Genomic DNA, 72089 nt, shown 5'->3' with positions numbered 1-72089 from the left:
TTTCATATACAATCACTAGTTGGTTTTTGTATAAACTGATTTTGTTTTCTAGTGATTATTTTGCCCCGAAGCACCGCACAAATATTAATTACTTGTGCATGAATATATGTGTTATTTATTTTATGTTTAATTAGTCCGCTGCGTAGTGTGTCTTGAAGTATTTAAGAGACAACACTTATTCTGAAATTTATTTATGGTATTTCTGCAGTCCATACTGTCAAAACCCTTACAGTATTTTTCCAAAAATAGCTAAAATCCAATTATGAAGAATTCTGATTGTGTTGAGAATGTTTAAAGACTAAGACTGTCGTTATTTAGTATCCCTGAAATGTGTCAGTTGTCTTTACTTCAGTTGTGGTCAGATCAGTTGAGCAACCATGACTAGTTGAGAATAACTTCTAGTTAAGGTTCAATCATGGTGCTAATATTCAGTCGTAGACTTCAGTCATCAACTAATCAATTATATCTAGTTTAGTTTTCTCGAGAATTTTAGTTATCTAGTCCAATCGAGTAAAGTGCCAGTTTATTTTATGGACTAGTTCACTAAATTGGTTGACGTGTCCAGTTAAGTTATCAGTCTAGACATTGTATTTTATTTTTGCCTTAAACTATTTTGTATAACACCAAAACTTAATAATTGATTTTCCAACAAAAATTAAGGGATCTAACAAAAGGTCCGACCCGTCGGGTCGAACCCGTCCAACCTGATGGGTCGATGGGTTTGACACCCATAAACCATAACTGGACCACCAAATGGTCGGTAAGGTCATGATTTTGGGTCAAACCTGTTTACCACGGTCCGATTCTGGGTCGGGTCCAAGTTAGACCCTTTCCTTGGCCAGGTTTATTTGTTTGGAGCCAAATGTGAAGTCTTCACTGACCACCAGAGTCTTAGGTATGATGACCCGTACATCTCATATGCTTATTCTCATACAATTTAAGACCGAAAATTCAATTAATAAAAATTTTAAAAACATAAACATAGTTTAGTTCACGTATCTATGCCAAACGAAAATCTTTTTTACATACAGTGCACCTGCACTAGAAATCATATCGTACAATGCACGATCTTTAATTAGCCTCATCTCAGTTCCTCCATTCTTGTAACTAATGATCAGATGTTTTTCCAGCACGAATTCAATCGTGTAAGCTAGACTAAATTGTCAAGGCCAACAAGCTTGCTACACTATTCTTTGGTACCAGCTCTAAACTCATGCGCTGGAACTCTATAATCAATTTTCGTTGCACTTATAACTACAACATTAACGATGTAGACTTGCGACTCAAAGGATCTACCACAACATTTGCCTGACTCAGGTGGTAGCTAGGTAATGTCAAAAGCGTAATTTTTCACTAGCTCTAGCAATCGACGTCGCCTCATATTCAACTCTTTTATGTGAAAAAATATTTCAGACTCTTATGATATATTTCACAATGGTCTCTGTACAAGTAATGTATCACTGTATCTAAAGTTAGTGCGAACTCTATTGCTAATAACTGAATATCATGCATTATATAGTTTTTTCAAAAAGTGACCTTAAAAAGGATAATTGAAGGAAAGTGGGAGCCTTCTGAAATAAAAATGAAATTCGGTGCAAAATAAATTCAAAGCTAAAAAAAATAATGTAAGGAGTAGAAGAATGCCAGATGAAAATTTAATGGTGCATAATACATTTTTAATCATTGTACACCCTTGGTTGAAAATACCGTTCTTTTTCCTGTGCTTTAATATTTGGGGTGTGTCAAAAAATTAGCTAAGGCACGAATAAATTTATCCTCAATTATAACATAGCATATACTATTCTAAATCATTTCAACTATTGAGTTTTTGCTAGTAAGACTAGTAGACTACTATCCTAATTGTTACTCTCTCTGTCCTAATTATATTTTTCACGTTTCTTTTTTTGTTTGTCTCAAATATATAGTCATATACCATATTTAGTAGTATTTTTTTACACTTTTTTAATAATATATTTCTATTAACTATAACTTAAAAATTATGCAATCATTTTTAATACATTAAATAGGGATAAAATAGGAAGTTTATATAAAATTTGCTTTTCCAATAAATTTTTTTTAATCTGTGTAAAAACAAAATAGGACAATGTAATCGGGACGGAAGGAATAATATTTTTCCGTCCCTGTGTAAAAACTCTAGTAAATAATTGTAATAATAATCAGTAAATGGATGAAAAAACGAAGAAGAGAAAAAAAAATAAAACATACTAAAAATGAAAATTCATCGTTGATTACGCGTAGCTTATATGACATAAAGACTCCAAATATAAGATAAGATCTTGAGGCCAAGACTCAAGTTATGACAATCCCTCCCAAAAATTTAAGCTCCACTCACAATTTTGAACTTACGATCATGTTCATATTATTGACATATTGTCGATTACGTGTAATTCATCTAGTACCAAGATCTTAATATGGAATGATATCTCGAGTTCGAGATCCAATTATATCAATCCATTCTCTCAAACATTATTGACATATTAATGCTCTTATATAAATTATTGTACGTAGTATCATGTGTTTATGTATTGTGGTAAATAAGAGAGCAATCAAAATGAGTTGTCTCTTGCATAGACCGAATCCCACCAATCTAACAAATATAATTAAAAATTGATAGATGATATGTTTTGACAGCTCTAGCAAATAACACACATTCCAGGTTTCAAATATGAGACGAAATCTTGAGTTTTGATCATCCCAATCTCTTCCCCAACTAAAAAAAACATTGTTGACATATTATGTTCTTTTTTATATATATATATATATATATATATATATATATATATATATAAATTCTTGTCTATATCATGTGTTTATGTGTTGTGATAAATAAGAGAGTTGTCAAAGTTATAAGTTGTTCTCATTGGATCGATTGGATCTCACCAACCCAACAAATATAACTAAAAATTGATAGATGATCCATTTTGAAAGCTCTAGAAAATAACACGCATTTCAATTTTCAAGTATGAGACGAGGTATTGAGTTTGATACCCAATTATGACAATTCTCTCTCCCGATTTAAAAATAACATTATTGACATATTAATGCCCTTATATAAATTATTTTCTATATCATGTGTTTATGTATTGTGGTAAATAAGACCCGTGTCAAAATGAATTGTTCTTATTGGATTGACCGGATCCCACTAATCCAACAAATATAACTAAAAATTGATAGATGATTCGTTTTGACGGCTCTAGCAAATAATATGCATTCTTAAAATAAAATTATAAATGATTGCGTTTTAATTTGTATTTACGCAATCTGAGAGGTAACCATTTTAGAACTGATCAAAATGAAAAATAATATCGGAAATCACTTTCACGAATGTTTAATTTATTAACTACATTCCAATTTTAATTGTGTGGATATATCACAAAAACTCATGCGAGACGATCCTATAGATCAATTTTGTGAGAAATATATCCTATTTGGGTCACCCATAAAATAAAAAAAATTACTTTTTTATTACAAAGGTAAATATATTTTATTGTAAATGTGAGCAAAGTTGAATCATCTCACAGATAAAGAGTTGTAAGAGGTGCTCACTCTTTATAATTTTTAGCTGCAATTTTTTATGGATTATTTTTTAATCAAAAAACTAAGAGGTGCTCCCTCTTTATTATTATTATTATTATTATTATTATTATTATTATTATTAATGTGAGATTGATGAATGGATAAATTGGTGTTCAGTCCTTATACCCGAACTCAAATCCATTATCAGTCTCTGTCAGAAAAAATAGTTTTTTGCACTCTGTGTGGGCCCACATGATTTTTCTCGGATGAAAATCGATGCAAAACATTAAGAAATATGGTACAAATACATGATATATGAGTATAAAATGTTTCAAATCTAGTACTAATGTATGATTTTGAGTACTCAAACATGCAAATATTGATATAATTAATGACACATTTATATTTTTTGGATGGAAATCGGTACAAAACATTAGAAATACGGTACTGATATACGATATTTGAGTACCAAATATGTTAGATCTGATACAAATATATGATTTTTTGTACTCTTTATCTTCGTTGGATGAAAATCGGTATAAAACATTGGAAATATGATACTAATATATTATATTTGAGTACCAGATTATGATCTGATACAAATATATGATTTTTGAGTACTCAAACATATGTTGCAAGAGTTCATATTAATAAAGATGTGCAAATTTTATACTCAAAATCTTATTTTTTGTGCCAAATTTAAACCAATTAGTGCTCAAATATCATGTATTCGTACTATATTTTTAATTTTTTGTACCAAATTTTATCTGAAAAAATCATGTGGGCCAAAGAATACGAACAACTAATTTTTTTGACAAGAACTGATCATACATTTGAGTTTGGATATAAGGACTTGACACCAATTTACCGTTGATGAATCCATTAAAGTAACATCGTTGACTTATTTGTCCTTAATTTCCCCTTTTTCCCCGTTAAATCGCCTGAAACTCAGATGATATGAAAGTACATTCAATGATACATATATACTAATTTTCAAGAAGAAGATAAAACAAGACCTAGGGATATTTAAGGGAGGTGGAATCCAATTAAATAAATAAAACAATATATTGAGTCTTGACCTTGATTTAAATTTATCTTTTTCAGTTATTATTATAACATTATTGTTAAATGTTATGTATAGATCTAATCTATGTCGTGTAATTCGCTGTATTGATGTTGGATTTGTATATTTAAGCATATCCCTCAATTTAAAGAATTATTATTATTATTATTATTATTATGACACTTTAAAGTTATTTTTCTGAGAAAGAGAAAAGTAGCTGTGAGAACTCGCAGTCGTTATCTTTCAGTGCGTATTGGGTAAACCCCCGAACTAACGCAATAGCCTACAAACTACGCTAGTCAGATAAATCGAACTAGACAAGCCATGTGTGATAGGCTAGTCCAAGAAGATGTTATTTGAAAAAATCGAACTCTTGACATCCGACCAAGTGCTCTTCCTAATCCACCAAATAAGAAACCCCCTTGGGGCCGTAATAGTTTTTATGTTGGGATATTGCCGCATGTATAAGGGTTTTTCCCCCTAGTCAGATAAACCGCACTAAACAAACTTTGTATGACAGGCTAGTCCAAAAAGATGTTGGTAGAAAAAATCGAATTCCTGACATATGGCCAAATACTCACCTATTTTACCAACTAAAACACTCCCTTGGGACCGTAATAGTTTTATGTTGGGAGATTGACGCATGAAGGTTTTTTCCCCTTAATTTGAAAAGAGCAATGAAAGCCCTAAAATGTACTAGACAATATTTGCAAGAAGTTATTTTAATTTGTTCTATACCAGAACTCGAATATCTCCACAATGGTATGATATTGTACTGAACATTGGGATCGGAGTAAACCCTCGTGACTTTGTTTTTGGAATTAATCCAAAAGACCTCATACGAATGGATATATCATTATATATATTAATTCATGATCTTTATCTTGATCTTTCAATGTGGGAATACCAAACATAAGTGCTTCCCAACTATTTACATACAATATATATGCAAACATTTCATTTACTAGAAACTTAGAAGCATATAAAATAAAATGTTGCAAAAATACCCTAAAAATCGAAACGTGTTCACCTTTGATTTCTCTTAAAATGCATGTAAGTGTTTTTTACGTAACAAAGACTAGATACAAATAGATCGTCCTAATTGAAAATGGACATCGTTTTTAAGATATTATAAATTAAGATGACTTACTTGAAAGCTAGCATAAATGCACACGTATATATATCTCCAAAAATAAAAATGTGGTCGATTTTAAGAATAAATTGTCCAATTTGATGAAACATTCGAGCATGGAGAACACTCATCAAAAGCAAAAATAGCTAATATTATTGAGCGATATTTATGTAACAATCTGAAGTAATCCATGTATGTGTCGTTATCGAGCGTCAAGCAGTACTCATTTATTTCTATTTCATGTTGAACAATTAAATGAATCCTACATCTTGAATTAAGAAATATTATATATAATTAGTTAGTTTTAAAATTATAAATGAGCTAATTTTACAAATTTGATGCACGAATTTAGCCATCGGTGCAGCAAATTTTAAAAAATTCTTTCGCTCAATAGAAAATAAAAATTTCTGTGGCTAATACTGTAAAGTGCGTGTGTATAATTGTTATTATTATTCTAACATTGAAGCACATGGCGTTGGGTACGAGGCAGGTAGGCGTCATATGGACCTAAATTACCTTTCTACTTTTATGCAAAAATCTACTTTGAATTCAGCAACCAATTGCGAACCCATCGACGTAATAATACTAAAATCTATTTTTTTTAAAAAAAAAAAATTTAACATAATTAACAAAACAATATTTACATGAAATCTTAAGACCAAAAATATAAATTCATTGTTGACAAAATCAAACATAGAAAATATAAATTATATTATATAGGAACAAAAATGTAATTTTTTCCTAAACAAATTTATTAACTATATCCCTCTAGTTTTTTTTTCAATTTTCACATACATATATATACATGTATGTGAGTGTGCCTATATATAATAATAATAATAATAATAATAATAATAATAATAATAATAATAATAATAATAATAATAATAATAATAATAATAATAATATAAACAAAGTATTGACTTTGAGAAAATATAATATGTCATGTTTGTCTACATGCACCTCGTCAACTTTGATTATTTAATATTTATTAAAAAATTTATTTCAATCAATCATGAACCCTTGATAAGAAAGTGGGGCCACTACTTGCATACTTGCACACTTCACCTTCGATTTATATAAAATGTGATTATATACCAATTAAAAATGTAATAACTTAATTAATTTGCTCGCTTTACATTCATCATTTGCTTCCACCACAACCACCAATCACCATCATCATCAGAAGAATGGTCAAGTGATAATTTGGGTTTCGACTGGCAATTAAATTTTTAGTCTATTATATAATCAAGTAATTGTCTGAATCCCATATATATATATATATATATATATATATATATATATATAGCTAGATCTAGCTGATTAATCGTTCCTATGGGCCATGGGCCTACCTAGAATTGATAAAAGTGGGTCAAATTTTTATGTTACAAAATTCTTATAAGACGATTTAATAGGTTAATTTTATGATAAAAATTGCTTATTTATTTTGACTCACGCATGAAAAAATATTATTTTTCATGAGATATATAGTGAAAATAATTTGAAATAATGGTTATTAATCGATAGAGAAAATTATATTTTTGATCATATAATATATGTATTTATCTATTTGTAATTTTAATTATTTATTATGTTGTCGAATTTTAATATTAATATTATATTTTTTCAATTTTTTGTGATTTTATTCCATTTGATCAAAAGTGTTGATCAAGTGAAACAGCACATATTAGCGCAATTTTGGGTCATGTTCGAAATATGAATAAAATTGCAAAAAAATAGGGGGGAAGCAGAGATAAAATATGAAAATTGCAATTTTACAACATATAGAATTAAAATCACAAAAAAATAATATACATGTCAAAATATAATTTTCACCTAATCAATGTTATGATTTTAGAAGCAATTGCTTAACCATCACTAAAAAAAATTCAGCTATTTCCAAAGCTCGGAAAATTTTTGACGGTTGTTTACAAACCGTCGGAAAATGTCGACGGTTTAACTAAGACCGAAAATATTCCGATGGTTTTTTTTAAAAGGTAGAAATATTTCCGACGGTTTTATAAACCGTTGAAATGTTTTGCGATGGTTATATTATACCGTTGAAATTATTTTTGACAGTATATATTAAAATCGTCGAAAATTTCCGACGGTTAAAATTTAAAACCGTCGAAAATATTTCGACGTTTTAATAAAAACTGTCGGAATAAAGAATCAATTTTTTAAAAAGCGTGTTTTATTATATATATTTTAATAAACGATTTAATTTTAATATTATTAGTAATATTAAAACATAATTGATGACGTACAAAAAATAGATTAATAAGAGATTAATATTATTTACATTTTTTCGGTTTAATACAACAATGCTACGTGTTGGGGATTGATAGTGTGTGTAGAGGGGGGTGAATACACACTCTAAAAATTTTATGCTGTAACGTGATGAGGTTAAGCAAATGTTAGTTTACTTAGACGATTTTTCTCAACTTCCTAGATGAATAAGAGTTACTAAAATAGAGCGGAAACAACTCTCACTAAACTAGGTGATAATGGTGAAAATATGATGTGATGTAGTAATGTATGTGCACAGAATTTGTTTATGAATGTTCGGATATCAATCCATTACGTCACCCCATCCTCCTCACGGGAAGGATACACTAGAAGACTTTGATTATTACAACGTCTTGTAATACACCCGATCCAAGTTAGGACTTATCACTGCCTAAAATGAAACTCTTAGATTCAAACTGATAAGATTCCTAAGTTCTTATCAAAATTCTTAAGTATATGATGATGAATGACTAAGCTTCTGAAATCTTAAAGTCCCAAATCCTTGGATTGTAGCAAGTGCTCTTCAAACAACGGTTTGCTTGGAAGATCAGATGTACTTCTGTTTGAGCGAATGGTTGATTGAGCAGTAACTTGTTAGAACAATATGAGTGCTCGTCTGTTTTGTTTTGATATATCGATGGCGTCTCTACCTTTGCTTCATATGACTCAGGTATTTATAACCTGATTTATAAATTTTCTTTTTCTCGGTGTCAACGGTAAGGGACGTCTTTTCGGACAAACATTCAGCAGACAATATTTCTCTTTTAGTGGAGTGAAGTCTGTTCGTCTTCAAAATATTTGTACTTGAGGTTTATTTAATGTCCATTCAATATATATTCATAATAAATGCTATTAATGGATTTTCGGGCTTTGTCAGACAACTCCTTAAATACTTTGTCCTTTCGCATTTAAGTTGTCTTGTCAAAAATCCGTTATCAGTCATTTGAACCTTTATGAGATCGATCGGTAGATATCCTTGAGACTTATATTCCGGTTGATATTCATTCTAAGATCAGCTGAAGTATGACGACCAGCTGATATCTGAATTGATTGACAGTCGGCTGATGTTTGAGAAACATTTGGTAACCAAAGGTTCAGCTGATGTCGTCAGATCGGTTGATATCTTCAAGTCGGTTGATATGCCTATATCAGTTGATATCTTTCGGTAGACGTTTTTCTTGTTTTACAAACTGAAATCTCGTGGAGTCTCTGTCTCGTCATTGCCCGTCTCGTCGTCATCCTTGTCGTCCTGATAAGGGCCTGGCTGATGGGTGGGATCTTGGATACGCAACGTCATGCTCCTCGTCTTCCCTTCACTTTGTGGAGCATGGTTGTTGCTGAAGATCTTCATCTTCTTATCCCTCTAAATGGCAGTCACCAACGAAGTCACCATTCGCCGCATTTCATCAAGGTTAGTCTGACATGACGGTTTTCTTCTGCTTACCCCTCTGAATGACTATTTTCTTTTGGTTACCTCTCTAATTAAGGGGACATATCTCAGTCATTAATTGACACATGTCATTGTAATTTTTTTCAAACATGTTGTGTTCATGTTTCATCTTCAAAAACTTTGCTAGAACAGACAAGGTATGTCCGTGTGGATTCTCTTCCCGAACCTCATTCTCCATCGATTTGATCATGTCATACAAATCCATGATGTTGACGTTAGGATCCTCGGCTACATCGATGCTGGGATCCTGGACGACGTGGGCACCAGCATCCTCGGCTACGTCGATGCTGGGTCCCTGGACGACGTGGGCATAAGCATCATCGTTCACCTCCTCCTCCTCAAAAACATTTTGGAAATCATGATGAGGTTTTGACTGTCGGTATATGTGTTTGGATCCATGGCCAACGAAAAGTTTGGTATTTCAATGTCTGCGGCCATACGCCGTCATCTACTTCGAGAAGAACATGGTGCCTCCATATTCAGTCCTGGAAACGACGGACTGATGTACTCCTCCCCATGAAAGAATCAATTGTACTTATTTCGAACGAACTCATATTTGCACAAGTGTAACTTCACCATGTAGTGGCCCATATCCAGAATTAACGATAATGAGTAATTATCGTGTGATCATGTTAGATTTAGTAAAAACGTGATTAAAGAGACTTCTAAATGGATTAACGGAGCCCAGAAATAGACCCAAAATGATCAGAAATGGTCCGGAGGGTCAGACAGATCGAAAGCTCCAAAGTTAGGATCGGATGCTCCGAAGGTGATCGGAAGCTCCGATGAACGATCGGAAGCTCCGATCGAATTACGTCATCCATGACGTGTGGTTGATCGGAAGCTCCGAACAAGATCGGAAGCTCCGATCACCCCTATCCGAAGTCAACCAGTGAGATTTTGACACGTGGCAGATGAGGATGTTCGTAAGCTCCGATGGCAGGATCGGACGTTTCGATCGAGGATCGGAAGTTCCGATCGAGGATCGGAGGTTTCGATCGATGCCTATAAATATAAGGTCCGAGGCATTCATTTCTTGCCAATTCCGAATTCTCTCCTTCGCCCTCGTGGTTCTATTTTAGGGCTTTGGGTACTCTTATTTTAGAGTTGGAGTAGGGTATTTGTTTTAGTATAGTCAGACAGTGTCTGACATAGTAGCGGAGCAGTGCTCGTGTTGTAGAGCCGTGTTCGAGGCTGTGGATTCGCAGCAGGGGAGTGCCCTAGTTGCAGGATAGTCGTCATCAGTGGGATGACGACGGACGCAGGTATAGCTATGGTCTCCTTAAATTATTTAGGAGTATGCAATAGCTTAGTTAAGGCTTTTAGAGCTTATTGAATGATGCATGGGTATTTGCATTGTAGACTTGATGATAGGCTTGGAACCTAGAGTGGGACTACTAGGACTGCCTTAAAAAGGTACGTAAGTACTGACTGAGATTGCCAGCGGATATGCATGCTTATATTTTGCATTTATGTGTTTGCATGTTATTATTGTTATGCGGCATGTGCATATCATCTTGTGCCCGTACGTCTGTATATCTTTCGAGATGAGCCAGTTAGGGTTGCTCAGCCCTGTTAGGACGTTTGATATCGAGTAACCTTAGGTACTGATACTTGAAGGACTCCGTGGTCCGCATCCGTGATTCGGGAATGAGTGGTCGCACACAGTGGTTAGCTACCCCGATGTGACGAGCTTATATTCCAGGCGCCAGTCTGAGCAGTTGTATACAGTTATCCCAGATATGGATACCCTGTCATTTGCATGCATCATATTTGTATGTTTATCCGTGCTTTCGTATTGAGCTTAGAGCTCACGTCCAGTATTTTCTGTGTATCTGGATACCCTATTCGACGGGGCAGGTGTAGGTGCAGGATTGAGCACCAGGAGCCTGGAGTAGCCAGTGACCTTGAAGACAGCAGGATTAGCTGTAGGTTTTATTTAAATTCGATTCGATTGGGTTGTATAAATTGAGTTTGTTAGCCGATTTTATTCTGCCGGTCTGCTTGTATTTAGTCTTCCGCAACGATATTATTTTAATGCATGCTTAATTATGCTCTTAACTCTGATTAAGTAGTGGATCCGGGATGGGTCGCTACATTTATGGTATCAGAGCTACATGCAAGGGACTTAGGAAATTGATAATAAAACTTCTTGATTATCCTTGTAGGATTTATTGAGGCCTAGCGAAAGAAGATTTGGTTCTTCATTGCCAAGGTTTGCGGCAGAAGTTTTTTACTATAAGGAATGCAACAGTGATGAGAACACCAGTAGTAGTATATCGATAGATAGATTGACTGTTGTGGACGGTTCATCATTCGATGCATTGGGATGTTGATCGAAGAACATATGAATTCCAGCCAGGGAAGACTGGAAGAAAAGATCGGGTATCGCGTCAGATATCTCTGAGGGCTTTTTGGAACGAATGGTGTATAATAATACATGTGGTTCCAGTCCTTGAAGATTCTCCACTCGTAGTTGGAGAGATTGTCAGATAAACCTTTACCAGGGAATATCTTGAGTGCCTAAGGCATGACAGGTTTCGAGCGTAAGGTCTGTAAACTCGTGCAGAACATGGTTTTGCCGGTATGCTTGTATCGATGCTTTTGGTAAGCATACGGGAACTCTACATGGTTTTGGCATGAAGTTGGCATATAGTGTTGGGCACCATAAAAGAACTCTACATATAATATATCAAATGTTCGTATCAAACATATAAAGTCCGAAATAACAAAATGTTCTTGACCAAAATTTAAGCATAAAAAATAAAATATAAAATAATGCATAATACGATATGTATGCCACACATTTTCGTATGAAAGTTACGTACTTGATCTTCGTTTACTATTTGGAGTATGTGGTTGAGAATAATGATTAAGAAGAGCTTTGAGTCTTTGACGCTGTAATAAATAATAAACGTAACAAAGAAAAAACATATGCAAGGTAATTTGAAATAAGTAGAAAGAAACTTATGATTTTAATTATAGTTATATGTTATGTGAATGAGCCAGGGTGTTTATTTATAGGCAATTTTTTGCGACGATTTTAATAACTTTTAGGTGTGTCGGTTCACCATGTTCACCTGTTTAAATGAGGTGGTTGACCAATATCATTGACTACAATTTGCGACGGTTTTTTATGATCCGTGACAATTGCGATGGTTTTACCTAAACCGTAGCAAATTTTTTGCTACGGTTTTTTAAAACCGTCGAAAATGAGACGGTTTTAAATAAACCATAGCAAAGAATTTGTTACGGTTTTTTTATGAACCGTCTCAATAAAACATCGTAATTGTGATGGTTTTTAAAAAACCGTCGCATATTTTTGCAACGCTTTTTAAAAACCGTCGCAAGTGCCATGTTTTTTTTTTGTAGTGCATCTCCACAAAAGATGTGCATATACAAATTAGGAAGTATGTTTAAAATCGATGTTAAAATGCGAAAATTATTTATACAAGTGTTAAAAATCAGTAAATCACCTTTATATTTGGAGAACATGCGCGATACGTACTCAGAGTCATTTTGGTGATATGGATATATCCGATTCCGATTTCACTCGATTCATCTCACAAATATATGTATATGAGATCGTCTTATTTAGGAGATCTATTGTAACACCCCCCGTTTAAATAGTAGACTTATACACTCTATTCTTGAATTGAATCTTTATCTAGTTATTATCAATTCACTCTATTTTTTTCAAGAATATTGTTCAAAGATATATAGTAGAATGAATCAATCAATAATATATCAATAATATATTAAAAACTATATTGATTTGATTTGCCCACAAACGGAAGTATCAATCAATTTTACATTAGATTTATTGTCTCACAAGCCGAAATGATCATTATCCGCACAACAACAGTAGAAGCGAATCTAGCTGAATTATACGAAAAATTGAAACCTTAGCATATGTTCAACGTTTTCAATTATATGACTTCATTAACGTTCCATGAATGATTTTTATATATTAATTTTGTTTATGAATTTTTTTTTAAAATGGGAGCAAACTTGGATGGGCTTGTGGATCGATTGCATGTGATAGGTTTAAAAAGCTTTACATGCATAGGTATCGACAATTAGGACGTTGAGTCGGGAGATGTTTTAGTGTTGCCTTGCATTTTGTACTTGGAATTAGTTGGAACATAACACCGTTAATTGATGTGAAAGATGATACAGTAAAAGTTTATTTTGATGATAAGTTACATGAAATTCGTGATTTTAAATGCATTTTTATTGTTTAAAATTTAAATAGTTTAAACAAAGGAAATTCAATTACATTTTCAGTTATACAGTTACACTATTATTGTACTAATCACAATGGATTTCAACTCCATATAACATTAGATATATTGAAAATACATCGTGATTGGTATAATTACAATGATAAATAAGTAAGAAAATAATTTGAATTTCCTTTGTTTAAGTTACGTACCTAAACAGTGAAAATGCATTCAAAATCATGAATTTCAAATTGCTCAATTCAAAGACACCAAGAATAATTACACGTCCTTGTTTTCAATGTTTTACTCAGGTTCCAAAAAAGTACTAGTACTTAAAACTCGTACATCATTATATTATTCAGAAGTATTCATGAATTGTCATTTTTTAAACACGTAATTTATCATCTCGTCTCTGTTAGATATCAAATATAATGTGAATATGTGATAAAAACAAATGAGATTAATTAAACGTTCGATTAGGTGGGATTTGAGCGAGCTAGTTATATGATCGAGAGATTAATAACGAGTTAATTTTAAATGTATAAATTATTTAAAATGTATATTACATTCTTAACTTTATAGTACTAGGTCCGATATGTAGCTTGTAACAACAATGTCATGCCATATAATCGCGCCGATATATAACTGTTTAATTGGCCCACATCAATGCTCCATCCAGCCTCTGATTAAAACAAATAACCACTTTATAGCTAAGTGGGGGGCCTGGGGGCTATAGGCTAAGTTATTATATATATATATATATATATATATATATATATATATATATATATATATATATATATATGATGTGGTACTTTGTACATCCAAAGAATGATTGTCACGTTAACTGTTGCTTACGTAGTTGCCCATGGTGTTATTGGTGGTTGCTCATGTGATCAAAACTATATATATATATATCACGTTAAATATTGCTTACGTAGTTGTTCATGGTGTTATTGGTGGTTGCTCATGTGATCAAAACTCTATATATATATATATAGACCTAATTTAACCACAAGAGACCTAATTCACATCATACAAATATATATATATATATATATATATATATATATATTTGTATGATGTGAATTAGGTCTCTTGTGGTTAAATTAAGATGCTGAAGCAAGTAGCATAGTTTGATGTGATATTACATAGACACGGTATATATATTACAAACTCCAGCAAATTGATGTAGCGAAGAAGAAGTATTTAAAATGCGTTATTCTCAGGAAATATATTTTTTCTGTTTTTTTTTTCCAGCCTTCTCATAATCGGCATGTCAAATAGATTCACGGCTGCTGAAATTTTTTCAAGTGTCTTCCACGGATTTAATAGATAATTCAAATACACTCAATTACGTTTAGTATTATCAAAATGGGTTGAGATTCTCATATCATTCCGTTTCACCCCGGACTTACTCATTTCTGCCTGTTTAATATAACTAAAAAATGGCTACGTCTCATGCCCTGACAAATAGTTGAATTGGGTTGGAAAATTCTCAATCCACACAAATTACAAGTCGTCGACCCATTCCGCGAATTGATTTTAACAGTTTTATCTGTATTGTATGTATGGATCAAGTCAAATAATCTCATAAATATAGGCCATCTTTGCAGAAGAGACATGTGTTCCGTTTGAACATATACTTATAAAATAATTTTATAAAAGTGTTTTTTAAATTTTTTTATAAAATATTTTAAAAGTTGTTTTGAGAATAAATATGTGTTTGGACAACTATTCTATAAAAATATTTTAACATTTTAAAATTAATGTTGTTCATATTTACCTTCTACAGTTCCATTATAAAAATATCTAAAAATACCTCTCAAGTGTTCTTTGAAAACTATATTTGGAGAATACTTTATAAAAAAATTCAAAAATATTTTACAAAAATTTTATCCAAACACATATACTCCTTCCGTCCAGATTATATAGTCCTATTTTTTTCACACGGATTAAGAAAAATAATTGGAAAAACAAATTTTATACAAACGTCCTATTTTATTCCTATCTAATATATTAAAAAATGATTGCACAATTTTCAAAGTGTAGTTAATAGGGGTATATTAGTAAATGAGTGTAAAAAATATTACTAAATATGATATATGACTATATATTTGGGACAAAAAAAACGTGTACTATATAATTAGGACAGAGGGAATATATACTTTAAATTTTTTCACTTATAAAACACTAAAAATATTTCAAAAATACATATTCGAAGAGATTTACAAAACAATGCTACAAGTGCCCCATGGGAGGTAGGTAATTTTCCAAACCCCAAGTCCTAAATTAGAGGCACCGGAAATGAGATTTTTCATGACATTGTAAATACATTATTTTACCTCGAAAAGATTTTGACAAATTTTGGTCAACGAAATACAATACTAATAACCCATTTTACTTTAATGCAAAATCCAATTACATTGCGTACCGTAAAATCTAAGGCAAAGTTAGTAACAAAATATAAGTGAAAATCAGGAACACAAGAACCGTCCTGAGATCCGTCCTACGATGTGTATTGGTTCTAGACTTTTAATGGTTTTTATGGAGTTTAAAAGTCTAGAGATATGCAATTTAAACTTTTATGTATTCCATAAAAGTTTAGTGATATTCAAGATGAACATTTATAGAGTTTTAAAAGTCTTGTGGTATCAAATTTGAATTTTAAAAACTCTACAAAAGGCTATAGATATTCAAAATATCAATAGAATTTTAAAGACTCCATGAAATTCTATTAAGTATAAGAATTAAAACATAAGATACAACAATAAAATGTCAATAATTGTCTTTGACTCAACCTAAAGATTTGGGTGAACATTTATTTTTTTAAAAATGTCTCAAACTCATACACACTTTCGTTTCTATTAAAAATAATCTCTATACAAACACTAATATCATGCACACTATTTATATTAAAAATAATCTATATACAAACATTTTTTTTTCTATTTCAAATTTACAATAGAAGTTATTGACACCCAACTATTAATTCAAAGAAATAATAAATTTTAAAAATCACAATCATAAATTACAAAAGTCATAGGCTTCTAGAAAAAAAAGTTTACAAATGTATGTAAATTAAAAGTCATGACAAACAAATCCGTAAGATTCTTTGAAAGTCTTTAGAAGTTTGTGAGATTCTACAAAAATCAGTAGAAATCTATCATCTCCACAAAAGTCTGTAATTTTAAAAAAGTCAGTAAAAATATGTAAAAGAATACACCCTCTAACATTATGTGACACATCTTCTATTCGTCTCAATTCATGAAAAAAAAAATTATTTTTATGTAAAATATATTACTTTTCAACTCTATATATACATTATAGGAAATATTTCATTCTACTATATGGACACTATCTCTATGATAGATCTAAAAGTGATCATTCGTTAATATGCATGAGGTCCACCAAAAAATAATAATCTCACGTGTCAATCGTCAAGGCAATACCCTTGCAGGTAACATCTAACTAGGTGTCGACTATGTGAGAGTGGACCGGCCCGAAAACAAATCTTGAACGAGGAAGAATACTAAAGGGTCGTATCGTACCAAAGAAAGGAAACATTTAAGGCATAACGCTGTTAATCCGGCATTCCTCCATATTCTTACCTTGTACATCCCATAAATTCTAGGAGCCTCTTCTTTCACGAGGCGCGTGAATTCCCACCCCAAATCTTCCCCTTATTATCTTACATATTATACATATACACATACACACTCCCCAGTAAGTCATATATATAAATATAAATTTGACTTGAGTTTATTCTGTAAAACCCTTTGTGCTACATCTTCTCCGCGAAATTCAACCGGGGTCGGAACGTTTGGTGAGAAAAAAAAAATGGCGATTTGTGGGAACCTAACACACTACCTTTCTACCAAAACCAAGAAAACAAATCTCTATTACATGGCTTTGATCGTCGTTCTTTGCTCCGTCTCCTACCTCTTCGGAATCTGGAAAAACAGCCGCGGCGGCGACATCACCTCCGCCACCCTCCTCCCATCCCTTCCATGCACGGACAAGAGCCCGATCGACACCAACATAATCACCCTCGACTTCACCGCCTACCACACGGCGGAGAAACTCGTGCCACTCTCACCGGAGGCGCGTGCCACACACATCCCTCCATGCAAAGGTGAATTGTCCGAGTACACGCCGTGCCAGGATGCCGAGAGATCGCTCAAGTTCGAGAGGTCGATGCTTGCTTACAGAGAAAGGCATTGCCCCGAGAAGGAGGAGCTGCTCAGGTGTAGAATCCCGGCGCCGCACGGGTACAAGACGCCGTTGCGGTGGCCGGAGAGCCGGGACACGGTGTGGTACGCCAACGTTCCGCACAAGCATCTTACGGTGGAGAAAGCGGGGCAGAATTGGGTCCGATTCGAGGGGGATCGGTTCAGATTCCCCGGCGGCGGGACTATGTTTCCGCGTGGCGCCGATGCTTACATAGATGACATCGGCAAGTTGATTAATCTCAAGGATGGCTCCATCAGAACGGCCATTGACACTGGCTGTGGGGTACGTTACATTTTTATATTATATTATATTATATTATATTCCTCCAATTTTTATTTATTTTTTCAATATTTCTTCGAACCATTTATTGATAAGATCAAATTGTTTCGAATATTAGGAATAGACGTGACTGCAGAAATTTCTGATTCAAGTTTTTATCTTTTGATTGAGTTTCTTGAAAACTTTAAACGAACCACAAGTTTTTATTGATTTGGGTGATTAAGAACGTTTGATGTATAAGAAAATAAAAAAAATGTATAAGAAAATAAAAAAAACAAGGGAGAAATGGACTTGCATTTTGAATAGGTAGTCACGACGGAGACGTGTAGGTTTGCTAGTGAATTAATTATATTTGTATGGATGCTGACCATTGACATTTTGCTTATTCTGTCATTGTATATACAAGTCTGTGTCATCCATCGATTCATAATTGATGTTAATATATTACATCTTGTCATTTGGCTTCAATGATTGGGTCGAACGACTCATTGTTTGGCAATCACAAATTCATCGACTACTATATATGTTAAAAGATTTGAGTATGAAGACGTTTTGTAGTTCACATGGTACGAAAAGGAGATTTTGTTTTTCGATTATATATCATTGAATCTGTTGTGGTGGAGTCAATTTTTGAGTTATGACATTTTCTGTACTGTATGAATGGATTTCAATTCCAATCAGGTTAAATATTGTTGTGTCACTCAAAATTAGCTCATGAAATTAGGTACGCTCTTGTTAGAAAATGGGTATTGGTGTGTGGAGGATGGAGAGAGCAAGTGGATTCATTTATCTTATTTTATTTATCCTTAATTTTAATTTTTATATATACATATGTTATATATATATATAAGTGATTTTTGCTCTATACTTTAAATGGTTGATTAATTAAAAGTCTTGCAACACCCCAGTTGGTTCAGTTTGGTGGAATTACCCACCTGACACTCTAATTTTGCACCCACAGAGTGTTACTAAAAGCAAGTAAATAGTAGATGAGAAGCTAAATCAGTTAAAGGTATACATTTTCTTGATTTATACTCCAAGAATACCAATTTTATTGGGAAAAAATTGAGAGTGCAAACGAATAAAGCCGCATGTGAGCGTCTCAATCAAATTAGTGTTCTCTCTTCTCTTTATCATCATTCAGTTATTTTCTTCTATCTTCATGTTTATTTGTAATGCTGTGAAATTTTCCGGTTGAAGCCATTTGAATGGCAATTGGGATGACGAAATCTTGAATTTCGGTTGTCTGGAATTTTTTTTTTGTTATGTGCCAAATTCAGGTGGAGTTTATTGAGTGATTGCACTTGTCATAGTCCAATTTTATATTTTCCTCTGCTTAGGTCTGTGGAGGCAAATATATGTTTTACCTAATTAATTATAATCTACTTGTATGGTCACAAACATCAACGTAATTTTTGTAATTAATAAGCTACCGACTCTAATCTAAAACCTTGATGTTATCGACAAAATCTGGTGTTAGATGATTATTAACGTTTTTTTTAAATATATTTTGGGGAGGAGATTACAACTTGTGATCTCCTTATCCCTTTATTGGAACGTTGGCCTGTGGCTGATCATATATATATTAATGTTTTGAAACCATATGATTAGTCCTTTAAACCATCTTTATCGTACAATTCTCTGTCCTAAACTACTCAGATGGACTGTTTTGTTGTGGATGGACGCATACATATCACAAATTTGGATGCATTTAGTTAAGATTATTGAGGCCATGTATCATAATTTTACCTACAAATATTTTTATTTTTTTTTGTAAATTTTGCCTTTACAATTTTCTAGGTTGCTAGTTGGGGTGCTTATTTGCTCTCGAGAAACATTCTACCCATATCTTTTGCGCCAAAAGATACGCATGAAGCACAGGTCCAATTCGCCCTGGAACGCGGAGTTCCAGCTCAAATTGGAATTTTGGCCACGGAGAGGCTTCCCTATCCTTCTCGAGCTTTTGACATCGCACATTGCTCCCGATGCCTAATCCCGTGGGGCCAATACGGTATATAACATTTTCTTGACTAAGAAAAACTATCAACATTCATCATGTTATGAAAAAAAAATTGTTGATTCTTAACATTAACCAACTATTGCACTAGATGGACTATACTTGATTGAAGTGGACCGGATTTTACGTCCCGGTGGGTATTGGATCCTCTCCGGCCCGCCTGTTAATTGGGAGAATCACTGGAAGGGGTGGAATAGAACTAGAGAGAGCCTGAATGAAGAGCAAAATGGGATTGAGAATGTGGCAAGAAGCCTCTGTTGGAAGAAATTGGTGCAGAAAAATGATCTTGCTATTTGGCAGAAGGCCACTAATCATATGCATTGTAAATTGAATAGGAAAATCTTTAGAAAGCCTCCCTTTTGCCAGGATCAAGATCCAGATAAAGCTTGGTAAGTACAATAAAACTTACTATCTATTTATCTTATACAGGTTCAGCTCTTGAAATTGTTAAAATGCTGGTGAACCCAAAAGCTCGAGCTATTGGAAAATGGGTCGATAACTTCTCGGTCACTAGTTTCATGTTTAGGCTTACTTTCCCTCCCATCGTTAGTGCATTTTCTGGATTTGGATTTGTACTAGTGCAGGTACACTAAGATGGAATCCTGTTTGACTCCCTTGGCCGACGTATCCGACATCGCAGAAACATCCGGTGGACAACTAGCTAATTGGCCGGAAAGATTAACCGCTGTCCCACCAAGAATCCTAAGCGGGAGCGTAAAGGGGGTCACGGGAGAAATTTTTAGCAAAGACACTGAACTTTGGAAGAAGAGAGTGTCTCATTACAAGGCCTTAGACCATCAGTTGGCAGAGCCAGGAAGGTACAGAAACTTGCTTGATATGAATGCATATTTAGGAGGCTTTGCAGCAGCGTTGATCGATGATCCCGCATGGGTCATGAATGTTGTCCCAGTCGAGGCTGATGTGAATACCCTCGGAGTTATCTACGAACGTGGATTGATCGGAACTTATCAGAACTGGTGCGCCTTCTCTCCCTATTGTAGCACTATACACGAACATTTTGTAAGGCACAAAGAGCTAAAAAGTAGGAAAACAAATCATATCCCTGATAACTCCTAAATGCACGTTAGTCACCTTCAAATAATCATAAAAAACTCCCATGCAACGATCTTAGGGCACCGAAGAACGGGAGAGAAGGGAGGATATACATCAAAGCCGAAATGATTTTCATATCATGGGCTAATCTCCTCTCCTTGCTTCTCCACTCATCAACCAATGGTTGTCGGATTATAGCCAACAGTGAAATTTTAAACATGCCACCCACCCTTCAACAACAGAGTTTATAGTTATCATCAGTTGACTCTTTTTTCAGGCTCGAATACTCCATCGTGCCTCTAACAGAACGAATTCATCGTTTTTGCAGGTGTGAAGCTATGTCAACTTATCCAAGAACATATGACTTCATACATGCCGATTCAATATTCACGCTATACAAGGATAGGTAAAATATAACTCCGCGTACATAAAATGCTGCACGTTACGAATAAGCGTACACAAAGTAACTGAGCATCGACCATTTTGTTTTTCAGATGTGAAATCGAAGATATCCTGTTAGAAATGGATAGGGTGTTACGGCCACAGGGTAGCGTGATCATACGGGACGATGTCGATGTTCTGGTGAACGTTAAGAGTGTAGTAGATGGACTTCAATGGGACAGCAGAATGACTGATCATGAAGGAGGTCCTCATGTTAGGGAGAAGCTTTTGATTGCTACTAAACTATACTGGACAGCTCCTGCATTAACTGATAAAGAAGCAAAACAAACAGTTTCATAGTGTAAATTAGTTTATTGTTTTTCCTGTAAACACCTTTTTTTTTCTTTTTTTTTTTTCTATATATATATATATATATATTAAAAAAATTAATTTTCTTTTTGACAATAATACATTTTCTGTGCTGAGAATGAGAGGTTTTTTTATTTAAATTTTGTTTACCTTGGTTATCAGCTTGTTTTAATTAACCGGAAAAATGAAATAAAACAAAGAACTTGGAAGTTAACCACTTAATGCGCTCAATACAATTTAATGGCCTCTGTAAATTTAATAATAATTAAGAGAAGTTCCAGTTATCATCCTGTAATAATTTTCACTCAATTTGAGCCAGTTTTATGGGGGAAAATAAACATAAAATAAAATCTCTTATTACAGTATTTTCTGTTATAAAATTCTTGTAATTGCTAGAAAATAAAATCATCTCCACTATATTTATTTAAAAAAAAAAAAAAAACCATCTCCACAATACAATTCATTGGTAAATTAAACTAGATTTCGAAACTTTGGGCTGTTAGTAGCTTAGCCCATTTATTAAACTAGATTTCGAAACTTTGGGCTATTAGCAGCTTAGCCCATTTATTAAAAACAAAAACATGAGAATGGTCCTCCGGATAACATTTATCCTTGTGGATCCTTAAATCGATTCACTTATGTCAGGGAATTATGGTATGATTAAAGGGTTAATGAGATCCTACACTAAGAGTTATATTTGAATCATTATTTAATAGTTTATATCTTTACACATTCGAGTAATTAATGATATATTATTGATGTGACAAATCATGTGCATTATAATATTGTCCCACATCGGTAGGATACAATTTCTGGGAACCCTTAATATAGACAAGGACAATCCTCACCTTTTGAGCTAGCTTTTGAGGTGAGTTAGGTCCAAGTTTCATTTCTAACATGGTATCGGAAGGATAAAATTCCTGGGAGCCCTTAATATAGACAAGGGCAACCCTCACCTCTTGAGCTAGCTTTTGAGGTGACTTAGATCCAAGTCTCATTTCTAACATTAGATCTATGGTTAGAATAATATTTTAAGTAGGCTGAACGCTACCGATATAAGAGTTTGATTGACCCCATTTTCATGCGGGCCTCACATGTAAGCATTTGCCGCCCACATGTAATGTATGTGACATTTGCTGGTCACACAACTACGATGAGGGCAATATCGCACTGTAATGTCGACTTTCCCTTTTCTATTGTATTTACTCCACGGGTTAAAAGGTTATTAACCTTTCAATATCATGATGACGAGGTGGAAGAAAGTACGTAGAAGAAGTTAGGTAGGGGAAGTCGGGGCTAGGAGATTGTTTATTCAATACTACGTTTGTTTTAATTACATAGATAACTTTTTCTTTTCTCTTTCTTTTTTTTTTTCCCTATTCATCTTAGATATATAGACTTATATAATATATAAAAATATATATGTTTTTAATCTTTTACCAATATATTCTTATTATCTCATTTTTAAAAATCATGTAATCATTTTTTAAACAAATTAAATATAAATAAAATAAAAGTTTATACATATTTTTTTTTCTAACAATTATCTATGTGTTACAAAAAAAAAAACTTATATAACAAAGACGAAAAGTGAGTAATTTTTCACTGAAATAAAGGAAAGAAATTTAATTTTATCCAATATGCAAATAACTATTCGAGCAAAATTTATCGACCGAAAAAAACTAATCAAACAGGATCAAAAGTAAATATAGATCATTGGTAAGATATGTCATACGAAATCAAAATGTCGGTTAATGAGATCCTATACTATGAATATTATCCAAATTATGTATTCGGTGATCAATATTTTTAGAGATGAATATAATTAATAGTATATTATTGATGTGACAAATCATGATATACTAATTTATGTTAAGATAATACCAGATTGAATTTTGGGACTTGATTTTTCCGCCAACAATTTTTGCATCGAGTGTATCAGGTATAACTTATCCAGTGTGATTGTCGCTAGGGGTGTTCATCGGTCGGTTCGGTTCGATTTTCGGTTTTTTATTTCGGTTTTTCCGGTTTTCGATTTTAGAAATATATAATCCGATATCCGAACCGTTTTACTTCGGTTCGGTTCGGTTCGATTTTTTACTAAATCGGTTCGGTTATTTCGGTCGGTTATTTCGGTTTTGATATAATTATTTTAATTAATATTATAAATATATTTTAAAATATAATATGTTATCTTTTAAATGATTTTTTTGTAAAATATTTAAATTCAAAGTCTAAATGACTTAAATAAAAAACAATCAACTAAAAATTATTTAAAATGATTCTTTATTCATTAGGTATCATCTCATAAAATATATAATATAAACAATTATATAAATAAAATTATTAATTTAATAAAATTTTGGTTTTTTCGGTCGATTCGGTTTTGAGATATATAATCCGAAATCGAACCAAATAAATTTCGATTTTAACATTTATATTCGAATTTCAAATTTCGATTTTCGGTTCGGTTCGATGTTTGGTTTTTACTGTTTGGATTTATGATTTTTTTGATTTTATCCGAAGTTTGAACACGCCTAATTGTCGCTATTAACTTGATTTACAAGATATTACCTTAAGCTTAGACAGTAATTTTAGTTATTATATTATGAAAATAGATATGAATAATTAGATAGGAACATGAATCCTGGCCTCCAACGGGGAAAGAGAATCGATTATCTTTGCCTTCAAATTTCCCGATCGAACTTGTAAACCTAATTAATGCAATATATTTTATTGGACCCAAAGCGCTCCAGTTTCATCTTGACTCCCTCTTTTATCTCCGTCGATGAGCTTGTAATTCTGAATTGATGCCCACGAGTTATCTATGAGAAGGTGTTTTTCCCCTTATCTTTTATTCATTTTTCGGGGTTTATCTGGGTGTCGACCGGCGTTGTGAGTATTGGAAATTTTGGGTAACTGTATCGGGGTTTCTGTATGTGTAAGAATCTTTTAATTCGTGATTGGCTTCATATGATACGGTGGGTCTTCGTTCTTGTTGGGCGATTCGACGAATTCGCTCGAATTTTTTTATTTTTTTGTCTAAATTGTATTCCCCTGACTCTGGATCAGTTCATCATTGGATTTTGGCTTCTTGTTATGCGATCTTGATTTCTTTGGAATTTTTGTTCGATCATTGAAGCCCTGGTGTGATGACGCTGGCTTGCTTGGTTTTTTTTCACTGAAACCTGAGTAACCTTATAAACTTGGGGGCTCTTTTTTCTTAGGTGGCGGGGAAAATTAGTCGACTTTTTTTAATGTTTTGCTGATTATTCACGTATGGTTTACATTTAAAGAACAATTGGAATTAAACAGATTTATGCCGGATAGTCCGTTTTCACACTCTCTGTTACTCCGGTTTTTTTTTTTTTTCTAACATATAAAAATGTTCTGCCAAGTTAATGATTCAACTTTTCAAAATTTCAGTAAATTGATGGATCACAAAAAAGTGGAGATTACAACCGATTTCTTGCAATGCCTTGAGACCGACATGTCCGTGCATGTCATGAGCTTCTTGGATGATCCTGCGGATGTGGTTCGTGCAAGTGCTATCTCGCACTTTTGGCGTCATTTCGGTGAGCACTGAGCAGTGCAAGTTAATGATACGAACTTCTGTTTTAATGGTTGACTTTGTATGTGTATTTCTTTTCTTGTGGTTACAATCCTTGCTTGTAATATGAGTATGATGCATGATTTTTTTGGATTTATTTTTATTATCGTATGTAACGACACCATCTTGATGAGCTCATGATGTCTCACTGACTTTTTTTTTGTTGTCGTTACCGAATGCACTCATACGGTTACAAAACACACATGCATGTTTACGAATGGGGTTATGTCTTTTAGTCTTTAAATGAGATATATTTTCTGTCACATTTTCGCAGCTGATGTTAATGTCTCCGTTATTGCAAATGTTAAATGCTGGATTGTATAAAGAGGGAAAAGAGAGAAGTGACCATTGCACATGATTCACATGGTTCAATCACCGATTCTTACTTCCATATACGATAATCAAATATCTAAGAGCCAAATCATTGTCTCTTTTGTATAAAACCACCACCTACCTCTCTAGGTGGTACTTCTGATTATAAACACCATTTTTCAGCTGTAGTGGCAATGGGTCCAAGGTACCGTTAATGGTTTAAAGTTTCCAAGTAATAAAATCAATTGAGTGAAAATGAAAGCATGAAGCCATATTGTTTTACGAGAAGTCAACACAAAAATTTGGACTCTGCAGCCTACGATTCATTTTGTGAAAATACAAATAAAAGAATCACTAAATTATAATGAGGTATTATACAAAAATCTTTTAGTAATGCTAGTTAATTTTTTCCTTTTGAGTTATTACCATTTCAATCAATAACATGTTAAGCATGTGACATTTCCATTTTTCACGACGACTCTTTGTTTTTCCAGTGATTACAAATGGACTTGCGAAAAAATTATGCTTGAAATGTTTCCCACAACTCTCCAATATTGTTGGTGTCATTGATGCGGGTGAAGAATCAATAGATTCGGTTGAGGCAGAGATGAGTGATGCCATGAAATGGAAGATTCTTGAACGGGATCACCATGCTTACGCTTCTCTACACCAGGCTCTCACAAAGTCAAATGTTTCTTCCAAAGATTGCATATCAAATGCTATCAGCGCATCCAGCACTGATAATTATCCTGATGAAAGTGTCGTTAATACTTTGAATCCGAGGGATAGATTTATCCGTAGAGCGTCGTACTGGTCAAGTAAAGGGCAAAGTGATCCAGCTGCTTCTGAGACATTAATATATAAACTGCGGGATGGTATTTGGGTTATTACCGAAATTGATATCCAACCTTTTGAAGGTAATTAAGTTTAATTTTCTCATAATTGTTTCTTCTTTTGATGTTCACTTGTTTGACATCTCTAATTCAACTGCGTGTACAATATTATGTCGAATCTTCAGCTTTTTTCCAGGCTGGAAAACCTATATACTCAGCGAAATTTGTTAGATTTCGTGTCGGTTATCCTAAAAACCCAAATGAGATTGAGAAGGATGCCTCCCAAACATCTGCTGACGACAAGTTTATATGGAGTTACACTTCTCGACGGTTTCCAATGACGCAGGTAAAGAATTTCACATATTCGATTTTTCAAGTCGTCAGTTGCATCTTTAATGTCCTTTATGGGTAAAATCATGATTTTCATGGCTGATCCAAAGACCAGCCTCCAAATTGTTTGTCTTCTCTATGACTTGTTCCTTCCACTTCAGTAAAAAGTGGCTCTATCAAGATCCATGACCTGTTGCACGTCTACCTGAACAGGAAAATCGCTTGCAACCATTTAAGCTAGAAGAGCCTGTTCTTTGTATTGGTGGATATTTACAGATTGAGCTATTGGGTAGGGTTCAAACACAAGAATTGGATGGATTATTTTATATATGGTGAGTTTATTAGTATATTTTGAATTTGTTTAGATCGAGTAGTTGTTTAAAATAATATGTATTTAGAAAGTTATTTTAAAGAAAAAGTGAAGTTTGGTCGCGTTAAAATTGAAATCGAGAATTTGGAAATTGCCGCTTCAAGGCCTTGTATTTCAACTTCATGTTTCGTTTTAAAATATGAACACTTTATTGTCACTATCATATCCAAAAATGAGTTTGTTTTTGTTTTGTAAAAAACCACAATCATTATAGCGCTTGATGCCTTTCCTAAGTTAATACTTCTATATCCAGCCTTCACCTTATTTATGCAGCTCACTCTCAAATCTCAAATCATTTACATGTTTGCAGCATATGTTATGTAAGAGTGCTGGGTCGCCCCCTTTTTCCTGCATTCGACGTGGAGCCGGTTGAACCATACAGGAAGTTCTTATTGAAGCATTATCCCAAAAATCTTATCTTTGCTCTGCAATCCTCGCCAAGTAATGAAATCCCTACTATGCGACGATATGAAGAAGAGATGCTGTGGGAGCGAATAGGTCTACTGGAGAATTTACTACGTGGTATTCAACAAGGCCCGAACAATCCCTTCATTTGGGATGAAGATGATGATGATATAAACGAGGGTCTTATTTTGTAATTCAGTTCATGGGTATTGTCCTGTTTTACGTCCCTTGAATCAAGAATCGATCAAACTTTGGCAAGCTCCACCCTAAGTTTTATGGTTTACATTTCTTGTGATGCTAATTTTCTTGTGAATTAGAGCCTGTATATGGCGTTTAAGCGCGATTTCACGAGGTTGTATTATGGCTGTCTTGAAAATAGTTGATTAGATATGAATTATGATATCATATCAATATATGCTTCAAAGTTAATTAGGCAATTTGCTTAATTCCACTGTGAGCAGTGAAAATACTTTGGAAATTTTGTTTTAGCGAGGATTTGATTTATCAAAGCAACGGGTTCTACTATAAAAAAAAGTTTGTTTGAATAAAGCATGAACTGAATACAAATCGAATGTATGTTATTGCAAGTACCAATACATACTGCGACACACGAATATAGATGGCTGGTCTGGCTCAAAAAAAAAAAATATAGATGGCTGGTAATTTAATATATTAACATGGCTAATCCCAGATCAACACAAATGACACGAGATTGTTGTATGAATCAATTCTGTGAGATTAGGTCTCATAACTTAATTCATGTAAAAATATTACTGTTTAAGTTAAACGTATTATTCTCATTGTTCGTCTCATGAATATAATTGACTCTGACCTACTCATTGTGGATTATGCTCCTTACTAATCCTTCTCCTTTAATTAAATTAAAAGCATCAAGACTTTCAAAGATAAAATAATCTATTATCAATTTCTTCTGATAATAATAACTTCCTAAGTGCAACTCTAATGCAATTTTCGAGTGTAAGGGCCTTTCTTATTCACTCTTTTTCATGGTTTATTTATATTTATATTGTTACACCGATAAATATGTATTTATTGTTTTTCTGATTAGTTAGACCACAAATGAATATGATTGTTCATACTCTTACTAGAATGACCAATTTTTATGATAGTATCCTTGTTTTTTTATAATGCTCTTTCATTTATTTCTAACTTTCTGGATATTGATTGTAATTCCCCTATTTTAGTCTAGTGAAGTTTTGATTTGGATTTTGGCCCTAAAAAAAACCCAAAAAAAATATGGAGGAAAAAAGGAAGAAAAAGAATTGAACATAATCAAATGCCCAAAGACCAAACTCACCCACCACTTCGTATAGTTCATACCGTTTTCTCACATTCACACTCATTTCTACTGCAGGACCCTTCTAATCCGAGACGACGTAAGTTCTCTTTTTCATTTTTTTCCCCGATGTTTTCCCCGTTTTAGAGCTCGCTTCGTACATACGTATGTAAGCTGGAGTTGTAAAATTGTTGTATAATTCAAGAAGAAAAGCATTCAAAAGAATGGTTCTAGTTTTCCCTCCTGTTTAATTCAGTAAATTCTGCGAGTTTTCACTTTTCGAATGCTAAAGTTTTGTCCAGAAGGTCGAAGCTTGTCGAAAGGAAATGTTATGTTTAATTGATGCATTGAAATTCTTGATCTTTATTTACCGAATGCTGACTGGATTAATTGTTATTGATTCTTGATATGGGCATGAGAATAAATAATTTTAATATAAGACTAAAGATTTGAAAGTTTCCAAGTTTTTTCTGGGGATGATTGAGAATTCTTATTTTCTTTCACGCTTTCAGAATTTTTAGCAGAAGTTCTTGCTAATGCATTGTGTAAGTTATAAGATCGGAGCCCATTTCATGTCATTCCTCCTACTTTTGCATCAGCCATCTTTGAATAGCATCTGATCTTGTTTGATTGCTATATTGGCATTGTAATGAAAATTTATATTTTTAGAGTAGAATGATGATTCTGAACTTTATTAACCTGGCAGATATCTATTGTATAACACTAAATGGAGAGCCGGATAAATTTTGTGGAGTGCTTGGAGACTGACGCGGTTTCGAGTATCCTGAACTTCTTGGATGATCCATCTGACATCATTCGTGCTTCTTCAGTCTCGCGCTCTTGGCAGCATTTTGGTTAGCTACATTAATTGTACTAAAATGATTCATTCCTTTCCAGGAATGTGATCATTTATCGTGTCTCATGATGCTCGTTTTCACTAGATTTGGTTTTATTTCTCGTTTTCACTAGATTTGGTTTTATTTTATCTCGTCGAATCTTCTCATTTTATCGACGTTCTTGTGGGCCATCAAAATTTGAAGTTTCTATTATTTTGTTTTTTTGCCTTTGTACATATAATTTTTTTCATCAAGGCTTTAATTAGTTACTTTGTATACAACGGATTTAAAGTACGTGTAGACGTTCTTGTGGGCCATCAAAATTTGAAGTTTCTATTATTTTGTTTTTTTGCCTTTGTACATACTACGTTTGTATTATTTTTTTCATGAATGCTTTAATTAGTTACTTTGTATACAATGGATTTAAAGTACGTGTAGACCATTTCCTGGTTAGAACATGCCTAATTTTGAATTTCAGATCTTTTTTTTTTTTTTTTCCTTTTTCCATATGTTGTTGTCTGTCAAGGCCAAAAATTTAAGAATTTTTTTCATCTCTTTTGCTGCACTTAATCGATTTATGTGGTTCTTGAGTTTTAAGATTTTTCAACTCAGAGATGTTAACCAGTTTCTTGAGGGCAGTGCTCTTAAATACTCCTATATATTTACGTCACGTAAGTTTTCTCCTGCTCAATAGTCAGTCCAGAACATTGACCGTTCCGTCTCTCTATCGTGGGTAAATATAAATCGTAAAATGTCCTTGCCTTTGGGTTGAATACTGCTTAAATTACTCATACAATTGCTCCATTCAAGTTGACATTGATACACATCAATCAAAACCGTACAACGAGCGTCCTGTTTGAATTTATCATGCATGTGATATCCAACATCAGATGTTATTTATATTAATCTGAAGTAGTGTGACACACGTTTATCCTATTGTTGGTAACATCTAAATTAATGTGAGATGCATTTCGTTATTGTAATATGATTCATGATAGCGTTTACTCAAGCAAACCATTTCATCAGTGAGTTCTATTTCAGTATAGTGATCTTTGGTAGGCTCATCCTAGTTGATTTTATGTCATTGAATTTTTTATTTGTACTTTTACTTATTCTACGTAAGATTCGGTCTTTTCCTTTTTTTACTCTAAACAATATAATTGAAACAGTACAAAATGGGATACTAATGTAATTATTGTTATCTATGGCAGTGATTGCAAATAGCATTTGCAAAAATCTATGGCTCAAAAAGGTTCCTTCATTTTACTGTGTTGACCATGTGGTTGAAGAAAAGAGGGGACACAATATATGCATGTATGTTAAACCGATGAATCTCATCAACTGGGAGATTCTCAAGATGGAGCACAATATATATTCTTCTCTCCTTCAGGCTCTGGAAAAACCTTTGATTGCTCGAAAGGGATGTGTATCATATGTAGTTGGTGCTTCTAGCACAGATACAACAGTGGCGCAAAATATTGTCAATGTTCTGTCACCCACTGACAGATATGATTGGGGTCATTCCTACTGGTCAAGTAAAGGACAGAGTGATCCTAACATGCCAGAGTCTATTTTATTAAAGTTAAATGCCGATATTTGTGTTGTTCGTGAGATTGGGATACGACCATTTGAAGGTAAGTCTGTGAGGGTGCTAATTTTTTTCCCATCATTTCCTATTAGTGATGCAGTCATTTCATGTGGATTGAATGAAACTCAAACTAAAACTTTAGGGGGTTATATCAAATTTTTGTATATTTATAATACAGAAAATACATTAGCATATTGAAATTAAGGAATGGGGCGGTGTTGAGTGGCGCAATGCCTCTGCCAGCGCTGTTGACTCCACCACTGTTTCCTGTATTGATTGAGCTGGAATGAAACAAACATGTTTTCACAGATGAAACATAGATGATGCTAATCATTCCTTTCTTGTGTGCTGTCATTTAGTGTCTTGGGAACCTGGAAGTCCGGTATATTCAGCCAAGTCTGTGCGATTTCACATGGGCCATCCTAGGTCCATAACACAATTGGGATTTGGCAATTGGCTACAGCCATTTCAGTTTAATGCAGACGATTATATATGGACATATACTTCACCCGAGTTTACTATGACACAGGTATTGTATGGTGTATGCTACTTTCCTTTTGTTTTCCTCTTCAACCATCCTGTTCTTATGATTTTCATCCGTGAGAAGGAATCTTGCATTCAAGTGTTTGAGTTCCCAAAACCTGCTGTATGCATGGGTGGTTATCTGCTGATCGAGCTAGTTGGTCGGGCTAACAGGCAAGAAACTGATGGGTTATTCTATATACGGTGAGTCATGTTGACTTGTCTTTTTCTTCCTCCTCTAAATATACGTTATTTCTTCGCCATTTTGGTATGTCATAGAGATGGCATATTAGTAACAAGAAATCTTATTTGTTGGTGGTAATAAAACATTAACTGCTAAAATATAAATATAAAATTTGAATTAAAAGCTTTTTAACAAATTGGCTTGAATGGTTGATTAGTGTCCTTTGTTACCTATAATCTACTGACTATTAACATCCAACGCGCAAATGATATGTACTTAAAGTATAAGCTTATTGTTGAGACTTGAGACACTTCCCACGAATCCTGGTTTTTGAGAAAGACCGATACATTCTAAAAGTTGAGTGCAAATAGGCTCAAGGGATCTTACTAATTATCATTTTAGGTCCTTTCTTTTACTGGAAATATTAATCTGCCTTTTAGCAAATCATGTCATTGAGTCATTCTACTCTAGTTTTTCATTAATGTTTGCCATGGTTGCAGTTTGGGTTACATTAGAGTTCTCGGGGAGCCAATGCCGCCTGTGTTTTTGCTCAAGATGGACACATCTGGAAATCTCGTGCTTAAGCACAGTCCTAACACCCTTGAATCATTTCTGCGAAACCCTTTTGTCGATAAAGTGCAAACTGTACATCAACCAGAGGATGACACAATGAACTCACCTCGGCTGCAGTCATTTTTGCCCAGATTTCTTGATAATTTTGATGAAGATGAAAACGAATAGGAATCAAGTAAAGTACGTAGTTGAACTTGGATAGTTTTGTGTTAATATCTAGTTATGGAAACTCCAAAAAAGCTATTGTATGTAATAGGTCTGCATGCTTTATGGTCATGAATAATCCTCCGAACCGACATTGCCAGCTTCCCTTGAACGCGCATAAACCAACAGTTTTTGTCGATAGAGTTCATATCAAGAATCGATTTTTCTGTTTATTTTGTTTAGTCAAGAACTGTGTCATGTTTGCTCAATCTACAGTTCAAAGTAGTGATCAGTGATCCCAAATGAAAATTACCTAATAATCTAATTGAATAATCGTTTATAAATCTTTTCAATCTATATGTGATGTTATGACTAGTTTTCATATCCTTTTCCGATCAATGACAGTGAAACAAAGTGTAGACTGCATTCTCCTCTAGAGTCGAGTTGGTGGAGTAGGTGGCCTATTGTATATGTTTTGCTTGGTGTGTTTTGCCTAGCTAGCATGGTTCGTAGGATACTGTGTTAATCCGAATTTTTACTTAGTCACAACTAAAGAAAGCGGCCGCGAGTTCCATCATCATTTAAAAAAAAAAAAAAAGCATACTTGCACAACGTATTCTTTTAACAAGAGAATTACACTTGACTCTTGTTAAAGTCGTTATAGAACATGGATTAAGCCGGGGAAATTTGGGTGAAGCCTTATGGCAATGATGCTCGATAAGTATGCCATTTATTGGGGTAAAACAGAAGACTAACAAAATTAATGCTAGCAACTATTGAGTTGAAATCCATATATCCCTCAATTTTGGTCATATGTGCTTGTTTTCTTCGTTATTTTTTTTTCTGTGTTTCGTTAACTTTTAGTTTTAATTATGTATCTTTTTATTTTTTAATTAAAATGCTAAAGTACAGTCCACACATCAACGTCGTATCGACACTACGTCAATATTTTACAGCGTCATATATATTAACACCACACTTGACAATGTACCAAAATTGTACTAGAAAAACAAAGAGATAACAGATCTACTAAGAATCTAAGACTATAATTTGGTAACATAAATGATCAAATCGACGCTACTTCTATTCCAACAAAACGGATATAAACCTAAATGAACGATAGTAAAGAGAAGTTGTAATATTGCTTAACTTGAAAGGATATTATATTAATATATACAATTACAGGTACGTATTTTTCATTTGTGTGAGACAAGTACTTGTGATTTATTATAATATTTACATCGTATTAAAAAGAGTAAGTACGTACGAAGTGTGTCCTTTTAACCCTCGTTTTCGTATGTGATTGCTTAAATGTTTTTAGTGATTGATTCAGAGAATTCGTTTGATCCGCCAAATGTTGGAGGGACAACAACAGATGAAGAAACTTTGAACCTTTTACTCCTCGAAAACTCGTCCGGCCCGATCACCTGATCCGGGCTGCTATTAATACTGCACCCGGACATCATCTGATCCCCCCAGAAACTCACTTCATTCATGCCATACAATATCTCTCGGACATCCGAATGATCCGAACCGAGGTGTCTGAAACTGCCCCATTCGTTGCTGCTGTAATCAGACATGCTCGAGCTCTCCCAAGAGGATTGCTCATTACAAACAGGTGGCACGATGACACTTGGTTGCACCACTTTTTGATCCATTTTCATCATATGTACTTGTTCATGATCAGGATAAGTACTAGTGTTTTGGTGGTATTGATTGTTGTACCCCTTGAAGTGAAATATATTTGCGAAAGCGAAGTGATCGCTTACCCGGCTCTTATTCGGCTTGTTCTCCGATTTCCTAGCCATGATACACTGCAGATTCTTGCTCAGCTTGGCTTTTAAAGATGAGAAACTAAGCCCATGTTTGGTATCTGCATGACCAGTACTGCTGCTGCTGCTTGAGCCTGTGTTGGTGTCGTTGGATTCAGGTTGTTGGTGTGTCTTGAAGTTCGTACGCGCGTTTTCTCCGCGGAGGGCGCGAGCCGCCTCGTCATAGGCACGAGCAGCCTCTTCAGGGGTGTCGTAGGTCCCGAGCCATAAGCGTACTCGTTGAGACGAGTCTTTGATCTCGGCTACCCATCTGCCGGATGGCCTTTGCCTTACGCCCACGAATCGACGTTGATGTGCCGTCGATTTTGCTCGTTGCGGCTTGTTCGTGTGGCTCGTGGCTATGATGGATTTTGTAGTGTCACAAGAATCGGCCATGAGTCACACAAAGTTTGTTATATTATATAATGTTGTAAGGGCTTTGTGTGTGAAGTTTTAATCACTTGCATGAAAGAGATATTGTGCCAATCTGTGTTTCTATTTATATGAAACCATTTCAAGAATGTTGCGTAAATTGCATTTTGATCCAAGTAAAGCAAATTTTTTTAGACTAAAATAAAGAACATATGAAAAAGGGCTAAATTATTGTAATCAGTTCTCCAGTACTATTTATTTTTTGTTCGTATCCCCATGATTTACCCTTTTCCTTGTGATTAATTTAATCCCTTATTCTTATCACTTTGGCTTGACTTGCTAATGCGTGGCAAACGAAAACTCCCAATAAAAAACTTTATTGGTACCAACGGACACGAATAAACTATTAACAATTTATTCATTTCACCAAATAGGCATATTATTTATATTCATATATATAAGCATATTACTAATGATTGCCGTATGGAAACAAAAATGAACTTAATTTGGCCTCAAAGACAATCCATTGTATGTAAACATTGTAATTAATTAGTTCATAAGATATGAGCAAATATTTATCAGTAGATTAATTTTTAGTTAAAGGTACAAATTTGAACTCATTTCACACACAAAAACTCCAATAAAATGGTTTGACAAATGAGTTTGTAACACGAATCTACTATTTAACACTATTCATAAAAAAATATTATTTTTTATGTTTAAAAACCGTATAACATTATATTAGGGAACATTTGAAATGGACACCATTGATTTGGCCCGATATTAGAGCTAAATTCAATTTTTTTTAAAAAAAAAAAAGATTAATATAATGATTGTGGGTTAAATCAAAATGGTTTTTTGCTAATGGAGATGGAATGATGTGTGGGGCTCCAAACCAGCGTAACGTGTCCTTTATGGTGTTTGTTTCTTAATTACTTATTAACTAATCGTACATTTAGTTATTTAATGTTTAAAAAGGGGATTGCTTAAAAATTTATTTAGCAATTGAAAAAAGAATTTGTCATGTTTCTCCAACTAAATTAAATAGCATTTGATCATGACTGCTCATTCAAACGCAGCTTTGGATTCCTTTAACAATTGAACAGGCAGATTCGTTAGCTTGGCATTTGATATATTTTTATTACAAGCTTGTGAAAAGATTGTTAGTGAAAATAAACAATTAAATAAGGAAAATATACAATCAGTTAAATTAGCAGATAATTATATTGTTGAGTCGTAATAATCAGTTAATTAGCTATACATTTTTTATGATTAAATATGAGTTTTATCTATAAATTATTACATAAAAATCATATTTTGTCGAAAAGATGATCAATAATTAGAATCGCGTTTTAAAGAGTAGGGTTGTCCATATTATGGCGATTAATCCACCTTACATGAGGTTATTTTTAAAAAAATAATGGTTGACCGAGATTAATAACAAAATACCCTAGTATTTTTGTATCTAACCTTGGTTAAATTTTTTTTTTTTTTTTGAAAAAAAAAAAGACCATTGTATTTTTCCCAAAGGGAAATCTATAAAATAGAACTGGTCAACATTTTTTTTAAGAAAATGATCTCTTCGAGTATATTTAAAATACACTAGAGGAGGTCACTTTTTTTAAAAAAATAATGTTGAGTGGGTTAAAAAAAATAGCCCTCCAAATGTATTTGGAGATCATTTCTTTTAAAAAAATATTTAACCGAGTTTATTTTCTCAATTTTCTCCGGAAAATAATTTTGTCTGTAACTAATGTTAGGTTGCATGCAATATCTTCTGCACTTCGATAATTTCATAGTTAAAAGAAATTGACCGTCATATATCGGGCCGAACGGGGAATCAATTTAACTCCCATAAGACAATATTATTAAATTCAATGTATAGTTTTTTAAAAAACCGCATAAAAATTTCCGATCCCTAAAGATATGGTAACAATTTTGATGTAATTTGATATTCGATCCCTAAAGATATGGTAACAATTTTGATGTAATTTGATATTCGATGTACTTGTACTAAAAAAAAAAAAGAAATGAAACTTGAGTGACCTATATGTATTCTGTATTAGAGTAGCTAGTTTGACGATCGTATGCAGCTATTCAATTCTACTTTGTCAATGGTATGTTAATTTGAACTAGAAAGTTAATTTGACGGTGACTTTAATTTAAAATTACGAAATGCACTGTTAAAAAGGCTTGATTTCAAAATTTTAGTTCATTTTGATATTGCATATATGTATTAAATTGCACTCATACATTAATTCTTTTAATGAACTGTTTAAAAATTAATGTATTGTAAATAATGGTTATAGCCCAAATTAATTGTTCAAGTCAGCCTAAGAAATTGTATTGGGTTTGAATTCAAATATGTGTTTGAATCCTCCACTGCAGCCAACAAGTTTAAATGATGCTCATATAGAGCTCAAACCCTTCAAAAACACGGATTTATCGATGCTACCCCAATATTGAGTATTCAACTATCCAGATTTGATGTGAACACGTCGTTTGCATCAACAGATGAGCCGTTGGATCTGGCACTGCTCATATGCCAGCATCGACCAAACCCAAAAAATACTATAAATTAGGTTACTCCATCTCATTTGGAATGTAATTAGCTCCGTTTCTCATTCAATAACTATCATTGTTTGAAAATCTTGTTCGAGTATTGTTGAATCGATTGTCAACGTTCATAACATTTGTTCACAATATAGGTAATGATCCATTAAATAGCACTTTGAATTCACGGAGTGACAGCTAAACACTTGGATTCAGTTGATCGACGATCCATGTAACTTTATGCTTGAGATATTTTGGCTAAGTCGTAATAAATTATTCAAAAAAAATGTATATACATGTGTGATATTTCCTTCGCTTATCGCGATTTGGAACTCGTGATTAGGCTGGGTGAGTGGTTGGCTTATTGAGGGGAACATATGTAAGAATAACAAGGCCTGTATTCAGAACTGGGCCATATTTGAGCCCAAATGAGCTTTAAAGGCCTTTAAGTTGTATTTAGAATTGGGCCATATGTTTTTTTTAAAAGAGAATTGGGCCATTTTTGAACCCAGATAATCTATAAAGGCCTTGAAACTTAAAATTCAAGTAAGAATGATGCTATACCAAAACCTCTTCTAATGGATATACAAAATAAAATCATAATAACGAATAAGCTGTTTGGGAGAGTTTTTAGTAAGTATTTTTTATTTTCTTAACAATTTATAAAAAGACGAGAAATGTTTTTTAGAAGTTCTCTCAAACACTACTAGAGTATTAGAATGAGCTAACACTGAATCTCTGAATAAAAAAAATCAAAAATTATGTTAAAATATTCGTGAAAGTATTTATCCACAACATCTTCGAACAGGTCCTGGATACACTTTCTTCTTGGGATACTTACAAAATATTATAGCGATAAATCAGTCAATTATATATTTTGAAAAATATTTAGTGATGATAATAGTGAACAAATAAATAGTGTGAATAAAATCTTATACTATATAGTTAAATCCTTTAATGCCTAGTGGTATGGTGTTGAAGTTAGGGGTGTAGTCAGTAAATTCAATTAATGAGAACAAAAATGATTTTTTATCGGACGAAGAAAACGGTGTAGGTAAATTATTAAGAAGAAATTTTATTGCAAATTTAAAGAATGGCGTATTAGAGATAAGACAAAGTCGAAAGAGGACGGGTGTAACCACCGGATCCTCTTGACTCCATCCCTAGGTGAAGAATATCGTTTTAATTTTCCTAATATTTTCTCTCATATACCTCTTCATCTCTCCAATTTTTCAATCCGTCAATAAAATAATACAAATCATTTAATGTTTAAAATAATTATAAATATTTATAACTTAAATTTTTATTTCATCGAAATTAACTTAACCATATATGCTTAAAATTATAGTAAAAGTATATATAAATATATTTTCATGCAATGCGTTTGCGTTGAAGATTAATATAAAAATTTTACTTAAATAATATCTTTACATGACCATCTTCTACGTGACAATACTACTTTTAACTCACTAAATAAAATAATTTTCAAATGACAATACTACTCTCACCACCACAAACAAATTATATCATCATTTAAAAAAAAAAACACACATTATCCACATAATAATTTTATAAGTTATAAGTTATAACAAAATAGTTACAAATATTTTGAAAACAAACTGTGCCTAATCCAAATATTAATTTAACTCCAAATTTTTTTTTCATAAAAACCAATTGTGCAGGCACGTAAACACGTGAATACAGTTGTCAGTTAATTATTAAACTTTAACCTTTTGACACATGATATTTTGTGTGAAAATACATACTAACAAAGTTACTTCTTCAGAGTTCCGTCCCTAATATAAATGTCACATTTTCCTTTTCATCCTCCCAAATATATAATATAGTTTTTTTATTTAATATTAATTTTCTATTATATTAATGTTACTAGCTAATTAACCTTTATCATTAAATATATTAATTACTTTCAATAATTTTTTATCCTATTAAAACATTCGTAAAATGAATTTTTTTTGTAAAATTTAATTTTTCAATAATTTTTTTAATATGTATGAAAACACATAAACGTCTAAATATATGAAACGTAGAGTGGTTAAACTACATTCAAATATCTAATTTTAACTTGGTTACACGAATTCGTATTTTTTTTAAGACCTCACATTTCATATCGGTTTTTGACCATTTGATTTAATATTAATATTTCACTATGTGCTGGCGTAGACTCGATCTATTTATTTATTTTTTTTAAAAATGTTGACTTCGAAGGGAACCCCATTCCACATGAGTCAGAGGTCCATTAGCTTATGCGGAGGGTAAATCGAGGGATGTGCATGAGCGGCAGAGACCTGAAGGAGGGAGCACATGGCCCAATCCCCAGAGCATACCCCACAATATTTCAGTAAGGAATATGCTTCACACGAGGATCGAACCCGCAACGCTGGGAAATTTCTTCTCACGTCACCTCAGGCCTAGACTCGATCTATTTATACCAACCAAAAGAGAAGTCACTTAACGATGTATTTCACTATTTTTTGTCCAAATAAGGAAAAAAACCAAATATTCCCTATGGGGAAACAAAACCAACCCAAAATTAAGGCTTTGTCTAAAAAGTACAAGAATGTCTGTACGGAATCCAACTCACTTCCTTTTTTCCCAGTTGGGCCATTTTCTTACCTTTCCTCCTAATTACTAATTAGCCAGCAAATCCCCAAGTACCCTCCGCCGTCGGAAACCTCAAAAGTTACGGCGGATCCAAGGGCACCCCAAAAGTATAATCATTAAATTTTTAATTAGACTCGATTTTGACAAATACTCTTATACAATATCTTTATAAAGTAAAATATTTTAAAAATAAATATGTATTTGGACTATCATTCTTTATAGAGTTGATGAAATGTCTGGTTATTATAAAAACATAAGAAAATAAACTTCTCTCGACGGTCCTTTAAAAACTAAATTTTTAAAAAAAATTTATAAATATATTTCTAAAAACGTTTTATCTTATACGAACACAATGCTTTAAATTTTTTTATTTATAACAATAAAAAATTTAATTTACTTGTCGAAATGGAACTAATTTAAAATATTAAATCGTAGGTCTACTGTTTTTTTCTCTACGTCATAACTGTACATAATATTTTCTTGTTATATATGTTGTTGACTTTCAACTCATTTGGCATCAAAATATCAAATTAGGTGAATTGACGTGTTCAGTGCCTAAATCAAAAGTTAATTTATTAATCAGTCCCTGTCAGAAAAAAAAGTTGTTTGCACTCTATGGTCCCACATTATTTTTCTCGGATAAAATTCGGTACAAAACATTGAAAATATGATACATGCACATGATATTTGAGCACTAATTGTTCAAGATCGAGTACAAAAAATAAGATTTTGAGTATAAAATCTAAACATCTTTATTTATGTGAACTTGCAACATATGTTTGAGCACTCAAAAATCATATATTTGTACCAAATCTAACACATTGGGTACTCAAATATCATATATGAGTACCATATTTTCAATATTTTGTACTGATTTCCATCCAAATAAGATAAATATTTTTTTAATATCAATATTTTCTTAGTACTCGAAAATCATATATTTGTATCCGATCTAACATATTTGATACTCAAATATCATATATTAGTACCGTATTTATAATATTTTGTACTGATTGTCATCTAAAGAAGACAAGTGTGTCATTATATCAATATTTGTTTACATATTTGAGTGCTCAAAAATCATACATTAGTACCAGATTTGAAACAGTTGATACTCAAATATCATGTATTTGTACCATATTTTTCATGTTTTGTACCGAATTTCATCCGAAACAAAACATGTGGGCCCAGGAATTTTAAACAAAGTTTTTTTTTCTGACAGTGACTGATCATCGATTTATGTTTGAGTTTAGGGACTGAATTATAAATTACCGTATCAAATTTCAGATGATACACTATACTCTAAGGCATAGTTTGGTACATAGGATAGGATAAATATAGGATATATAATATAAGGATAAACTAAGGATAAGTAAAATGATAGGATATTATAGTGAATATTTGGTATAATTTTAATAAGAGTGATTAAATTTATACATTCGATTTTAATGACAAAATTAACACTACCGTAATGTGGAGGAGAATGAGGCGTGTTTAGAGTTTAAATGTTTTTATATGTGGAGGGTAATCATGTCTTTTTGTAGTATTTTTTAGGTGTATTAAATTTATCACACCAAATCAAAGGGATACATAGTCCCCTTGTCAAAGCATTTATCAAGGACCCCTGAGATGAAGGATGATAAATTATTAATCACTCTTTTATTATGTGTACCAAGCTATGCCTAAACCTAATTATAACAATCTTCTTCCCCAATCAAAGAAATCCCTTGTTTTGATTTAGAAAATATGACATGCAGCTCATCTCATCACGTCAAAATATTAAATTTGAGATGAGAATAAATATATATTTTTTTTAAAAAACATTACCATATTTTGTGATGAATGAGCCAACTTTGAAGCTAAAGTGGACCCGGGTGAAAATGCAGAAGACCTCATTTTCCTATAAAACTGTTATCTTTCTTAAATTTTTTTTTATATAAATGATGTTTCTTGACTTTGAGTTCACATAAACTGATTATGCATTATTATCGGAGACATTAATTTTATATTAGTTTGATGTTCGCCATTTTCGGTTCTTGGTTTTTAAATCCCAAAACTCCTCCATTCTTTGTGAATCTCCATCTGTGTCCTCATTTGAGACATATTCCTTCCCTCCTTTTTATTTTTTGTATTTTCTTAGTTGTATATTAATTATTATTACCGTAATTATTAGTGTCGTTGGTCCTTTTACTTATCTGGCTTCTTTCTTTTTGTTTGTTTCTAGAGATTCGTATTGTCCCATCATTGGTTCCTCAAAATTTACACGATTTATCCCATTTTCCCCTCTCTTGGAAATTCTTGATTTTTTTTTTCCCTTTTGATTTTGATTTCTGGGGATGAATATTGTGGTTGTTTGATGTTTTCTTGAACTGGGATTTGATGATCCCTTGCATAATGGTTGACTTTCACTCGACCAGCTGAGGGTTGTCAGTTTTCTCATGAATCTGGATCTGGGAGTTTAGTCGATCTTTTTGCTTATTTTTCATTTTGCTTGGTTCCTTAATTTACGCTTTGATTTCATTTTCTTTATCCCTTTGGGGATTGGAGTTGAAGCAGTAGGAGGTTTGTGGTGACATGTTGGGTTCAGGGATGAATTTAATCACAACAATTATTGGTTTTGGCATGAGTGCCACTTTCATTGTGTTTGTTTGCACTCGACTGATTTGTGGGCGGCTCCGTCGTATGGAGGAACGGCAAATGCTCGAGATTGACTCGAGGATCGATCTTGAGCTGGTATGATTCATTTTATGTATTTTATGCCTCTGCATTCTTGGATTTTGTTCAATGACAGAGGCCATTGAATGTGTTTTTAGAGCTTAATGGCCCGGATAAAGTTCTTGGAAGTTAAATGAATGAGTATTTGATCACTCGAATTGATATTATTTGAGTTATCAAATGATGCTTAGTTTTCCATTTTTAGCATATAGAGCTTCATTATTGTGTTTGTGTTCTTTAAATGATGCTTTGTCTTATGTGGGATTTTGTATGCGGGGCGAAAACTTAGACATGATTTGAACTCGGTTGTTTCGATGAACGGTTAATTCAGAATATATGCATCCCTTTTGATTCCGTGTTGGCCTGTTTTGACTTTATCCTCTGAACATTTGTTCTGGTTATGGACTATAGAGTCATTGCTAAAAGATAACAATGCGGATGGATGGCTTTGATTTATTTAATTTTTGGCAAGCTATTGACTTGGTCGATTCAGACATCATCTGTTTTTTGTGAAAAAACATGAGCAGAAATATGATAGATGTAAGAATGCATGTACTACTACGACTAGTTTTTCATATTCATTGGTCAAAGATGGTAGCGGCCAAATCGTTATTGATGTTGTTTTACACATTACTTATAAATGTATTTTTCACATGTAGTGAATCTAGCTACTTTTTCCTTCTTGTGGCCTCTCTTGTACGAGATCTAATCTTGTACAAGAACTAAGCATGATTCTGTGTGCATCATTTTTGCTGATATCGGCTTCTTAAGAGGTTACTTTTTGGCAGCCAGAAAACAGGATTAATGGCCTTGAACCGGTTGCCGTTGCTGCAATTCCCACGATGAACTTCAATCGTGAAGCATTCAGTTCGGTCGAAGATGCACAGTGAGTTTTGCTATCTTTTAGATCCTAGATGCTACTAACCAGTCATTCTTCATCAAATTTGGTGAATAGTGATGTTTTGACGCCGTGATCCGTGATAAAATCAATCAAGAAGTTTCTTTCAACTAAATATTTTAAAAAATAAATTGCAGGTGTACAATATGTCTAGCAGAGTATCAAGAAAAGGAAGTACTAAGAATCATGCCAAACTGTGGGCATAGTTTTCATCTATCTTGCATCGATACATGGCTCAGAAAACAGTCTACATGTCCTGTATGTCGTCTCTCAGTACAAGACTCGTTTGAAACAAAACATCTTCGAACAGCTACACTGTCCACAACTCAATCGGTTATTAATTCACATGCCGAGGGGATTGAAGACAGTCAGAGACATGAAGATTCCAATTCCATTGAGCTCGAGTCCGGAATTAGTGGCGATTCAAGATTGAGATAATGATACAATATCCTCGACTAGTTTTATGTACTCTACTACATTTGCATATTTTTTTTGCTTGTATTGATCTAGAGCAACAGGATTTAAGGTGCTGCAGTATGCAGATTACATCATGTTTTGTACAGAGTTTTGTTATTGTGTAATCACAGCCTTTTGTATCTTCGTGTTGAATTTTGAAGGAAAAGTAACGACCTCTTGTATATATATTCCTTCAGATGCACTCGATCCTCCAACGTAACTATAGTCTTAGCCACTGCTCCCCTTTTATAAATGTTGTATCGAGAAAGGGTTTTGCGTCCATATACTTGAGGGCTTTAGACCATGGCGCTCGACCTCTTCTATCTGCTCCCCTTCCTCCACACTGATATTCTCCAAATACGACGGTGCTGCATACATGAAATATGCATACATAAGTCACTAGTTGAAGGGCTTTTCTTAGTTTCTTGTAGAGGAAAATTAAGAGCTCAGAGTTAAAGAAGTCGCGTACTTTTGTCGTGATGGAGTTCTCCAATCTTCCCATCCTTCTGGCCTTATGTTAATGTCAAATTTACAAAGTGAATATATTATTCGCGAATAGTTTCCCCAGGCCCTGCCTAGATAAATTGATCCAGTTCCATTTACAGTACAATTCGTAAATGAAAAACCGGTATCCTCATCAGGGGAGTTCCTGTGGTGCGCAGCTACAGCGAATGCATCTCCCACGACATGAATGCTGCTCTCCTGTGAAAATTCACTTAATTTTTGTTATACGAGAACTACAAATGATACATTGAAAAAAGGGTTGGAATGTAGGTACCTGATAGAGGGATTTCGCGTTGCCAAATATGAAATCTATGGATCCTTGGATGAAACATTTGTAAAAATAATGTGTTCCAGTTTCATCCAAAAGTGTATCCTGTGATCCCAGAAACCGAACTTTGTAAAACATGGCTTTATCACCTGATATCCTCAGTGCCACAGCTTGATTGCCATCAACTCCACCACCCGTTGAGACGACTGTATTCTGCGATAAAATGTGTAATATTGGATCAGGAAATGAAATTTTATGACTATTAACACATAATGTAAGGCAATTTAAGTTAAATTTTTGCCTCAAAAGTGATCCCTGATGCACAAAAATAGTCTGATTCTATTGTCACAGAGGCTGAACTCCATGTTCCAAGAAAAAAGCCATTCCTGTCTCTGTCTGAAGCTCTGTCTTTCCAGGTTATAACTGTTTCAGAAACTTGATCTTGCCTACCGATAAACGAAATGTATGGCTTAGACACCGGAATCTTCACCTTTTCTCTGCGTCACATATTCAGTGTATTACAAATATGCCAACAATGTAAAAGCAACCAAATCAGCAATGGCTCCGCCAACGGATTTGGACTATGATACACCCGGAGAACGAAACGGATGAAGCTTGATTTATTTCAAGTATAAGATAAAGTTTAAATTTTTTTTTTTTAATAAAAAGTTTCGAAAAGGAAACCAAAAAAAGGGATTTTAAAGGAGGGAAATTAGGAGCCCTGTAACAAACACATGTAACTTCCTCACTCTCCCACTTCCCATTTCAGTTTCCAAACCACACACCACACGATCCCCATGGCATGCATGCGCAGAAATCAAATTCTAAAATTCTTGGCCATAATACATGAAAAACAAGTGCTGATTATGATAATTTCGAACCTGTAAATTCCAGGAAGAATATGAATTTTCACTCTTTCTGCGTTGTTTTCCGGTACCATGTCGACTGCACCCTGCACCGTCAAAGAATCTCCGCCGCCATTTTTATCAACCAGCAAAACCTTGCGCCGATTGCCCAAATCTCTGAAATCCAACCTGTACCCATGTACAATCAAATCGTCCCACGTGATATAATCTCTCCTGTTGCTGTTATTCAGCGAAAACCCGAGCACTTCAGCTTCTTCCCACACCACCAACAGAGCGAAGAACCAAAAAACAGAACGGGTACTTAACTTCATTTTCGAAGATTGAATAGAACTCGATCTCAAGTTTCTAAATCAGTACTGAAGAAATTACAGTAGGAACAGTTGAAGGGGGTGGGGAGGGGCTATATGTATATATTAAGCTAATTTACTCCAATATTGAATCGCACTGCGTATGAACCAAATCAAATGAAGTTTAAAGAAAGTTTCTTAAAGAATTACAGGTACAAAGATGCATGGGGGTGTGCTTAATTTCATGCAATTATTAAACTGAGAGGAATGAACAGAAATGTATATTGCGGAAGAGGGAGAGAGGCCAAATAATTAATGGAAGTTTTGAATTGGTTGCAGTATAAAACAATCAAGTCACAAAATTTATGCTCGAGAAAGGGAAAGAGAAAAAAGAAGGATCGTTGGGTAACGGTTGTGAAACTCAAAGGACTCGTGGCTAATTTGGCAACGAGCATGCGTTTGTGAGACGATTTTGCGGATAGATCAATTCGGTCTATGTTTTTAGTAACAAATAATATAAATTGATATGTTTTTATGTATTGTGGCAAATGGAAAATATGTCAAGTACAAAAAATTGACGCGTTAAATAATTTGGTTGAATATGTTTTGGTGTCGGGGGAATCGTGGATTATTATATTATAGCTAATAGGGTATATTGATGTCCCGGCAAATCCTTGAGTTCAATTAATAAAATATTTTGATTCAAGAAAGTGAAATGAATTATTTTTTGTGGTTCATTAAAAATTCAATTATAAACACGTAATTTATCAACTTAATTCATCTATTAGGTATTCGATCGGGATAGAGTATTGGCCGGGTAATGTTGGAATAATTATTTAGCATATTGTCAAACCATTTGCGTGACATTATTTATTTATTTATTTATTATGACGTGGGAATCCATAGCCGTTATCATTCAGTGCACATTAGGTAGATCCCGGACTAAAGTAGTGTTTGTGAGCGCTTTTAGAAAGCACTTTTCAGCTTTTCGTTAACAAAATTTTACAAAATTTCAAATTTTTGTTAACGGAAAAGCTGAGAAGTGCTTATAAGAAGCTCTCCCAAACACTACCTAAGGCAAGTGACATTATTTATTTTGGTCAATTAAAAGTGGGATTTAGGGATCGAGACATTTATATAAACTAGTAAAAAACACGTGCTACGTACGTGAGAGCACTTTGTTTGTGTCATGTTAGTTATTTGATTGAATAAAAAATGACGTTATGTCAATTTTTTGGAAATGGAATAATAGTTACACAAATATGGCTAACAATATCCATAAATTAATTATTTTATAAAAAAATATTCATGACTTACAATTCTTGATCTTTTTATTGTTTATTTGTCTCTTTCTCTCGATGATGTTGTTGGCATACCAATTTTTTTATTATCTTAAAGTTTGATGCCTATGATGTGTTGGTTATCAATGATCTCTGAGTTTTTCTTATTTTGGCATCAATATATTGAATCTTCTATTACTGTAATTGACTTCAAATAATTAATGTATTTATATCAGTATTCTTTTTTATTCTATAATTTACATACAATTGATTTTAAATAGTGACATGTTCTTTATATGTTGTCAAACGTTGTATGAATTTCAAATTTTCATTAACATCACTATCTAATTCACATTATTTCAAGAAGAGTGATTAAATTCGATATACACAAATAATAAACCATACCATAATGTATTTTCTTTGCTTCGTTAAATATTGTGTTTGACAAACTATACTTATAAATATTGGGTACAATTAAAGATAAAACAAATTACAGTTGAAATTTTTTGTAGATATGAATATAATCACGGATATATTTTATAGATTTATGAAAAAAAAAATTGTAGATATAAATATAATCACGTGATATATTTTATAGATTTATGAAATTTTATATTTATAAATATTTATTCACGTTGGAGAAAACAATTAGTGACTTCTCAATAATCAATATTAATTCATGTCATATTACCTTCCGCACATTGAAAAATCATCATTCGAATAATATATATAATTTTTGGTTTTATATTAACTGATTGTTAAGACATCTTAACTTCTCTTATTCCTCCTTTTCTTCTTATATACTCTAAAAAAAAGAGTTTTGAAATATAACTTGTATCTGGTGTGAACATAGAGAGTTAATAAATAAATTTGTACTCTGAAAGCATGTACGAGCAAGATTATGATGTTCGATATTTGAAAATCAAAATCACAAACAGATCTTCGAGACTAAAATTAATTAATTAATTGCATATAACACTTCTAAGAAATTCAAAAATTGCTAAAAAAATAATAATATTCTATTAATTTCCAGTGTTTTCAAGTCTTGTGCACATATATCCTTATGTTTTCAAATTTTGACAGCACACCCTTTGTCCGTAATGTGTGCTCAAAATTAGAGGTACCAAAATGAGCTAGCGACGTGGGTCAGTCCACAATCCGTCGCAACTCACCATTATATCTTTTGATTTAAAAAATAATTTATTGTCATTAATTGAATCTACAATAATGTATTAAAACTAAATTATTAATTTTGTTTGCATTTATTTTCTCAAAGAGAAGAAATAAAGGGAAAAATTATCTCGACCATATTGTTCTTTTTTTTTTGACGCCGTTGAAAATTATAAGCTAAAGCAGAACAACTATGGTCTTTTTCTTTGACGCCATTGAAAATTATAAGCTAAAGCAGAACAACACCGACGCTGTTTAGATGTCAAATCCAAAAAAAAAATTAATTAAATTGATCATTTCTTGTGACAATGGGGATTTCATCTATCAAATTTTACCCGTTCTTCTTTGTTTTTTTTGTTATGTTCAAGGGCCCAATCCACAATTTATTATCTAATATTAATTTAACCATTTTATGTCCATTTTTTTTAATTTCGGATAACTTCATATGTGAGTCTCTTTTGTTGTCCTAACTCCTAAATCCTAATAATTTTCTTTCTTTTTCGGGTGAAAGTTGATATGTTCTCATCATCCCTAATTACCTCAATTAATTGGCTTTAGTGTTCTTGTTTTTCTTGGTTAACTCATAAAATCTTATTTTTTTTGGTCATTTTGCCTCTTGTATTTTTGTTCGCGTTCAATTGTGTTTGTTTTCGTGTTCTTTTGTTCTTTGGAATCATATGCCAATGTATTTGAAATTATCGAACTTCGAATCGAGCTCGAACTCGAATATACTCTTATCGAGCCGAATTCGAGCCTTAAAATTTTACCATTATTCGGCTCGTTTCGATTCGTTTGCACCCCTAGTTTGGATAGAAGGATTTGAAATCATATATTTAAATATATTTTTATTGTTTAGATAACTTACATACAAGAATTTTAATTCATCTCCATATTTATTTAATTATACTATAATTGATCTAGTCACAATGAATTTAAATTTCTTAAAATATTAGAACCATATGAAATCCATCATGGTATGTATAAATAGAGTGTAAATAAATATAATATTGATTTGTTTTTATATTGTTGAAGTAATTGAATAATGAAGATAAATTCAAAATTCATGAATTTCAAATAAGTCAATCTAAATGCAAACTAATAATCAAATTAATTTATAAGAATAGAACATATACTATTAATAAATAATTATAATGTAAAATAATTTATGTAAAAATATTATGATAAAATAATGAAAATAATGCTTATAGTCGAAATTAATTAATTTCTCTTTAACTTGGGAATGTATTAATTTTGATTCATTAATTTGGCTACCAATAACTAAACATGTTCTCATTGACTACACGACACATACATGATAATATTTTAGACGTTGAAATCATATTGGGAACACAAATAGATCAACGTTACGTAAAATATTTAAATTTTAACATTATTTAAATTATAAAAAATTGTTAATTATTTATTTATAATAAAGTATCACATATAATTAACCAACTAAAAAGTCACTCATTCCTAAATGATGCAAACTATAAATGAAACACAAACAACGAAATTGACTGCTACGTAAATTGTGCAAATTAATTAATTTAATTAAATTTAATATATGAAACACAAAAAATTAAAAAACATTGACCAATCTTAAAAATCAATAATCCAAATTTACCTTTATTTTTGCTCCAATTTTTCCATACATTATCCATGCCAAAAGCACACACCAAGAACCAATAAAATGCTCAATCGGAAATTCATAGTAAATTTTTTTAACCCATTTATTGGCTCTTTTAATTGAATAATAATAATAATAATAGAATATCTTGAAACATGAGAATCATGGGAAGGTTCGATCAAATTAGGAAAAAATTATTATTTTAATCTTTTTTACAAAAAATATATAGAAGGAGTTTACCGAGACTAATTAAGTAGATCAAGATTCAAAACAAATACCCACAATGCTCTAAAAGCCATTTCAAGGCAAACACGAGCTGAAGGGTAGTACATGAATCTGATCTACTTAATATTAACCTCGAACCTTATAAAATTTTTTAACCTCCCTTTAGATTCCCATAATATCTTAAACCATTACAATACCATGGTCATTTCGTAGAATAATTATGATCTAGCAAAGAGAATTTAGCCTGTCATTAGGCTAAATTAAATAAGAAAATAGAAATAGACAAAATAAAAAGAGAAATACTTACAAAGATTGTAAACAGAAACTTCAAACTTTTATTTCCTGAAAGGCTTTTATTACAAGAGAGAAAGAGAGAGAAAGGGAGAAGAAAGAGAGGCGAGCAAACTCAAGCGTGCCCCCAAACTTACAAAATACACCTATAAATAGGAAGAGCCGGACATCAACCCCGGATTCCAAGCTGAACTTATAAAACTATAATAAAAAGATGCATTATTACATCTTGAAAAAGTAGAATAACTTCTGCCAAACTTTATAAAAGTTGAAAGTGATATATTATCTTAAAGGATTCCTTTTTCATCCAATCTTGGACTTTAGCGATGCTTTTAATTTTTCAAAAGTTTCATCAATTTGATTTTCTTCAAGATCATCATCTTCGGGATCCTGTCCATCTTGCATATGCATTAATTTGATAAACTGATTGTGGCTGTCAGTTGAAGTCATGGACTGATCAGATTTTGTATCAGTATTACCAATATTTTTAAACAAATCTTTTTTCATTTCTTCAACATATAAGTCGATCATTTGTTCTTTTGAGTAGATTTTTTGATATTTCTGAGTGATAATTTTGAAGGGACTTATCACATCAGATTGTTTTCCCTTCTCCTGTTGTGCAAAATCATTCTTGTATTGAGAGATATTTTCTTCCATTTTTTGTAATATCTCTATGCCATGTGGTTTTCCAGTTTCAGGATCATTTTTGAGCAATTTTTCCCAAAACTTTGATAAACTCTTCCTCCATAAGCAAGGAATTCCATGATCATTATAACCAAATTCTGGTTGCCATTTCCAGATCCATGGGATACCGAATTCAATAAAAAAATTGCAGGATAAATTATTGTTGACCCAATTTGTAGTCATGTTCTGTATAACTCTTGGAGAGAATCTGATCCAATCTTCAAAGTAATTTTTGAATTCTTCAGGTAAAATTTTTGATGAAGGCCCAAAGAATTGCCACCAGTGTATGAACCAGTTGGGAATATTATCATGTGAATTATTTTCACATATTTTCAAGAACCAAGAATGTTTTCTTTTTGAATTTTCATAGAATAGAGTTGTATAAAAACTCTGTATATAATCCCAGTAGTTATATTTAAAAGTAATTTGTTTTTGAGTAGAATAGAATTCTTTTTCTGCTAGTGGAGAAATTCCCCATTCTTCAATAGAAATAATTTTCTTAATAATAAATTTGGAAAAGTTATAACTTTCCGTTTGCTGAGTATTACTCTGAAAATGGGTAATTTCCACCGTTTTTGTAGAGATTAAGAGGGTTTCATAATATCCTCTTGGCTTATAAGCACCATGAACATATGATGTATGTGATAGATATCTATCCATGATAATCCAAGGAGTATTTTTCCATTGCTCATCTTTTTCTTCTACAAGAAGAATGATTTCTCTATTTTTATTCTCAGTATATAATACTGAATCATTTTCATTTTCTTTTGCAATATTTGCATAAGATTCTTCAGAATCAGGAATTACCTTATTCTTACCTTTTTGTTTTAAGAATTCTTGAAACTCATCATATAAAGGATCATTTTTTTGGATAGTATTACTATCAGAAGAACTAGAAATATGTTGCGTTGATTTCCAAATTGAGCTATCAGCCTTGGAGCATTGCCAATATAATTTGGGGGTTTTCCTCTTCCTCCTCTTCCTCTATAAGAGGAAAATTCACCACGACCCCTATTCATTCCTGCCATCATTAGATGAATATTCACGGGTTAAGAAATCAGGAAGATAATTTTCTTCTCCTTTTTTATAAATAATTTCAAAATCAAAAGGAGCTAAATTAGCTTGCCATCTAGCAAACATTTGTTTAGAAACATCATGTTTAAAATCTTTATTAAACATATATTTTGCAAACTTGCAATCTGTTTTAATAATGAATTTTTGATTGTAAAGATCATCCTGAAATTTCAGAATACATTTAACAATAGAAAGAATTTCTTTTGCAACTGTAGAGTAATTTTTCTGAGCAGAATTCCACTTTCCTGAATGAAATCTAACAAGATATTCTTCTTTACTTTGGGGTTTTAATTGTTTTAAAATACCTCCAAAGCCTATATCAGAAGCATCTGTTTCAACAATTTTCTCCCAACTCGGATTAGAAATCATTAAGCAAGGAATATGTTTAATTTTTTCTTTAATTTTCTTGACAGAATTGGTATGCTGATCAGTCCAAGGGGAAGGATTTTTCTTAAGTCAATCATATAAGATAGCAGTATCATTGGCTAAATTCTTAATATAGGCAGATATATAATTTAAACTACCTAAAAATCTTTGTAATTGAGTCTTATCAGTAATAATATCTGGAAATTTATTACCAAATTCTATACTTCTTTGAATAGGAATAATATTACCTTTATCAATATTATGACCTAAAAATTTAATATTGGTTTGAAATAAAACCATTTTGGGTTTAGAAATAACTAATCCATTTTGAATAATAAGAGTTTTAAATATGTTTAAATGTTTAAAATGAGTCTCAATATTTTTTGAGAATATAAGAATATCATCTATGTAAACAATAATAAAGTCACTATAAGGGGTAAAGATATCATTCATAATCTGCTGAAATTCTGAAGGAGCATTCTTCAGACCAAAAGACATAACATTCCATTCATAATGTCCTATCGGAACATTAAAAGCAGTTTTATATCTATCATCCTTATTAATTTGGATCTGCCAAAATCCTGACTTTAAATCAATTTAGAAAATATTAAGGCATGTAAAAGTCTATCAAGAAGATCTTTTTTATTAGGAATAGGATGTCTAATCCATTTTAAAACTTTATTTAAAGGTTTATAATTTATTACTAGACGAGGAACACCTCTTTCAATCTCAAAATGTTTATTGACATAAAAAGCAGTACAAGACCAAGGAGATTGAGAAGGAGTTATTAACTTTTTATCTAAAAGAGATTGAATTTCTTTCTTACATAATTCTAAATATTCAAAATTCATCTGACAAGGTCTTGCCTTGGTAGGAATATTCTTTTCATCAAAACTTTCTTCATAAGGAAGAGAAACAATATGTTTCTTAGGATTCCAAAAAGCATTGAGAAAATCATTACAAATTTCTAAAGAGAATTGGTTATGAAGCAATTTAATTTTATCTTGTAGTTTAGGATTTTTCAAAGTATCATCAATAGTTAAAGAATTTATTTCTTCTTTTAAATAATTAATATGAAAGATTTTTCTGTCAATATGATCTTGGATAGAATTTAAAATTTTTAAATAAGCTTTAGTAATAAACTGAAAGTGAATATTCTTACCTTCATAAGTACCAATTATACCTGTAGGATTTATAGAAATAATAGGATAGATTTTATAAAGAAAAGGTAAACCAAGAATGATTTGGGTAGAAAGGTTTTTTATTAAGAAGAAACTTGTTTGAATACAAGTCTTATTTTTACAAATATAAGCTTTTGGTAATTTATAATTAACCTGTAATTTTTCACCTCCTGCATGAGAAAGAGAGTGAGAAGTTTTATGAAAATATTTTGAAGGTATTATTCCTTCTTGAATAACATTTAAATCTGCTCCACTATCAATTAAGGCAATAAAGTCTTTTTTATAATTATTATCAATTAATAAAGTTATTTTAGTATACCACTTTTGAGATTTTATTTTACTAAGAACAGATAAATATTGTTCTTGGTCTGAAACATTATTAGAACTATTTTCTAACTCAGACATTTCTAAATCAGAAATCCTTCTATTAAAACGAATATTCTCATGTTGTAAAATAACAACTTGCTGTTTAAGTTGATCAATTTCAATTTTTAAATTATCTAAAGTTACAGGAGTATTAACACTGTGTTTTTCTTTTAAAAGTTTTCTTATTTCTTTTAAAGAATAAGTTTGATCATTTTTCAAAAGATCAGTATAACTAGTAGAAGTTTTGTTATCTATATGATCAATTATAGAAGTACGAAGATTAGGATCTTTAATTAATTTTAAAAATTCAATAATTTTATCATCAGATAAAACATTAATACTTAAATCTTCAAATTGAGATTTTAACTTATAAAATTCATCATTATCATCATCATTGTTACTAATATAATTGCAACAATTAGAAAACTGACCTTGGATGCAATTATCACAATCTTCTGAAGAATTTAAAGAATCATTATCAAGATTAATAATATCATCAGTATCTTGACTAGAATCAGAAGTATGAGAATCTTCAGAATAATTTTTCATGACAATTTCATATAAAGTATTTTTAATATCATCAGAGATATCAAGAGATTTAATTTTCTCCTTAGCCCAACATTGATTAGCATAATGACCAGGTCTACCACATTTATGACAGGTAATTAAAGGCTTTTTATCCTTATCTTTTTTCCAAAATTGTCTCTTCTTCGCATCTTTTTGATTATTCCGAAATTCTTTTCGTTTTTGTTTTTTCAATATTTGTCTTTCAGACAAATGTCTCTTCCTATGAGGTTTATCTAAAGATTTATGAATCTTCTTCTTGGGTATATCAATCCCAAATTGATCACAGAAATGACCAAGCTGTTTTCTTTCAAAAATATTTTGTCTTTTTAACTGATTATTTAATTTTAAATCATTACATAAAGATAAACCTTCCTGAATACAAGTACTTATTAAGTTACCATAAGTATAAGTATCATACTGAATAGAAATATTATCTTTACGAAGAATTTTTCTGACTCTTTCAGCAAAGAGATGAGGAAGACCATCAATAAATTTGGCTTTCCATTGATTGTTATTACAATCCGGTAATTCATAAATTCTAGAAAAAAAAGTATATTTATACCATCTGAAATCAGTAAGAGTCTTACATTTCATATTACTCAAAAGAGTTCTAATATTTTCACTATTATCAGTAAAACGACCAGTAAAATGTTCAATAATAGTCATAATAAGACTATAAACAACATTTTCAGTCTGATTATTATTCTCTATTTTAATAGAATCATAAATATCATTTTTCTGTTGTTGAGATAAATAATTATCCCACCAACCTTTAAGTTGGCCTGTAAAACCAGAAATAAGCATTTTTGCTATATTCTTATCAGTATTACCAGCACTTTTACAAACAGTACTATACATAAGCATTCTATGAGCAAGATTATAAATCTGCTTATCTGTTAAACCATCAGCATTTCATTCATAAATGCTTTTCCCATTATAACTATTTGTTATAATGTACTCTTGTTCTTCATTAAGAACATCCAAAGGAGTAGGACGAGAATAGTAATAACGATTTTGAGTTGGCCTATCAGCCCATTTCATTTTTTTGAATTTTATCTGTATCATCATCATCAGTATTATTATTACTAAATGATTCATTATTATTAATAACAGAAATATTCATATTTTAAAATTTTTCTGATAAAATTTTTTCAAATTCAGAAATAGAAGATTTAAATTTAAAATCTTGTATTTCTGGAGGAGATTGAATAGAAGAAGAAGCTATGGAAACTATATTTCTATCTTTCTTTTCTTCAATGTGTACATTAGGCTTGATCTGTTGTATGGCCAATAAAATATTATCGATATTCTTTTTTAAAGAAGTCAATTCTTCTCCTAAAAGAATAAGATATAAATTAGTATAATTTTTCTTTTCAAAAAGTTGATTAATATGATTAATAGTAACAGACAACATATCATCCTCAAATATTTTTGAAAACGCATTAAAATTTAAAACTTTTTCATTCTTTTCTATTTGAAAAGAATTCTGTGGAGGATACACAGATTTCTGAATATTACCAGAATAAAGTTTATAATTTCTTTCTATAACAGAAATATAATCAACAAGAAAGGTTTTTATAAACCAGGGAACAAAATAAATCATTTTATTTTTTTCTGCACAATCTTTATAAAAAGTATTAATTATATAATCAAATTCTTTTTTGGAAAAACTCTTAAAATACCATTTTCTAAAAAATTTCCATTTATGATCACAGAATTCTATATTAATCTGAGCTCTTGCTCTAGATCCTTTACTGAAATCTATTTTGGTTGTACTATCCATTTAAACAAAATTCATTTCTGAGATAGTATCTGATTCTGTAATGTTCTGGACATTTCCATGAACAATATTATTTCTGTTTATAATAACCTCTTCAATGTTATTATTTTTAGAAAAATCAGATCTAACTTCTTCTCGAATTTGAGAAGTAGAAGCTCTAGAAGATTGAGGAATATCAATTATATAATCTAGAGGAGAAATATAAGATCTAACAGATTGAGATCTAGTAATAGGCAAATAATTTTTATTTTGAAATTGTATATTAACAGATCCTTCATTAGTCTGTATTACTTGCTGTAAATCCATATTCAAAATAGGATTTCTAGGAATAGAATTTTCAAAAGTCCACTTTGATGGAAAGTCTATTTCTTCCCATTTAATAGATCTACGGGTAGTTATTTTAGATTTATTGAAATTAGTCTCAATAAGAACAGTTTCATTCTTCTTTTTGTCAATTCTTTTACACATTGGATTTAAAGTATAAAGATGTTTATAATAAATACGATAACAAATACATATGACTTCTGTTCCAACAGAATAATTATAACCATGAGTCTTAACATTTAATGTTAAAGAATCTAAAATGTTTATATCAGTTAATGATAGAGAAAGGTTTGGATACACATCAAAATAAACTGGACCATGAGCCAGACTGGATTCAATTATTCTGATTAAAGATTGTTTCCAATTTAAATTTCTACCATCTTTTAAAGCTGCAATAAAGCTTTCAGGTAAACCTTCCAAAGTAAGAGGTCTAAAGGCAATTTGTACTAGACCTATATGAAGAAATTTATAATCTTTAGAAAATGTTAATATGTCTTTTTCATTTAATAAATGAATAACCATCTCTTCATTATTAAGAGGAATTGAAGACTCGGTAGTCTTACCAATTTGTTTAAGACCGATTTTTTCAAAGGTTCCTAATTGATAGACCATTTTAGGTTCTATTTTAGGAATAGTCCATTTATTTAATAAATCAAGATTATGAGGAATATCATATTCTTGAGTAATACTGTTTTGAACAGTATTCTTCAAACGAAAAATAGACCATTTTAGGTTCTTTATGATTTAGCATGTTTTTTTCAAAAGAATATTTTTCGTTTGAAGAATACTGTTCAAAACAGTATTACTCAAGAATATGATATTCCTCATAATCTTGATTTATTAAATAAATGGACTATTCCTAAAATAGAACCTAAAATGGTCTATCAATTAGGAACCTTTGAAAAAATCGGTCTTAAACAAATTGTTAAGACTACCGAGTCTTCAATTCCTCTTAATAATGAAGAGATGGTTATTCATTTATTAAATGAAAAAGACATATTAACATTTTCTAAAGATTATAAATTTCTTCATATAGGTCTAGTACAAATTGCCTTTAGACCTCTTACTTTGGAAGGTTTACCTGAAAGCTTTATTGCAGCTTTAAAAGATGGTAGAAATTTAAATTGGAAACAATCTTTAATCGGAATAATTGAATCCAGTCTGGCTCATGGTCCAGTTTATTTTGATGTGTATCCAAACCTTTCTCTATCATTAACTGATATAAACATTTTAGATTCTTTAACATTAAATGTTAAGACTCATGGTTATAATTATTCTGTTGGAACAGAAGTCATATGTATTTGTTATCGTATTTATTATAAACCTCTTTATACTTTAAATCCAATGTGTAAAAGAATTGACAAAAAGAAGAATGAAACTGTTCTTATTGAGACTAATTTCAATAAATCTAAAATAACTACCCGTAGATCTATTAAATGGGAAGAAATAGACTTTCCATCAAAGTGGACTTTTGAAAATTCTATTCCTAGAAATCCTATTTTGAATATGGATTTACAGCAAGTAATACAGACTAATGAAGGATCTGTTAATATACAATTTCAAAATAAAAATTATTTGCCTATTACTAGATCTCAATCTGTTAGATCTTATATTTCTCCTCTAGATTATATAATTGATATTCCTCAATCTTCTAGAGCTTCTACTTCTCAAATTCGAGAAGAAGTTAGATCTGATTTTTCTAAAAATAATAACATTGAAGAGGTTATTATAAACAGAAATAATATTGTTCATGGAAATGTCCAGAACATTACAGAATCAGATACTATCTCAGAAATGAATTTTGTTTAAATGGATAGTACAACCAAAATAGATTTCAGTAAAGGATCTAGAGCAAGAGCTCAGATTAATATAGAATTCTGTGATCATAAATGGAAATTTTTTAGAAAATGGTATTTTAAGAGTTTTTCCAAAAAAGAATTTGATTATATAATTAATACTTTTTATAAAGATTGTGCAGAAAAAAATAAAATGATTTATTTTGTTCCCTGGTTTATAAAAACCTTTCTTGTTGATTATATTTCTGTTATAGAAAGAAATTATAAACTTTCTTCTGGTAATATTCAGAAATCTGTGTATCCTCCACAGAATTCTTTTCAAATAGAAAAGAATGAAAAAGTTTTAAATTTTAATGCGTTTTCAAAAATATTTGAGGATGATATGTTGTCTGTTACTATTAATCATATTAATCAACTTTTTGAAAAGCAAAATTATACTAATTTATATCTTATTCTTTTAGGAGAAGAATTGACTTCTTTAAAAAAGAATATCGATAATATTTTATTGGCCATACAACAGATCAAGCCTAATGTACACATTGAAGAAAAGAAAGATAGAAATATAGTTTCCATAGCTTCTTCTTCTATTCAATCTCCTCCAGAAATACAAGATTTTAAATTTAAATCTTCTATTTCTGAATTTGAAAAAATTTTATCAGAAAAATTTTAAAATATGAATATTTCTGTTATTAATAATAATGAATCATTTAGTAATAATAATACTGATGATGATGATACAGATAAAATTCAAAAAAATGAAATGGGCTGATAGGCCAACTCAAAATCGTTATTACTATTCTCGTCCTACTCCTTTGGATGTTCTTAATGAAGAACAAGAGTACATTATAACAAATAGTTATAATGGGAAAAGCATTTATGAATGAAATGCTGATGGTTTAACAGATAAGAAGATTTATAATCTTGCTCATAGAATGCTTATGTATAGTACTGTTTGTAAAAGTGCTGGTAATACTGATAAGAATATAGCAAAAATGCTTATTTCTGGTTTTACAGGCCAACTTAAAGGTTGGTGGGATAATTATTTATCTCAACAACAGAAAAATGATATTTATGATTCTATTAAAATAGAGAATAATAATCAGACTGAAAATGTTGTTTATAGTCTTATTATGACTATTATTGAACATTTTACTGGTCGTTTTACTGATAATAGTGAAAATATTAGAACTCTTTTGAGTAATATGAAATGTAAGACTCTTACTGATTTCAGATGGTATAAATATACTTTTTTTTCTAGAATTTATGAATTACCGGATTGTAATAACAATCAATGGAAAGCCAAATTTATTGATGGTCTTCCTCATCTCTTTGCTGAAAGAGTCAGAAAAATTCTTCGTAAAGATAATATTTCTATTCAGTATGATACTTATACTTATGGTAACTTAATAAGTACTTGTATTCAGGAAGGTTTATCTTTATGTAATGATTTAAAATTAAATAATCAGTTAAAAAGACAAAATATTTTTGAAAGAAAACAGCTTGGTCATTTCTGTGATCAATTTGGGATTGATATACCCAAGAAGAAGATTCATAAATCTTTAGATAAACCTCATAGGAAGAGACATTTGTCTGAAAGACAAATATTGAAAAAACAAAAACGAAAAGAATTTCGGAATAATCAAAAAGATGCGAAGAAGAGACAATTTTGGAAAAAAGATAAGGATAAAAAGCCTTTAATTACCTGTCATAAATGTGGTAGACCTGGTCATTATGCTAATCAATGTTGGGCTAAGGAGAAAATTAAATCTCTTGATATCTCTGATGATATTAAAAATACTTTATATGAAATTGTCATGAAAAATTATTCTGAAGATTCTCATACTTCTGATTCTAGTCAAGATACTGATGATATTATTAATCTTGATAATGATTCTTTAAATTCTTCAGAAGATTGTGATAATTGCATCCAAGGTCAGTTTTCTAATTGTTGCAATTATATTAGTAACAATGATGATGATAATGATGAATTTTATAAGTTAAAATCTCAATTTGAAGATTTAAGTATTAATGTTTTATCTGATGATAAAATTATTGAATTTTTAAAATTAATTAAAGATCCTAATCTTCGTACTTCTATAATTGATCATATAGATAACAAAACTTCTACTAGTTATACTGATCTTTTGAAAAATGATCAAACTTATTCTTTAAAAGAAATAAGAAAACTTTTAAAAGAAAAACACAGTGTTAATACTCCTGTAACTTTAGATAATTTAAAAATTGAAATTGATCAACTTAAACAGCAAGTTGTTATTTTACAACATGAGAATATTCGTTTTAATAGAAGGATTTCTGATTTAGAAATGTCTGAGTTAGAAAATAGTTCTAATAATGTTTCAGACCAAGAACAACATTTATCTGTTCTTAGTAAAATAAAATCTCAAAAGTGGTATACTAAAATAACTTTATTAATTGATAATAATTATAAAAAAGACTTTATTGCCTTAATTGATAGTGGAGCAGATTTAAATGTTATTCAAGAAGGAATAATACCTTCAAAATATTTTCATAAAACTTCTCACTCTCTTTCTCATGCAGGAGGTGAAAAATTACAGGTTAATTATAAATTACCAAAAGCTTATATTTGTAAAAATAAGACTTGTATTCAAACAAGTTTCTTCTTAATAAAAAACCTTTCTACCCAAATCATTCTTGGTTTACCTTTTCTTTATAAAATCTATCCTATTATTTCTATAAATCCTACAGGTATAATTGGTACTTATGAAGGTAAGAATATTCACTTTCAGTTTATTACTAAAGCTTATTTAAAAATTTTAAATTCTATCCAAGATCATATTGACAGAAAAATCTTTCATATTAATTATTTAAAAGAAGAAATAAATTCTTTAACTATTGATGATACTTTGAAAAATCCTAAACTACAAGATAAAATTAAATTGCTTCATAACCAATTCTCTTTAGAAATTTGTAATGATTTTCTCAATGCTTTTTGGAATCCTAAGAAACATATTGTTTCTCTTCCTTATGAAGAAAGTTTTGATGAAAAGAATATTCCTACCAAGGCAAGACCTTGTCAGATGAATTTTGAATATTTAGAATTATGTAAGAAAGAAATTCAATCTCTTTTAGATAAAAAGTTAATAACTCCTTCTCAATCTCCTTGGTCTTGTACTGCTTTTTATGTCAATAAACATTTTGAGATTGAAAGAGGTGTTCCTCGTCTAGTAATAAATTATAAACCTTTAAATAAAGTTTTAAAATGGATTAGACATCCTATTTCTAATAAAAAAGATCTTCTTGATAGACTTTTACATGCCTTAATATTTTCTAAATTTGATTTAAAGTCAGGATTTTGGCAGATCCAAATTAATAAGGATGATAGATATAAAACTGCTTTTAATGTTCCGATAGGACATTATGAATGGAATGTTATGTCTTTTGGTCTGAAGAATGCTCCTTCAGAATTTCAGCAGATTATGAATGATATCTTTACCCCTTATAGTGACTTTATTATTGTTTACATAGATGATATTCTTATATTCTCAAAAAATATTGAGACTCATTTTAAACATTTAAACATATTTAAAACTCTTATTATTCAAAATGGATTAGTTATTTCTAAACCCAAAATGGTTTTATTTCAAACCAATATTAAATTTTTAGGTCATAATATTGATAAAGGTAATATTATTCCTATTCAAAGAAGTATAGAATTTGGTAATAAATTTCCAGATATTATTACTGATAAGACTCAATTACAAAGATTTTTAGGTAGTTTAAAAATGTCCAATATTAGACAAGAACAATGTCCAATATTAGACAAGAACAATGTCTAACCAAAAGAGTAAAAAAATTTTTTTTTTTAAAAATGGATTGCCCTGCGCACGCGCGGGCATCACCCCTCGCGCGCGCGCCGGCCAATGAGACCGAGATCTCAAGAGCTGGCTCGCGCGCGCGCGAGTACTTGCTCGCCCGTGCGCCGGCCACTGTACCAGAAATTTTTCAGCTGCTGTCAAAAATGGTTCTCCAAATATTTCCATCCAAGATCAACTCAAACAAGGATTTATTCATGATCTAATCCATAGCAACATCTAACATGCATTCTAACATGCTACACAATGGATACCATTAGATCATAACAAGCCTTACAATCATAATAATCAAGACTTTCCAAAATATGCAAGACACATTGCTATATAACAAGATCAAGATACTTCATGGTGTTTTAAGGATTTACATCAAATCTCAAATCCTATAAACATCAACAAGACAACATCTAGATCATTTACAAGTCTTGATACAAGTATCTAAAACATGATTATGTTCAAGGTTCAAATATACATCATGACAGCTCATTCAACTTCTAACTCGGATCATCACGCTATGTTCAACTCATCCCTTGTTTGTTAAGCACGCCTTTGCCCGATTCTACTCCCTCCTATTGCAATGACACATACAACAAAACAATAGCCGGATAACTCTGGTGAGAAATAGATTTCCCAGTAAAAGCAACTAAACATACATATCAAACATATATCAAGATCATGATATCAAAGTAATACAAACAAGGTTCATCTCTTATCGAATTCTATCGTTTCATCGGTTGGGATCCCGATAAGTAGATATCATAACTAATCCACCGACTCTCCCGATCGAGGTGGGGCTACTTATCTCACTTCTCTAGACTTTGAAGCCATTATATATGTAAATCAGACGCTAGGCTAAAACAACCACCCAGGCCATACATATACAATTCCTCAAATCGTCTATTTGAACGTTTCTGTTCATTTCAAAATCAAGGAATAAGTATTTCAAGATGAATGCAATATATATCATCATCAAGGCATTCATTATATCAAGAACTTATTCAACAACTCAAATGAAAGCACATAAGAGCAAATAAACAAGCAAGTATGTGATTTAGGGGAACTCGATACAAACCATCTCGAGTTGTATTCCCAATCAAATAGTAGTCTACTTTTACCTTCGTATTTCGTCTGTTCTGAATTCTTCAACCTTAAAACATGCACATCAATCTTTTTTCAATTCATTCCTTTCAGAATCGAGTCAAAATCATCAACACATCTTCAATCAAATTCATTTCAACCTCAAGCGAACTTCCTCGGTTCACAATTCGACCTCTTGAGTTGATTGAGCTCGTAGCACGTCTGAAATATAAAGATTGCATCTAATAAAATCAGTATACAATCCCAAGATCATTAGCTCAATCATAGACTATCAGTATGTTTTCAAAACATAACCAAGCATCGTAGCGATTGACAATCGGGAATCGTTACGGTATCGAATTCATTTCTAATTTCAATTCCATTCATACGGCTTTTCATATCCGTTCATTGTCATTCAACTCTTCCAACCAACATATATTATCATAAACATATCAAAGAATATATTATCTCAAAAATCATCTATCAAACTTGTCTCAAAACACGAATCGACGGCATAGCGATTAAAAATCGGTAACCGATGAAATATCGAAACCATATTCAATTTCAATTATGGTTTCTCATCAACATATCAGCAACATAACATCATCTACTCAGCATATCAGAAGCATACATTCGAAATACATGCTGTAAAAACTCATTGGAATTCATACGGCATCAAATAACTGATTCGACATCGATACGGAACTACATAATTCAATAGAAAGCAATATTCATGCTCAACATCTGATCTCTGCAATATTTCGATCTTCAAACCATACCGAAGTAATCAGAAACTTACATCAAATCGAAGTACTCGTCGCAAGGATTCCAGAACATCTTTCGGAATCGAAATCGGACGAACGGATCAAAAGTTACGGCGATTTGAAGAAATCAAAATCAAAAGAAAAAGATGAGCTCTCGGCTCTCTGTTCAGACTTTCTCAATTCATATGCTTTCAACACGTGAAATTTCTGAATAATCTGATTAAATTCGGATAGCTATTGCATAAATTGCAATTTAGTCCCTAAAGTCTTCAGTAATTGCAATTCAGTCCTCGGCCGTCGTTTTAATTCAATTTCAATCCAAAATAATTTAAGAATATTAGAATTTAAATCAAAACTCTAAATATTCCCAAATTAAATATACTCGGATTAAAATAAATTAAATTCGGATTAATTAAATAATCCCGACCGTTTGCACTTCAGCCCTTCAAATGTCAGTATGTGCAAATCAGTCCCTGATCGAGTTATATCTTCCAAATTCATCTTCTTTAATTTCCAAAACATGAAATTAAATCTTCAATTCCATAAATATTCAAATCGAATATTTATTCTTTTAATTTAAGAATTCTCGGAATTTAATTCTCAAAATTCGTAAATTCTCAAATTAAATATTTTTAGCTCGGAAATTAAATCTATCATTTCCATAACTTCTCAAATTAATATTAGCCCATAATATGGAATTTAATTCTCAAATCTCATAATTAATAATTTAATATTTCCGGGCCTTACAATTACTGACATATCACAATTCTAAACATTGGCTCTTTTATATAGATAATAGCAATGTTTTTTATATTCAACGTTTTGCCCTTATATTTCCATATATTTACCAAACACTTATTGAGAAATCTAAACATTGAAGGGTATTAATGACATATCACAATTCTAAACATTGGCTCTTTTATATAGAATAATAGATTGAGATTATGGAAATTAGAGTTTAGAATTAAACAATGAGAAACCGTTTGGTAGGGGTGATAAGGAAAGGATCAGCTATTAGTTCGGTATTTGACTGATATTTTAAGCATAAAAGTGATAGTGATATCTCTCTGCCCGGTAAAATTTCGCTATGCAGGTGAGAAAACAGCATACTTAAATCCCTGTTTAAAGAAACTATCACAGATTTATAACTGAGTTTTGAAGTGCTTTCTTAAAATCTTCACTCACCAATCCATAGATCTGGTGGGGATCAAGCTATGTTTTGGCTCGAGCTCGATTCAAATAAAAGTTAGAACATGTTCGGGTTCAGCTCAAGCTCGATAAGTTCGAATTACGAATCAAATATTTATCTAGTTGGCTAAAAAAAAACTCGTGAACCAGCTCGATTCGTTTACACCACTAAGTGAGATAGAGAGACCAATGCATGATGAGTGATTTGGTCTTCTTTAGTGTGGACGTAAATTTGAATATGTTATAGTGGGAAAGGGGTAATTTTGTCATACGAAATGTGTTGCAAGTTTTAGTATTCAACACATCAAACCAATTTATTTATGGTTCATATTATCTTTTATTTTTTTATGTTGATTATTTTTCATGTTATTTTTAGAATTGACATAATAAAGCACGTATAAAATATGACTTGTAGCCTTTTGCGTTGGCTGTACAACTGTTTTGACGGATAATTATTTATATCACCGAGATATGTTTTAAACAGACAACTAATTCCAACAATTTAGCCCTTTCAATTTGTAATCCATGAGTTACGCACTTGACTAAATATGTTCGAAACATGATAACAAATTTTGTTATATCATCAAAATCAAGATTGATTACTTGCATTTTCGCACTCAATTGACAATTAAAAAATATGTCGTCGATTCTAATTGTAACATATAGCAAAAGCTTATTGAACGATTGATATATATATTAATTGACTCACTCATTTATTTATATGTGTTGTATATGATTCGTCCCACCTCCGCTCAATTAATAATTTTGTAAACTTAATGAAGGCAATATGTTGGGAAGGTGACGCCGCACGCGGCAGCAACTTTGCGGCCGTTGGGTGATTTAAAATAAAACTCGGCGAGTGGATTCCTTATGCGGAAGTATAAGCAGAGGCACGGCTCCTGCTCTTTCATCTTCACGCAACATTCGGCCGATGGGACGCCGGAGCCTTCTACCGCCGCCTTGCACGGGCTGAGCTCCCACACCTCGCAGTCTACGGCACTTGTTTCTTTTGCTCCGTAGACCAGCGCCACCACCAGGCAGCAGAAAGCAACAATATTGGCAGCAGATTTCTTCATTGCAAGGGAAGAATATTCTATAAATTTTTTTTTTTGTGGTTTGGGGTGGAGATAATGGGTTAAATTTATAGAGACTTTGATTTTTTTTGTTGTTTGGTAAGTGACTCATTACTTGCTTAATAGTGTTTATTATATCATGGCTGTGTTTACTTAGTAAGATTAATTATATATAAATAAATAATACTTATACTATTAAACTAATTTTATAGGATGTTGAATGATGGATAAGCAATCACATGTTTACTTTAAAGGATTAATTTTGTGATTAATATTATGATTAAGTGATGAGTTACAATTTTGTCCTTTGCTTATAATATATAATTTTATTTTTAGTTTTTATTTGTAAAATTGAAATTGTGATTTTTATTTAAGAATGTAAATTATTATTAATCTACATGTAAATTATTTTAATTGACCAAAAATATTGAGTTTAAATATTATTTATTTTTTAGAACAAAAATTAATAAATTGAGTTTAAAAAAAAGTTTTCCACGAATAAGGATAAAATTCAATTAAATGTGTTAATCATATCTTAATTATTAGAATTTTCATTCATGTTTTATAATTTTTAAATGGATCTTTCATATATTAAAATCAAATGAAATGTATTAATATATCTTAAAGTATTTGAAATTTATATTCATGTTACATAATTTTTTTAAATGGAGTTTTCATATATTATTTTTTTGGGAAGTAAAGGATATTAGTGTAATTTTTTTCAATTGGAAATATAATTAGTTAAAAATAACTATTTATCACACCATTTATTTGTATTAAATCATCAAGATTTTAAAGTTTAAATTAGGTAAATATGGATTAACTTTATTAGTTAATACGAGCCCTCAAAAAGCAAGTAAACATGAGATTGATAAGATTATTAATATAATCCTATACTTATCATAGCAAGTAAACACAACCTATATAAATTTGTTTATTACAAAATGAAATCGAGGATCCTAAGCCTAGCTCTCATATAGATTTGAATATTAATGCTATAGATAAGACCAATATATCGTACAACGATATTTAATTATTCGTGATATTTTGATATTATATCGTAAGATTTTGTATTCAATAATGCATGTATCATGAGATTTAATAAATTAAATTTTGTATTGAACTTTGTATGGTGTAAAAATTGTTTGTATAAATTTCGTTGGACACGTAACATTGCTAACCGACCTGCAAAGAAAAAGCTTTGCTACACCACGATTTATTTAATAATTAAAGGTATTTAAAAAGTCTCCGTCAATTATAATTTTCAGATCCTATGAATGTAACATTTTTTTTTTTTTGACAAGACGAATGTAACATTTTTTTTCCATAAGATTTGACTAACTTGCCGTAGAGGAAAACAAAATGAAAGGTCAAAAGGACCGGATATATTCGAATCTACAGTGATTAATTCTTGGTGTATGAATATTAACTGTTTTAACAAAAATGTATTGTTGGAGTACTCCAAGTCTCCAATAATTGTCTTTGCTTAGAATGCATCGATACATGATTTTTGGATTGTTGTACGATTTAAAAAAAAATTAGAGTTGTAACGTTGTCATCTAAAAACTTTTTTTTAAGTATATGTTTTAGTTCTAGTTATAAGAATTAAGATGCATTGATGCTTTCATATTGCATGTTACATTCTTAGAAAAAATTAGTTGGAGAGTGACTTGATATTTTTTGTGAGTGAATCTAGTAATAAAGGGTTAAAAAAACATAAAATAAAAAAATTGAAACGTAAGTCCTAACCTTTATTACATGCAATCAGAGCTTTTGGGTGTAATGAAAATTGCTAGAGATAAATTCGATTAAAATTAAATTTCATGAATTGGATTTGAATTTCAAGAAAAAATAATAATAACAATAGAAGCACATTTACTATCTTGTCCAAGTTATATTTTGTAAATTTAAAAAATGATTAATTTATGATATTGATGGGACATATATTCATATAAGAGTTTTCCAAAAATTTATTAGCTTATTAATTTATCAAAATTATTGAGGCTCAAGTCGGGACTTAAAAAAATATTATTTTAAAGAGTTTATTAATTTATCGAGTATCAAATTAGAGAGATTTTACTATGGTAGAAGAATGAAAGTTAAATAATGAATTCCAGGGTATTATTTTTGTATGAATAATTTTAAAAATAGAAAAAATTCAAATTTAGTTTTTAGTTTGATTGGTGGTGTTTTGCGAGTACTCCGCCATGAAGAGTGGATGGCTGGATGCTCCAAATAGCTTAGAGTGTCCGCTCACCGCCTTTTAAATTTTTGTTTTATTTTAATATCATGTTTAATTTTATTCTCTTGGTGATAAAATGAGATATTAGGTCACGTATCAAATATGCGAGTTCCAGTTATTTGAAATAAAAATAATTTTGAAAGAGTAAGTATATTATGAGAAGTTTTCATGGATTTTTAATTTTTTATCCATGAGATGGATCGATCTGATTTATATATCTATAATAAAAACTAATACTTTTAAGTTTTAACATGAAAAAATAATATTTTTTTTAATAGTTTGAGTCGGATCGGAAATCAACCTAAAAAATGATTCGTAATATCATCTCATTGAAGTTTTTTTTATTATTTTGAAATGGTGGTAAATCGGACAGACATTTTTTTAAAAGAACATTTTTAAAACATCAAGTAATTTATCATTAAAAAAAAGTTGTAATATTTTTTCTTTTTCTAAAAAAAAGTCTTTAAATTATTTAAATATGTGTTGGTTTAGTTTTATAAAACAAAAAGAAGATATGTGTTGGTTTACTTGTTTTTTATTTTATTTTTACTAATAATATGATTAATAGTTGGATAATAATAATAATAATAATAACTGGAATATACAAAATTCTTGAATTTTGCACCCAAGAATACCTATTGATTTTTTTTTATTTTTTTATTTTTTACAGTAAACCTTTGAGTATTAGTAATCACAAGTGAGGTCTTTGAGTACAAGATCTATCAACCAAAATGGATTATGATTCTTCTTATTTGGTGATATATAGTTTCTCTTCGGATCCGAAACCCTCCTTCATTCACCACTTTCAGGCCCATAAACAGCCAATGGAGGCTTATTGATCTTTTCTCAAGTTCCAAATAGCCCACTGCCCCTTTCAGACTTTACGTGCAAAAAATTTAGAATTTTAATTATTATTATTTAAACTATCATCGTTATTTTTTAATTAATCATTTTACTAGTAAAAAAAAAAACAGAGAGACACAAATGCACACCTTCCTTTATTTTTTTCTAGAATTTCACATAATAATAATAATAAACAACTATTAAATACATTACATTTAAAAATAAATAAAAGACAAAAACTTATATAAGACGGTCTCACGGGTCAATTTTGTGAGACGAGTCTTTTATTTGGGTCACCCATGAAAAAATATTACCTTTTATGTCAAAAATATTACTTTTTATTAATATATGAGTAGGGTTGACCCGTCTAACGGATAAAGATTCGCGAGAAAGTGGACCAACACACATACAACGTCTTTTATTTATTTATTTATTTTAAACTAAACCAAAGCATATTTAAATAAGTTAAATATTTTAGAAATATAAAAGGGGTAAAAAATTTTAAAGATAAATTACCTAATATTTTAAATAAATAATTTTGTAAAAAAGAATGGTTATCCAGTTTACCATAATTTTCAAATCACAAAAACTCCAATCAGATAGTTTCAAAATCACAAAAACTTCAATGAGACGGTATCACAGATCAATATTATATTAAAACTATTATTTTTCATACTAGGTATGAATTAAGTTGACTCGTGTTATGAGTAAAAATTCGTGAGAGATTCTTCATATGATATTACCTAATCTTTGAAAATTATTTGTGATACGACGGATACCAAATGAATGGTCCCATCACATCTTTAGGCCCAATTGAAGTTCATATATAACCAAGAAACAAGGTGAGGTGTGGATAAGTCTCAGAGTTGAGGATGACAATAGCGGAGGAGAGTCGCTAGGATAGAGCATACCTGAGATGAGTGAGTCCTTAGCCTAAGATTCGTCTCAAGGGCAAGACCTCTTAGCTTCAGCCTCGCCTCAAGGGCGAGTCCCGGATGAACAAGCGCGTGAGTCTCACTCACGTGGTCCTCTACCTTATTTTCTATAAATATCGGGTTTGCTCACTTAATTTAGAACTTATTACTTTCATTTTGAGAGGACGCCCAAGCTCTTCTCTTCACTTATTTATTTTCCGACTCTGATTTGAACGTCAAAGGAGTTATGCCGAGACACCTTCCCGGCCTTCTCTAACACACTTTGTTTGGTTTTAAGTTCATTCGAACTTGAAACTTTAGGCTTAGATTGGACCCAGACATTAGATTGGATCCTTCAATTTTAGTTAGTATCAATTTGTCTTTCAAATTATTAAAAATTCGCATGTTTGATCCGTCACCTCAAGTCTCATTTATTAATTACACATGAGAACATTGATTATATTAAATAAAAAAAATAGAACAAAAAACAAGAGGCTGCAGCTCCTTTCCATGGTTCCACCATTTAAAGTAAATTTTATTTTGAAAATTATTAATAAAAAAAACCCTGAATTTCAGTTCATTTGAAATTAACAAAATTAAAAATCAAATCTCCAAAGAGGAATAAATTGATTGTTGTGGTTGGGATGAATATATTATATATATCATTCATATTTTAAATAATACTCATTTTTTTAATTTCAAATACTTGCCAATAGCCCAATAGAGTCTTATAATAAAAACCTACGATAAAAATATATATAGTACTGAAAATATATTTAAGCGTGATTTAAAAAATAAAATAAAATAAAAATCTTAAGCTTTAAAATAGAACTGTTTGCACTTCAAATGCGAAATATAATTTTGACTCAAGTACGTTGGATGGCCGAATTGAACATGATAATAATAATAATAATAATAATAATAATAATAATAATAATAATAATAATAATAATAATAATAATAATAATAATAATAATAATAATAATAATAATAATAATAATAATAATAATAAAATTTATTAACA

The 72089-nt window shown here is 31.4% G+C and overlaps 6 protein-coding genes across 13 annotated transcripts; 4 read left to right on the top strand and 2 right to left on the bottom strand.

Moving 5' to 3' along the window:
• The first annotated feature begins 17305 nt into the window (after window positions 1–17305).
• LOC140894764 (probable methyltransferase PMT15) lies at window positions 17306–22143 on the top strand. Its single transcript, XM_073303376.1, has 6 exons — window positions 17306–18209; window positions 20007–20217; window positions 20315–20612; window positions 20808–21200; window positions 21605–21682; window positions 21771–22143. Exons 1-6 carry the CDS (start codon window positions 17535–17537, stop codon window positions 22015–22017), a joined length of 1902 nt encoding a protein of 633 aa, XP_073159477.1. The 5' UTR covers window positions 17306–17534; the 3' UTR covers window positions 22018–22143.
• Window positions 22144–24667: 2524 nt separating this feature from the next.
• Window positions 24668–28301, top strand: LOC140865041 (F-box protein At4g00755-like). Of its 3 annotated transcripts, none has more exons than XM_073269536.1 (6): window positions 24668–24861; window positions 25453–25601; window positions 26443–26865; window positions 26967–27127; window positions 27325–27443; window positions 27792–28301. In XM_073269536.1, the coding sequence occupies exons 1-6, from the start codon at window positions 24854–24856 to the stop codon at window positions 28078–28080; spliced, it is 1149 nt and encodes a 382-aa protein (XP_073125637.1). In that variant the 5' UTR covers window positions 24668–24853; the 3' UTR covers window positions 28081–28301. The 3 variants fall into 3 exon arrangements, with proteins under 3 accessions (XP_073125637.1, XP_073125638.1, XP_073125636.1); XM_073269537.1 differs by having other exon boundaries at window positions 24675–24734; XM_073269535.1 differs by lacking the exon at window positions 24668–24861 and adding an exon at window positions 24868–25007.
• A 532-nt stretch (window positions 28302–28833) lies between these two features.
• Window positions 28834–33227, top strand: LOC140866727 (F-box protein At4g00755-like). Of its 6 annotated transcripts, none has more exons than XM_073271765.1 (6): window positions 28834–28864; window positions 29890–30037; window positions 31231–31653; window positions 31967–32136; window positions 32215–32333; window positions 32814–33227. In XM_073271765.1, the coding sequence occupies exons 2-6, from the start codon at window positions 29911–29913 to the stop codon at window positions 33052–33054; spliced, it is 1080 nt and encodes a 359-aa protein (XP_073127866.1). In that variant the 5' UTR covers window positions 28834–28864; window positions 29890–29910; the 3' UTR covers window positions 33055–33227. The 6 variants fall into 6 exon arrangements, with proteins under 6 accessions (XP_073127866.1, XP_073127862.1, XP_073127863.1 ...); XM_073271761.1 differs by lacking the exon at window positions 28834–28864 and adding an exon at window positions 29151–29283; XM_073271762.1 differs by lacking the exon at window positions 28834–28864 and adding an exon at window positions 29259–29352.
• Window positions 33228–42637: 9410 nt separating this feature from the next.
• LOC140866026 (E3 ubiquitin-protein ligase RING1-like) lies at window positions 42638–44439 on the top strand. Its single transcript, XM_073270883.1, has 3 exons — window positions 42638–43121; window positions 43892–43989; window positions 44139–44439. The coding sequence occupies exons 1-3, from the start codon at window positions 42963–42965 to the stop codon at window positions 44437–44439; spliced, it is 558 nt and encodes a 185-aa protein (XP_073126984.1). The 5' UTR covers window positions 42638–42962.
• A 209-nt stretch (window positions 44440–44648) lies between these two features.
• On the bottom strand, window positions 44649–46832 carry LOC140866025 (pectinesterase QRT1-like). Its single transcript, XM_073270882.1, has 5 exons — window positions 46111–46832; window positions 45531–45726; window positions 45236–45442; window positions 44927–45159; window positions 44649–44825 (listed from the first exon to the last, which is right to left on the bottom strand). The coding sequence occupies exons 1-5, from the start codon at window positions 46404–46406 to the stop codon at window positions 44678–44680; spliced, it is 1080 nt and encodes a 359-aa protein (XP_073126983.1). The 5' UTR covers window positions 46407–46832; the 3' UTR covers window positions 44649–44677.
• A 19934-nt stretch (window positions 46833–66766) lies between these two features.
• Window positions 66767–67069, bottom strand: LOC140860493 (non-specific lipid-transfer protein 2-like). Its single transcript, XM_073263503.1, has one exon. The coding sequence runs from the start codon at window positions 67067–67069 to the stop codon at window positions 66767–66769; it is 303 nt and encodes a 100-aa protein (XP_073119604.1).
• Window positions 67070–72089: the final 5020 nt, after the last annotated feature.

Source organism: Henckelia pumila, chromosome 4, assembly GCF_033568475.1.
Source record: "Henckelia pumila isolate YLH828 chromosome 4, ASM3356847v2, whole genome shotgun sequence".
Taxonomy (NCBI): Eukaryota; Viridiplantae; Streptophyta; class Magnoliopsida; order Lamiales; family Gesneriaceae; genus Henckelia; species Henckelia pumila.
This window is presented reverse-complemented; position numbering and strand designations above follow the sequence as displayed.

Excerpts from the sequence above, each read along its gene's own strand:
- LOC140865041 (XM_073269535.1), top strand. The coding sequence starts at position 24,964 with ATGTGTAAGAATCTTTTAATTCGTGATTGGCTTCATATGATACG. Across the intron at positions 25,602-26,442 it reads GCACTTTTGGCGTCATTTCG|TGATTACAAATGGACTTGCG; the intron begins GTGAGCACTGAG and ends TTGTTTTTCCAG. Across the intron at positions 27,128-27,324 it reads GACGGTTTCCAATGACGCAG|GAAAATCGCTTGCAACCATT; the intron begins GTAAAGAATTTC and ends CTACCTGAACAG.
- LOC140894764 (XM_073303376.1), top strand. The coding sequence starts at position 17,535 with ATGGCGATTTGTGGGAACCTAACACACTACCTTTCTACCAAAACCAAG. Across the intron at positions 18,210-20,006 it reads CCATTGACACTGGCTGTGGG|GTTGCTAGTTGGGGTGCTTA; the intron begins GTACGTTACATT and ends ACAATTTTCTAG. Across the intron at positions 20,218-20,314 it reads AATCCCGTGGGGCCAATACG|ATGGACTATACTTGATTGAA; the intron begins GTATATAACATT and ends CTATTGCACTAG.
- LOC140866026 (XM_073270883.1), top strand. The coding sequence starts at position 42,963 with ATGTTGGGTTCAGGGATGAATTTAATCACAACAATTATTGGTTTTGGC. Across the intron at positions 43,122-43,891 it reads CGAGGATCGATCTTGAGCTG|CCAGAAAACAGGATTAATGG; the intron begins GTATGATTCATT and ends ACTTTTTGGCAG. Across the intron at positions 43,990-44,138 it reads AGTTCGGTCGAAGATGCACA|GTGTACAATATGTCTAGCAG; the intron begins GTGAGTTTTGCT and ends AATAAATTGCAG.
- LOC140866025 (XM_073270882.1), bottom strand. The coding sequence starts at position 46,406 with ATGAAGTTAAGTACCCGTTCTGTTTTTTGGTTCTTCGCTCTGTTGGTG. Across the intron at positions 45,727-46,110 it reads ATTCTTCCTGGAATTTACAG|AGAAAAGGTGAAGATTCCGG; the intron begins GTTCGAAATTAT and ends TATGTGACGCAG. Across the intron at positions 45,160-45,235 it reads ACGCGAAATCCCTCTATCAG|GAGAGCAGCATTCATGTCGT; the intron begins GTACCTACATTC and ends GAATTTTCACAG.
- LOC140866727 (XM_073271765.1), top strand. The coding sequence starts at position 29,911 with ATGGAGAGCCGGATAAATTTTGTGGAGTGCTTGGAGACTGACGCGGTT. Across the intron at positions 31,654-31,966 it reads TGGGATACGACCATTTGAAG|TGTCTTGGGAACCTGGAAGT; the intron begins GTAAGTCTGTGA and ends GCTGTCATTTAG. Across the intron at positions 32,137-32,214 it reads CCGAGTTTACTATGACACAG|GAATCTTGCATTCAAGTGTT; the intron begins GTATTGTATGGT and ends ATCCGTGAGAAG.
- LOC140860493 (XM_073263503.1), bottom strand. The coding sequence starts at position 67,069 with ATGAAGAAATCTGCTGCCAATATTGTTGCTTTCTGCTGCCTGGTGGTG.